General features: G+C 43.4%; 3 protein-coding genes across 4 annotated transcripts; 1 reads left to right on the plus strand and 2 right to left on the minus strand.

Annotated features, from left to right (window-relative positions):
* Positions 1-11,382: 11,382 nt before the first annotated feature.
* On the minus strand, positions 11,383-12,618 carry lrrc10b (leucine rich repeat containing 10B; the record flags this gene model as incomplete). Its single annotated transcript, XM_083654776.1, has 1 exon — positions 11,383-12,618. One exon carries the CDS (start codon positions 12,616-12,618, stop codon positions 11,383-11,385), a length of 1,236 nt encoding a protein of 411 aa, XP_083510902.1.
* Positions 12,619-19,992: 7,374 nt separating this feature from the next.
* On the plus strand, positions 19,993-27,032 carry fads2 (fatty acid desaturase 2; the record flags this gene model as incomplete). The annotated part of the gene is made up of 12 exons (XM_083654428.1): positions 19,993-20,190; positions 20,846-20,956; positions 21,549-21,746; positions 22,294-22,395; positions 23,487-23,612; positions 23,728-23,788; positions 24,407-24,483; positions 24,789-24,886; positions 24,994-25,090; positions 25,183-25,262; positions 25,861-25,986; positions 26,981-27,032. The coding sequence occupies 12 exons, from the start codon at positions 19,993-19,995 to the stop codon at positions 27,030-27,032; spliced, it is 1,326 nt and encodes a 441-aa protein (XP_083510554.1).
* Positions 27,033-29,250: 2,218 nt separating this feature from the next.
* On the minus strand, positions 29,251-59,016 carry eps8l2 (EPS8 signaling adaptor L2; the record flags this gene model as incomplete). Of its 2 annotated transcripts, XM_083654211.1 has the most annotated exons (21): positions 29,251-29,497; positions 29,954-30,086; positions 30,511-30,697; positions 30,865-30,883; positions 33,466-33,585; positions 34,367-34,475; positions 34,612-34,646; positions 35,204-35,387; positions 35,466-35,614; positions 36,514-36,588; positions 36,684-36,772; positions 37,631-37,757; positions 37,880-37,956; positions 38,093-38,202; positions 38,512-38,591; positions 41,785-41,934; positions 43,220-43,381; positions 47,110-47,174; positions 53,796-53,842; positions 54,373-54,423; positions 58,772-59,016. In XM_083654211.1, 20 exons carry the CDS (start codon positions 54,417-54,419, stop codon positions 29,423-29,425), a joined length of 2,040 nt encoding a protein of 679 aa, XP_083510337.1. In that variant the 3' UTR covers positions 29,251-29,422. The 2 variants fall into 2 exon arrangements, with proteins under 2 accessions (XP_083510337.1, XP_083510338.1); XM_083654212.1 differs by lacking the exons at positions 54,373-54,423; positions 58,772-59,016 and having other exon boundaries at positions 30,511-30,694; positions 53,796-53,889.
* Between the last annotated feature and the right edge of the window lie 1,932 nt (positions 59,017-60,948).

Below are 60,948 nucleotides of genomic sequence, written 5' to 3' on the forward strand. Positions count from 1 at the left end.
TCTCCCTCTCCTCTCTCCCTCTTCCTCAGTCTCTCGTGTGTGTGTGTGTGTCACTGATGACATCATCAGTGATGTCACAAAGATGTCACAATGCCTATGTATGACATCACTGATGACTTCATCACCGTGTGTGTGTGTGTGTGTGTGTGTGTGTGTGTGTGTGTGTGTGTGTGTGAGAGAGAGAGAGTGAATTTATGACGTCACTGATGATGTCATCAGTGGGACAGACAGACAAAGAAACAGACAAACAGACAGAGCCCTAGCCCTTTTATAAATAAGATAGATAGATAGATAGATAGATAGATAGATAGATAGATAGATAGATAGATAGATAGATAGATAGATAGAAGGTCATTTCTGTGTGGCAGAAGGCGTTAGTCAGCATGTATGTACAGTAGGTAAATTAATTACATTGTAACGTGATCCTTCATTTATTTCCAGGAATGGTGACAGATTTTCTTATGTAGCTCAATTATCTCCTGCACTGTCACTACAGTTTGGTTTGTGTTTGACATGTTACAATTGTCAGCATTTGTCAGTTCAATCCATCATATAATTGCATATACAGGATATTCAAAGTCACGTCTTCGAACATTGACACATTTGATGATCTTGGGTGTTCTCCTGTAAAGTCATCTGTTTAAGTCACAGAATAGCCTTGTCTTATACACATGACAGGAAACGTACTTGATTTGACTTTAAATGTCTTGGGTTTTATATCTGAATCCCAATTTCCCGGTCACACACTGCCTCCTTTAGTATTACACGCACACTGGTCGCCTGGATGACAACGCAATTTTCTCCTGCCTGTGCCAGCTTTGCCTATTATTAAGTACAGAAGTCAAAAAGGAAGCGCGAATGAGATAAGTCATAGGAACCCTGCGGGCGATGAAGCGGAGAGAGAGCACCTCCCGAGACCTGCCGCACAAAGACGACCCTTTGAGCCGCAGCGGTCTCTTTATATCCCTCTAAATATTACTTCAGTGGCATTCTATGGCGGACATAGAAGCAGGTTATTGAACTGACAGAGAAACCATTGTGTGACCCTCTCCGGGGAGCAGGGGGAGAATCGAGAAAGCAGACGGGCACACAGACGGACACCGAGCCAGCCAAGCTCCTGCAGACAGGGGCCGAGGGTGTCGTCCTTCCCTGAACTACAACAGACGGCTGCGGGCGAGCCAAGCGCATCACTCGACGGGAGACCCTCGCTTGCATCACCCTGGTCTATATTTAGAGCCACCGCACCCACCTCTTTGCTTCTCCCTCTCGCTATTCTAGCTGTTGTCATGAGTGCAACCTGTTGCATAAGGCGAAGAAATTGGTTGTTTTCAGTGTGGTTGTCAATTGTCTACCCCCTTTTAAAATAATAACCTGACAAGATTTTGGCATGTTTTTGTATCACCTTAACATTTGTATTTATATCTGTGCCTTGCATGGTGCCTGGCCACAGCAGTCATATTATTATTATGTGAATTATGCAGATGTAGACATAAAAATAGTTCACACAGTATGCTGTATGGCAGGAAGGGGCAACCATGTGCAGTGGAGGGTGAGTCTGCAGTACACTACACCAGCTGAATTCAATGATGAGCACAACTTCAACCAGAGAGGAGGAACTAATCAGCTTGTGTATACGTGAGTGGTTGGAATGAAGACTCTGGGCCCTCCATGGCACATGTTTGCCTCTTCCTGCCATATGGATTCCTGTGAATCTATAATTAGGAATGCCAATAATCTGCACATTGGGTTTAAGACAGCAGAAGCAGGAAGTGGGACTGTCAGTTTCAATGATCCAGACGTTTCCCTGTAGTTATTTCTTGCAGAAGATAATGAACAGTTGCAGGCTTGGCACGACAGCATGTCAAGCAAGAGACTGTGTGGCTTTGCAACACAAGCAGCAGCTTGGTAAAGACAGGCACCATCGGCTTCCAACGCGGGACAGATGGAGAGAAGAAAGGGTGCCACAAAGTGGTGTGACAGAGGTGGAGACTCAGTGCGAATCCAAGGGAATGAGATGAGAGGCGAAGGAATTGGACGTGAGAATTAAAGGAAAAGTGTGGACATGATGTGAATATACATGGCCGGAACTGGTAATAATAAACTGATCCGGTGGGTGAGCAGGCTGTCATGGAAAAAACCCACTTACATTTGCTGATAGGAATATCCAATATTAATTCTGGATTTCTGCTGTTGGTGGTTATAGCCAGCAAAAATGTCTGGGTCTAGACAGAGAAGCCTACTGCAGCCAGACAATGATGCTCTTAATGAGAACATTCTGTCCACCTTACATATATTTCCTGCTGCCTGAATACAGTTGGTGATTATTCTGTGGATTAAAAAATGATGTGGTGCAGATGCATACACAGTGTACGGACATTCAGACTCTATCAGACGATGTTGGATGGATGGTGACTCACTATGTCAAATGGGCATTTTTGCCAAGTTATGATGCCATTTTCAAGTCATCCATCATCTTTACATAATCTTACATCTATTCTGGGGTAGCAGTCTGAAAATATTCAGTGCAAGTGTGGCATCACACTGCCATCCAGTGGCCATGTGTGAGAGCCGGTGTGGTTATTTGGTATGACAACTGTGCACTGACCACTGATGTCTGCTGCACCCTAAAGACACAACGAGTATTGATGTTACAAGCAGCGGTACAAAGTGTGCAGAGGACAGCTGACTAAGGAACAGTTTGCAGACAACAAATCATGAATCCTACGATAGACCTTGCAGCAACATTAGGTAAAATAGAGAATGTCATCTTATTTAGACCCAATCAAATAGCTCATATAGAAAAAGTCTTTAAGAAACAAAGCATAGGCCTAATAGGAGCAGTAGATGGTGTTTATTGCAAGCAGGCAAACTGTGAAATTGTGAAGTCATTCTTCAGCTGAAATGTCCTGCCCTTGTGCAGAATCTCCTAGCAACAGAGACTTGTTGTCCTATAAAAGCAGCCCAGCGAGACACAAAGGTGAGCAGACAACCGGGACTTTCAGGTACGCCTGGGGAGTCACAGAAAGTTTTACTCTCCTGTTGGAATCGATGCAGTAAAGATATGTTACACTGTTACACTGTTACACTGCAAAGCAGCAGAGTAATGTTACCGTTACTTGGAGCTTTTCTCCTCATTCCTTGTCCATTTGCTGTGGAAACAGTATTTGAGAAAATCTTGCATTATTCTCTATAGATTGCATATCACTTTTTAAGAGAGCTTTGAAGTTGTACTTGTGTATAGTGTCAAACAAAGCATTTACACCTTGTTTGCTGTTCTTGGATTTTCATTTGTGGTTACAGCACAGCCCACATGCCCTAAGGACTGGCCATCCATCACTGTGCTGTCAGTGAAGGTTTCCATTACAGCAGTCGCAGATGGCCGAGCAGGGGAAGATAGTCACGTCGACTGCTGGAGCAACAACAGGCAACAGGGGCCGACTGACCAGTGACACACTCAACCACTACAACACTTCTTATGAGGCTTCTTATGGTGAGATTAGACCATGAGGTGGAATGCATATTTAGCATTCATATTTTGCATGAAAGAATATTAGAGTTGCCGCAAAAACAGGCAAAGCTTCGATCACACTGGGTGTCTCATTTTAAGGATTAGGATTCAAATTGCACTGGTGCATTACTCTCCATCGGTCGCCCTTATTGTTTTACACAGGCAGGGAGAACTTGACTCCTCGCCTGGGTCCTCATCAGTATTTGTCCCTTATTGTTTTACACAGGCAGAGAGAACTTCACTCCTCGCCCGGGTCCTCATCAGTATGGGACAGGCTACTCCACAAACCTCAGACCAGCTATATATTACAGACCCAGTCTAGACCACATTGACAACCCTCGGCTTGGGTAAGTTGTAAGGAAGGGGAGTTATGATGCGCCGTAGGCTTTGGTTCTGAAAATGAAAGTTAGGTTTGTGGTCAATTCAAGGAACCTATGATAACCTAAAACATTATGTGATGTTGACTGATGCCCTGTTTGGTCATGTATCATGATGTAGTTATATTAGCTCTATCTTGGACCAAACAACGGCTTGAGTTGAGCTATATGCAGGTGCTGGACCGAGCCATGATCTGTTTAGAGACCAGTAATAAGAAAAACTAACATTTGGATTAAAAAAAACATCAGTCATCATCACATAATGTTTTCTTTAATCTGGTGGAAGCATTTTTCAAGGTGAAATGACACAGATATGATGTTTATAGTGGGACTTTCCATGCCGGCCAAATTCACTTCAATAGAACTGGCCCCAATGCAAAATTTGAACGCTGTGATGTGAGTGATGTTTCTTCCTTCTTTATAGGTTCCTTGAGTTAGTTCACTCAAATCAAAATAGTTGAATAATGATGAGAGGGTGTTTGCCTCAATAATCAAAGACACTTCAGCAGGGTGGATGCTTGCTCACATGGGGTTTAATTAAACCTGCGTCCGTTTGGCTGTCCTTTGGCCGCCCTACTGCCCAATGGACTTGTAGGCCATCCATCACTTGGTCACAACAACTCAGAGGACATGTTCCTCTGGAGTGCAGTGTCAAATCAGAGGACATGTTTCTCTGGAGTGCAGTGTCAAATCAGAGGACATGTTTCTCTGGAGTGCAGTGTCAACTCAAACATTGGTGCTGTTGTTGTTCTTGTTGTCTACAGGATTATGTTATTAGACAGTTTCATGTCCCAAACCAAACAGCATTACCGGCCCTACATCGGGTCTGATGGTTCAGAAAACTTCCCAAATCTCAGTGACAAGCCCAGAGAGAGTGGCTTCCTTCAGATGAGGTCTCTCCCTAAAACAGTGAGTTTGAGAGGCAAAGTAGGATTTAATGATATACAAAGACAATGAATCATATTAAGGATCGATGGAAGATGCTCAAAAGTGCCAAAGATTACATACATCCTAAATAGTCATTTTATTATTCTTTCTCTGCAAGAATATGTCTCTTCAGACAGAATATCAGGGAGTCTTCATGCCTCGTCACCTCACACGACCAGGTAAGCTCAAGTACCTAACAAGTTTCAAGATTTCAAGATTCAAGTGAACGGAATTTAAACTAGACAACACAAACAAACAGTAGGAGGGAGAGAGACTGAATAGTTTGAACCGGGCCCAGGTGCACCCAATCAGCCTAACGACCCCCAGCACCAGGTTCCTCCTGCAAGACAGGGCCAGGAGAGTGGGAGGGTCATCACAAATGCTAAATCTTATCAGATGGGGGTCAGTGGTCTAATTTGTGTCTGTTTTTTGGGGGTCCTTGATGTGAAAAAGTTTGAGAACCACTAACAAGAAAAAAGAAAATAAACGATAATACAGGAAAGACAGAAGACATGACATGAGATGCAAGAGCACCATTTTGTAAAAATGTTTGTTCTTGTTGTACGAATGACAAATTTGCACTGTTTTAATTCCTTTAGTTCCCCAGACCCATCTGATTGTGGGTCGAAAGGGAGAAAGTGGTTTCACTGAAGGAACAGACCTTCAGCTGAACACATTCATACCTAAAAACAGCTGCATGGTTGGTATCATCATCATCCTATTATAAAATTCCAAATTGTGAGATCTGTGATGATTTTGGTCAGTAATGATGTCACAATGCCTATGACATCATCAGTGATGTCACTCGAGCCAATTGTGATGTCATCATGTCTACGACATCATCGGTGATTTCACTCGAGCACTCGATGATGTCATCAGTGATGGTCAAATAAACTGAAAGTGAAGTCTATTATGCAATCTGCAGACTTTTCTCTCACACTCACTGACGTCACTCAAGCACTCCATGATGTGATCAGTGATGGTCACATGAGAAATTGTGATGTCATCAGTGATGCAAAGTTGAGCAATTGTGCGCTGCGCATGCCAATAGAGCAGGTGAGGCGACACAACAGCCGAGGCCAAGCTGTGCCTAGGTTTCGATTTCTAGTTGTTTAATAATTCCCATTCTTATGAATGAATCAGATACTGATTCATATCACACAGTACAGCAGTAACAGCTTATGTATATTCTATGTATATTAGCTTTGTTTTATTTGTTAAATGTCTTTGTTGTTTCATTGTTTTGTCAATATCGGTTCACTTTCAGGTTGAACCTCGCCGGATACTGAACTCAGTAATGAGAAGCGACTTCTTGCCACTATCATTTCCTCAGGTTGACCGACACTACAGTTTCTCTGATTCATGTTGAAAAAATTATACTGTACTAGAGTCATTTTATTTTGCATGAAGTGTGAAGTTTGACTGTCTTTCTGTGCTGTGTGTCAGGGCACTGAGGCGTTACCCAGCCTGGTCAGCCATATTTCTCGAGAAACAGGATTCACCCGAGATACCATAGCTCCCTTGGCCTGTCCAGTGAGTAGCCTTGTCTTAGCCTGTCCAGTGAGTAGCCTTGTCTTGACCTGTCCAGTGAATAGCCTGGTCTTACCCTGTCCAGTGAGTAGTCTGGTCTTAGCCTGTCCAGTGAGTAGTCTGGTCTTAGCCTGTCCAGTGCGTAGCCTTGTCTTAGCCTGTCCAGTGAGTAGCCTTGTCTTGACCTGTCCAGTGAGTAGCCTTGTCTTGACCTGTCCAGTGAGTAGCCTTGTCTTGGCCTGTCCAGTGAGTAGCCTTGTATTAGCCTGTCCAGTGAGTAGCCTTGTCTTAGCCTGTCCAGTGAGTAGCCTTGTCTTGGCCTGTCCAGTGAGTAGCCTTGTCTTAGCCTGTCCAGTGAGTAGCCTTGTCTTAGCCTGTCCAGTGAGTAGCCTTGTATTAGCCTGTCCAGTGAGTAGCCTTGTCTTAGCCTGTCCAGTGAGTAGCCTTGTCTTGGCCTGTCCAGTGAGTAGCCTTGTCTTAGCCTGTCCAGTGAGTAGCCTTGTCTTAGCCTGTCCAGTGAGTAGCCTTGTCTTAGCCTGTCCAGTGAGTAGCCTTGTCTTAGCCTGTCCAGTGATTAGCCTTGTCTTAGCCTGTCCAGTGAGTAGCCTTGTCTTAGCCTGTCCAGTGAGTAGCCTGGTCTTGGCCCGTCCTGCCTCCTAGCCATCTATAGACTGAAAAATGTAATGATGTCACAACCTCAGCATCCCTTCCTCTGCTATCATGTCAGGCCTCCCTCCTGCCGGTATCCCACATTAAGAGTATTGCACCAACTGAGAGGTTCATTGGAAAAAAGGTTAGCATTGATTATCCACAATATGTTGGTGTGTGTGTGTGTGTGTGTGTGTGTGTGTGTGTGTGTGTGTGTGTGTGTGTGTGTGTGTGTGTGTGTGCGTGCGTGCGTGCGTGCGTGCGTGTGTGCGCGTGCCCCCCTTCCAGAAGAAATATGAACTCCATGGTTGTGGCTATTATCTGGTTTGTTGGATATTGTTTTTAGTCTGGTCTTGTCTTTCCAGGAGCGCTCTGGGTCTCTTCTCAATGCACCGAGTGACCAAACTTTCCCTGATGCACCTTTTGATTGTTCACACTTTCTTACCCATTATCAGAACAAGTAAGTGTGTTTGGTGTTATTATTATTATAATAATATATATATTATAAATATAATTATTGTTAACACAGTGACTGACTAACCAAGGTGAATCACTATAATAAACAAAGAGAGAAAAAAGGCGCTTCAGCTAATAATGCCAAACCGGTGCCTCTCAGACAAGGGGTTAAACTAGTGAAACAAAAGGATCTGGAGCACACGGTCAAAGGTGTCTTCTTCAGAGTCAAAGAGTCTTTTTGACTCTGAAGAAGACACCTGTGTGTGTCGAAACGTTAGTCTTTGTTTGCACCTATTAAATTGCCTAATTTTGACCGTGTGCTCCAGATCCTTTTGTTACACTATAATAAACCTTTACCCAATTCAAAAACAATTGACAAATAGTCTTGTTATTGTCCAGGTTTTGTGATCAGGCTGCAGTTGGAAAGTTCAGCTCTAGCTGGACCAGGGGAGGCATCACCACTAAAAGGGGCAATAGCTGGACGAGACACGGACAGGTATTAAACACATAACGCACACATGACCTTATCATGCAGACATTTCCTCTCATGCACATTCACGTCTTTTCACAGGTTCCACTTGAGGGGTTAGTTAGACCGTCACACCTGCGATGTGAGCCAAATACCAAAACCAATATATTGGGAAGACCTGCATGGCTATTGAACACATATTCAAAATAATCCGAAAAATAAGATCTTGTGTTTACTGTCATTGATGCAATAGTGTGTGATCTGCTGTGATCTCTTAATCCTTCATGATGGTGTTTACTTGCTTATAGAGGAGCCAGCAGTTTGTATAGGAATGTTAATTAGGAAAATGTGATTGTGTGAGTAAGAACAGACAGTATTACACACTCTCATAATCAAATCTTGAAAACCTTAATTAAACCCATCAGTGTTTCATAATAGCCCTGCCAATAAAACAAGTCGTTTTCTGCTCTGTGTGACGTCCTTTTTGTTTGCGTTGAAAAGCTGCCAGTAAGCTTGCCTGTTGTGTGAAGTGAGTAATGCAAGAGCCAAAAGAGGAAGTGAGGTAGCAACAAAGCAGATGATGCATTGTCGTTGCTGCAGAGCTGCGCTCCACTGTCACTGACCTACAGAGAATGAAAGGAGTGTAAACTAATGAGCAAAATTATTATACTCCGACTGGGGACGGCACTGATCCCCATGCGAGTCTGCTATGTCTCAAAGTGTTTAGCCACCCATAGCTGTGGAAGAGACTGACCCCAAGGATCATATTCCAACAGCGTCACTCACATCGTGTGTCATGTAGGCTACTTACAACACACACCTACCTACTGCCTCAAAGATGCCAGTGCTTTTACTATGGCTGTCTTTGACTCAGAATTCTGTGAGTAGAATTCGGTTCAATACGGATATTCGACTATTCTTTTTTTCTCCCTTCTTTAATGAGACTATCTGGCAATCAGAAAATACATTGGCTTGTTTGATTTCTTTCATTGGGACTTGGTTTTATGGTATTAATAGGCTGATACTTATACCAAAATAGGCTATATCACGATCTATTGCGAGAAACCCAGCAATTCTATGTAAAAGCAGACATTCAGCACCCCCATATATGGCCAGAAAGGAATGATCCTTGTTTCATAACCACATTTTGCAACTATTCGACTCTGACATTGGCAGTCGAATCAGGCTCCTTCCAACGAATCGTCGACTATTTTGGGTCACCCCTATAGGTTTTACATTATCAACAGAAGTCAAATAAATATAAGATTGTTATGCCAAAACTCAAGCTGCATAAAACCAAACTATGTGCCTGCACACCAGGATAGAAGATAATTTGTTCAATTAGTTCTTCAAGCATCTTCCTGAGGTGAAGAGTGAGATAAAGTACTGTATGGGAATTTAATGAAGCAAAAGTCCAAGGTCTTTGAAAAGCCTTTCAGGGAGCTTCAAACAATTCATCTTCAAAATCATTTTGAGCGTGAATTGATTAAGTCCAATGCTGAAATGTGTGATGTATGCATGTTTAAATGTGCCTAGATGAGCCCACACAGTAAAGGCCTTTTCAAGAGTGCCTTTGGACTTTTTTTCATTCAGTTACATACTGTACTCCAAACCAAAGAGCACCTTCTTTTGAAGTCTTTTCTGACACTTTGTACCATTTCTGGAGCATTGTCTTCACGCCGCGGGAATTATTTTCATTATGATCACTTGAAAAGGGGAATGTATTGTTTAGGATGCAACGTGTAATGTGAATACACAGACAAATATAGCTACATAGATGTATGGTTTTTATCGGAAAAAAGGGCTCTTTACATGTAAAACGTCAAAATGTAAGACAAATAAATAATCATCATTGTCACAGGAGGCCCTGGTGAGAAAAGGGTTTGTGTCTGGCTGTTCTGCAGCTGTTTCCACAAGCGACAGAATTTAGATACGCCACCACATCAGTATACGCATAAATATTTTAACGCCGGGATAAATATTTCACTCTTTAAATGAGACGTGAGAACGAGACGTACGTGGGATGGGGATTGAATTACGTGCAAAGCCCTACATGAATAATGGGTGCAGAGATGAGAAGGGAAGGAGGCCCCCGGCCTTGGTGGAGTTGCAGACGGAGGCAGGAGGAGGTACTACAGTATAGTCGCTGACAAAAGGGGAATATATACTGAGGCCGTCATGGATCTGACACATCCTGAGCTCGACGAGGTGACCTCTGACCTCGGGCTCTGCCATTTCATTTCAGTGAAAATCTCCTCCTTGATTTTTCTGACAGTCCATCTTGATGTTCAGAGCCTCCCTATGGACTTGCCTTTTATGGTGAGGTACCCCAGCTATTCACCCCTGTAATAATCCTCCTCGCCTCCCTCTACTTTCTTGGCACTGGCACTCACAAGACTGCTTACACAACACTGACAAGGGTTCGGGGGCTGTGTTTAGTGTGTAATAAATATTTTGTAAGGCTAAGCTCCGATACACACATTTACGCGTACACACGGTGTGTAAAGATAGCAATAGGCCTAGCCGAGGTCTTCAGCCAGTAAATTGTGTTGTTTTAACGGAGGTGGGTGGTTTGGAGTGGTTTCCACTTGAAGAAATATCTTGACATAAATGACTGACACCAACTTGATCAACAAAATAAATATTTAATGAGGGAAGAGTAGGTCTCCTGTGCACACTCAGGACAGACAGAATTGTAAAAGGTGCAGCCCTTGCAGCAGTTAATGCATATAATGTATAGCCCATAGTAAAACACCCGTACATACTGCACAATGTCAGTCTCTCTCTCTCTCTCTCTCTCTCTCTCTCACACACACACACACACACACACACACACACACACACACACACACACACACACACACACACACACACACACACACACACACACACACACACCTCCTGAGTCCTGCTCTGATTTGTCAATTTGCAACTGATTGAGATGTCACAGGTGCCGCCAGTCCATCACTTCATAATGTCCAGTTCAGTCACTTTCACAGTTAAAGATCAATCACTTTAGCCATTTTCAACCAGCTTTGTATCATTACAATGTCGGTATGCAAATTATATTGCAGAAGGTCGCTTGCAGAATCTCCTCTAGATGTCGTAAAACGCGCTACGCTTTACGTCATTTGGATGTCATTTGGATGAGATTCGGTCGGCAAGCGAACGAGGGAGCTCCCACTACAGGCAACATGGAGCCACTACAGGCAACATGGAGCCACTACAGGCAACATGGAGGGAAGCTAAACCTTGTTTGCTACCGACATTGTAATGACACAAAGTTGGTTGAAAATCGACAAAGTGACCCTTTAACAGATTATACCATAGATTAGCAGCATATTCTTGTCACAAACATGAAGAAAGTCAGTTATCTCCACATTATCCTTCTCTGAACCCCCAGCATTATCGTCATCCACTTCGACTTGCCCAGTCAAACCAGCTGTATCTGGGGCTATGATTGGGTCTTACTCACGCCTCCTTCTGTCCTCCAGCTCCGCCCCTTCCTCATATTCATAGTCCATCTGCGCCCTGTCATACTCCAGCTCGTCTCCTTCATACTCGAACCCCTCTCCCTCATATATCAGTTCCTCCCTCTCATACTCAACCCCTTCCTCGTTGTATTCCAGTTCGGCACCGTCGTACTCCGTGACGGGCCTCTCCGGATCCTCCTCCTCCTCCTGTGCTGCCGGGGGTCCATCCTCCCCCTCCACGGCCTCCCCCTGTACAGTTATCACGGCCTCGTTTGCCCCTCGGCCCGGGTTCTTTAGGATGCCTGGAATGGCTTTTTCTGCGATTGCCTTCTCTTCGGCCTCAGCCTTCTCTTCTGCCTCTCTCGCTCTCTGTTCTCGCCTCTCCTTCCTTTCGTCCCGCTCCTGCATGTATTCTGCGGCCCCTTCCCCAACCACGATCACCTCCGCGGTCACCTTGGGGGGGGCCTTGACGGGGTTGTGGTCATAGGAGAACAGGTGCAGGTTGGGGAGGCGCTTCAGGCTAGGGAACTCGGTTATCTTGTTCTTGTCTATGTCTAATATCTCCAAGCCCTCCATTTGCAGCAGTATTCTGGGGAAGACCTCGAAGCGGTTCGCGTAGAGCCATAATCCCCTCAAAGCCTCCATGCGCGTCAGATCGGCGGGGAGCGTTCTCAGCCGGTTGTCCCCTATCTGAAGGAAGCGGAGGCGGGGCAGGTCGTACAGCAGGCGCGGGAAGTGCTGGAAGTAGTTGCTCTCCACCCACAGGCAGCGCAGGTTCCGCAGGTTCACAAGCTCATCCGGGAGACTCATGAGCCGGTTACTGCCCAGATAGAGGCAGGTCAGGCTGGTGAGCTGGCAGACGGCCAGAGGAACATCGTCTATCTTGTTGAAGTCCAGGGCCAGAGTCCGCAGACTTTGCAGCTGGGTGAAGCTGTTCGGCACAGTGCGCAGGCGGTTGGCGCACATGTACAGCTTCTCCAGGTGCAATAGTGCGCAGACGCGCCGGGGGATTTTGCGGAATTTCCGGTAGCTCAGGTCCAACACGGGATCCCCACTCGCCAGCAAGTCATCCACCCCAATGGGAAGCTCGTCCTCCTTTTCCTCCTCCTCTACGTTTTTCTCTTCCTCTTCCTCTTCCTCCTCCTCCTCCACCTCCTTCTCCTTTTCCTTCTCTGCCTTCTCTCCCTTATTTCCCTCTTCTTCCTCCGCCTTTGCAGAAGAGTTGCCCATGCTGCGGCCCGCTGCCCCTGACACCTGTCCTGTGTGAGTCAGGACGGAGTCATTCGATGAGGCAGCGTCTGTGACAGGTTAAGCCTCAGCCCGGCCCCTCTGCACTGTCATGGTAGGACCAACTCACGGCACCAGCTAGACGGAAAGTCATGGTCCTGGCCTTCAGTAGCACTCCTGCACAGCCATGCTGCAGCAGTTACTGTCAGGTGTCTCTGCCTCCCTTCATCGAGTTAACAGTGTTCAGGAGACAGCAAGCTCCAGGGGAAATTATCTATCACAATGTTGAGTAATAGTAATGATAGTAGTAGTAGTAGTAGTAGTAGTAATAGTAATAGTAGTAGTAGTAGTAGTAATAATAGTAATTGTAAGAGTACTGTTGGCAATTGAACTTAACACAGGACAGCCGAATTTTGAGCTGAAATAAAAGTCTTGCTTTTCTTACCCTGTGCAATTTTTCACAGCCAATTTCTTCACTTCCCTCTTTGAATTCTCTTCAGGTTTTATGAGAAGGTTGAGACACAGTTTTGCGTCACCTGGTCCTGATCCCTTGATTTGGGCACTCTGTCCTGGACGATCAGGATAGAAAAGAGAAAAAAGTGCCAGTTTAGGAGACTCAGCTCGCTGCCTTGCTGCTGCTCTCTGCCGGTGGATGAAGCGGAGTGTCTGTCTGCGCAGCTCAGTGACCTGGCCGAGGGCAAAGGAAAACACTTAGGCTACTGGAAGTCTGCCAACTAGTTAATGCAACTGCTCCTCATTAGACCAAACATCCCCAAGTTATAATCCGTCCTTGCTAAATTGCACATTTTCAGAACTGCAACGCTGACTGTCTCCACTCAGCTGTTGTTGCTACTTCTCTCCATCAGTGTGAGGTTTTACATTCTCCCTCCCTCCCCCTGCTGTAACCGGAACAGGGGGCCATTCAGATACGTCACATGGTCGTGTGTGTGTGTGTGTGTGTGTGTGTGTGTGTGTGTAGGTGTGTAGGTGTGTGTGTGTGTGTGTGTGTGTGTGTGTGTGTGTGTGTGTGTGTGTGTGTGTGTGTGTGTGTGTGTGTGTGTGTGTCAGTCTTGGTAACTCATTACAAAAGTAACATATTACATGTAATATATTACTTTTAGCAGTAACTCAGTAATATAACTCATTACAATATGATTTCAGTAATATTATACCAGTTACTCTGTCAAGTAACACAAGTTACAAATTGAGTTACTTTTCTTTCAATCAAAGCACATATTTAAATAAAGTACTCTTAAATAGATAGATAAAAAAATCTATCTATCTATCTATCTATCTATCTATCTATCTATCTATCTATCTATCTATCTATCAATCAATAAAAATTACACAACTTTATGCAATTTGACATAATATTCAAAGATCTTGGGGGTAAATCAGTTTTTTTGGAGCTCAGCAATCTCCACTTTATATTAGGGTAAATACTGTATTTATTTAGAGATTTTCATGGCAATTAATTGTGCTGTTATGGTTATTGACAATCACTCACTCTTAGCCTATACACTCACTTCCTAAAATAATTGATCGATTATTAGAATTATTAATAATTATTAATTTCTTCCCATTTGTTTTACTGGCCCTGGACTGTTGCCAGACTCAATGTTGTCCGTTACTCTTGTGCCTGTCATCAAGGACAAAGCTGGCTGGGAGCCTGGATAATTATAGGCCAATTGCACTGGCCCATGTGTTATCCAAAGTCCTGGAAAGGATTCGTTTATGTGAATATATTGGGACCACAGACAACTAGTTTGGCTTCAAGGCTACAAGCATAGGCTACTAATTTATAGGCTATAACTTGGGGAGTATTATGTGAAGGCAGAATGCCATGTTCTAATCAGCTTTATTGATGCCTCCAAGGCTTTTGACAGAGTTATTCAGCAAAAATGGTTTCTGAAATTGATTCAAAGGGGCATGCCTGACAGCATGATAAGAATCCTGCATACTGCTATGCCAATCAGAGTAGCCTAGATGAAATGGAGCAATAAGGTCCTTGCTCCCTTTGGAGAACGACAGGCTACTTTCCCCAAAGATGACCATTTGAGCACTGGGTTGTATCAGACACTTCACACATTAGCTTTAACAAGCGTTTTATGAGGCATGTAAAGAAAAGTTGTGATGACAGCCTGCATTTCACCTTTGGCTTTGACTGACTGTGATACACAACAGACACAAAAATAACAAAAATATATAGATATACACCGCTGCTGCCCCTCAACAGTATATATGGGCCAGGATGGGTTGCTGGCTTGTATCTGGTGCTGCCCCCAAATGACAAGACTGAGCCCCAGACAGTCCAAGGAAGAGGTTAAAAGGATCAAAAGGTTGTCCCACAGAGTAGCCTATAATCGATAGACATATAGATAGACAGACAGACAGACAGACAGACAGACAGACAGACAGACAGACAGACAGACAGACAGATAGACAGATAGACAGATAGACAGATAGATAGATAGATAGATAGATAGATAGATAGATAGATAGATAGATAGATAGATAGATAGATAGATAGATAGATAGATTTTCCCCACCCAGATTTATCCTGCCGGTTCCTCTCTATAAAATGTATAATAAACTGAAAACTTCCACATAGTAAACTTTGGATGAACCCAAAGCAACTTTGCAATCATGATCACTGAAATGTCATTGGAGGAAAGAAAAATCATAATTTCAGCATGTCCAAGTGGAAAGATAATTACAGCCGACACTTTGTCTGACTGAGTGACATTCTGCTTATGTGGGTTGTGATTGACTTAAGCCAGGAAAAGTCAAATCTGCAACACCCCTGTCGCACCGATGAGCTGAGCGAGAAGCAACAGCCCTGTCACACCGATGAGCTGAGCGAAAAGCAACAGCCCTGTCACACCGATGAGCTGAGCGAGAAGCAGGGGACAAACATGTCCTGTCTGAGGACAAAAAGAGCTGACTTGCAAATTTCTGCATTGCATTGAAATGACCCTGAAATGGCACAATGCAGCAAACTAACAAGGGACTCCAGGGGGTAGGACTGAATGTGATGGGTGAGGTGAGGTGAATGTGATGAATACGGATGACGCATCACAACCTTCTCTGCCCATCACGCCCAACTTGGGAAACATTTGGCCACTACAATCACTCTAAAACAAATTTTGACAGTCATGACTCCCCCAGGAGCTGCAATAAAGCAACACATTGGGGCGATATTGAGTTATATTCAGATTAGCTCACCATACCCCAGTTCAGGCCATGGCAGGTTTAAAGGAGCACATCTGCGCCATCTACTGGTATTTGAAAGTATTTTCTCAAGAGGTGTGCTACATTGCAATGGACAGCTTTTTCATTATAATGGCTGACTTTTTAACTACATGCTACTTTACAGTCTCTGTATTAGAAGGCTATGTTGAGGTTAATATAAAATAATGGCCTGTCATATTAAACAAGTTAGGCCACTTAATTATAGCCAAAAATGCAAAGAAAACACATAATATTATGTGAATTAAAAGACTATAACCTAATGCCTACTGATAACGCATAACTGTCCATGTGCTTTCACTTTCACTATTATTATCATATTGTATGCTGGGAGTCAAACAGCACTCCCCTATAATTAACCTTTCCTAAGTCCAGCTTGTTTTGCTCTGTGCTCCAACAGTTGAGCAAGCTTGTAGCAGCCTATGGAGCCAGCCTATAGTGTGTGATGTCACAATTCACTCTAGCAGAGTTCCAGGCTGCACTTTATACTAAAATCACACATTTTAAAACTGGGACAGTTCACATACATCATATTTATACATCACAGGTCTGTAGAATAGACGATGCCATAACCATGGCCCTCCACCACATCCTCATGCACCTGGACACTGCAGGAACCTATGCCAGGATCCTGTTTGTGGACTTTAGCTCGGCCTTCGATATGATCATCGTGGCCCTGCTGCACGAGAACTTCACCCAGCTGGGCTTGCCCGACTCCATCTGTAGATGGTCCACAGACTTCCTGACTGACAGGAAGCAGCACGTAAGGCTGTGGAAGCATGTCACCGACTCCCGGACCATTAGCACCGGAGCTGCCCAGGGCGTAGGCTACATCTCTGTGTACAGGCGGAAGTTCGACCATCTGATGACTTGGTGCAGTCAAAACAACCTGGAGGCTGGAGCTCAACGCTCAAAAGACAGATGGTTGTGGACTACAGGAGGAACGCAGCCCCAACCTCGCCCATCACCCTGGGTGACTCCCCAGTTAACATTGTGGAGTCCTTTCGCTTCCTGGGGTCCATCATCAGCTGGGACCTGAAATGGAAGATGAACATCAGAGCTCTCACCAAGGAGGCACAACAGAGGATGTACTTCCTGTGGCAGCTGAAGAAATTCAAAAAGCCAAAAGCAACGATGGTGCTCTTGTACACCTCCAGCATTGAGTCCATCCTCACCTCCTCCATCACCGTCTGGTACTGTATGCTGCTGCTGCCCACATCAGCAGACTGCAGTGCAGGACAGTTTCTTCACAACTGCCATCCGCCTCTTCACCGAGGCCCAAAAGCCCCCAAGCTATCATTGCGCACTGGTTTGTGTGCCTCTTATGCTATCTTCTCTGCGTCTGCTATCGTCTGCCTTCCGCAAGCGTCATTTTGCACTTTGGCCACGGTACCATCCAGTTTTGCGCCGGGATCTGACCGCAGACACACAATGTCAAAATATAAGCGTTTGTAATCTATTGCATAGCAATAGTAAGTACGGTGGGGGGTGGCTTAGGATTGGTCAATTGGCCAATTTACAAGAAGGTGTAGACTAGTAACTGCAGTGCGACCTATATAATCATTGGCCTCACACATCTGGACATTGCTTTTATCCGGCTGAACCTCTGGCTTGATGCCGATTAGGAGGGGGTAGAAGTGAGTGGTTGGTTAAAAGATAAGAGAACTCATTCTGGGCACTTCCCGGGGAAATGGAACCAGAGACACTCACCAAACAAGTCATAAATAGCAACGCACCAAGCCATTTATTTGCCTCTGATGAGACTTCATGTAGCCTACCACAAAATCTGAGGTGAGAAGATGTTGGAATCTGTCTCAAAATCATGAGATAACTTTGACACAAAGCCAACTCTTGCAACCGCTGCTGGTCAGACAACGATCTTCTGCATGTTTTTAGTGGGGGTCCATATTGATGTTGTATGGAGGAAGCTGCAGGGGAGCACGGGGCCCAGCAGGGCCTGTGACGGGGTCAACAGCATCCTAGGTGGAAATCGAACCTAAGACCTTCTTGCTTGCTGTGAGGCGAGAGTGCGAGGCAAGAACGCTACCACTGTGCCACCATGCCCCGCCTCTAATGTATGTGTCTAATTTTATGTCATTTTATAATTGTATAGACCAAATCACCGTGACGTCACCATGTAAACAAATTTACTTCCGGGTACCACTTGGGGAAGGCGGCAGGTTTAAATGTGCGTGTTGTCAAATAAATGCTGTCAAACCCTCTCGTTGTTTTCGGCCGACTACTTTCAATTTAAATGGTTAAACGGTTGGTAAACATGCTTGTCCGACGTATCTAGCCTTTCTTCTGTGTTTGTTTTATGTAGTGTTAGCTAGCTAATAATGTTTGTTTGTTTGTCAAACTCGCTGTTTTTTTGCAGACTCGTAACCTCGCGTCACCAGGCTCTTCTCGGCGAGAGCAGACTCGTTAACGTTACAGACAGAGCTACCGACGCCACGTTAATTTAATTTAGCGTCAAGTCTACTCTGGTCTGGTCCAACAGGTAAATAAGCTAGTCTGGTCTCCACTAATGTTAGTGAAAGTGTTGTTATGAATGATATTAAACAACAACACAACACGGACGAACCATTTTTGTCTTCTTTGTCTGTTTTTGTCTTCAACACGTCAGTTTGTGCCGTTCACCGCCATTATAATGTGTGGACCCAGGGATACCCGGAAGTAAATGTAAACATCCCGCTGATTTGGTCTATTGCCATTGATTCATCACAATTCATAGGTATACCTGGGTGGGTCGCCCCCTGTGGGCCATTAGAAAGAATGCAGGTTTAACACACTTCCGCATTGGCTTCAATTTTCACAAACGGAACTACCCCCTTGTATAATGTAACACATTTATGTGTGATGAATTTGGTTACACACTTGATGTAGAAAGCCTTGCAAATGAATTGTAAAATGATTTAGACCTACACGTCATTTAACAGGTGAGGAACACTTAATTTACTAAAAGTTTATAGATTACACATTTGTGATTGTTAACATTACCATTTATTGATAATCTACAAATGTATATTAATGTTTTGTAAATTAGTTCATAAAATATAACTGTTTACTCAAATACAGTAGCCTATATTATTTCGAAAGGACGCCCTCTATGCCTACAAATATTTGTTCCGCCACATTTTGAAATATATCACCAAGCACATTCTGCAGAACATGATGTGAAATTAGAGTGTCAGAGCAACGTGCTCTGCAAACTCTTTTTCTGTCTGTGCGCACAGGCGAGTAGGCGACAATATTCGGATGGGCTGCTATGAGCCAATTACAAATATGCCAGTGGTCCACGATATCCGCGGATTGGCCCAGAAACCCTCGAATGATCGGCTCGGAATTTGGAGTGAATGAGTCAGTGAACACATTGGAACGAGGATGGATGTTAACTATTTAAAGTGGATCTGTAGACTAAACGGGAGCGAAAATGTGCATGATTTGTGCTAATGTGATTCAAAAGCAGGGAGAGTAGGCAAAATCTGGATTCCAGTAGGCTACAGTAAGTTCTCTTTTACTTCATCTCTCCTATGCCACCGTTATCTGCGATATTGTAGTTAGATTAACATTATTGGCTACGCGGCACCAAGCTTGTTTTGGGGTTTGATAGCTGTATGTTGTTTATTAGCATATTTATTCACATTAACACATGAACACGAATTGGCAAAAGACGCTAGGCCTAAACAAATATATTATATCGGTTTTCTGATGTTTTATAGCCTACTCGAAGCATTGAGATCCACGGGTAGTTTTGATACAGTAAGAAAAATGATGCAGATCTGAAATGCGCCCTGCCCAAGCCAATTCAGCTTCTCGGTTTCCATCATCAATTATTTGTGAAGACATTGCATTTGCATTGCTCTTTGTCTTACAGGCACCTCACTAGTGTTACAATCAATCAACTGCGTGTTTAAAGTAGTAGAGAGAGAGATCAACAGGTTAGGCTCTTCCTCTGTCTGAAGGCACTGCGCCGTAGCTGCTCCCTATGGAGTCTGGGTAATAGCTCAGGGCCAGGGGGCTCTCTCTCTCTACCTGGGTACCTGGGTATTAAACATACTCTGCACTTTTTTCCACCTTGGTTTTGCAGTTGCCTGGTCCTCAGTGTGCAGCTGGACCCGCGTGGAGATGGGTGGCGGAGGGCAGCTGACTGAGCCTGGGGAGCAAGGTGGCAACGCTTACACCTGGGAGGAGGTGCAGAGACACTGCCATAGGAACGACCAGTGGCTCGTCATCGATAGGAAGGTGTACAACATCACCCAGTGGGCCAAGAGGCACCCAGGTGGGTCTCGGGTCATCAGCCACTATGCTGGAGAGGATGCCACGGTAACTATGCTTTTCATCCATGATCCTTTATATAAAAGGGAGTAAGTGGGTTCTGCAATATTTTGTCACGTTTTGGTGGTCATGTTTTTGGTTACAATTGTGATGTCACTGATGATGTCACTTGAGCAATTGTGATGTCACTGATGATGTCATCATCACTGATGATGTCATAGACATTGTGACATCGTCAGTGATGTCACAATTGCTCGAGTGTAACAAAAAAACACAAATTGGCCAAGTGGCATCACTGATGATGTCATAGACGATGATGTCACTGTTGATGTCATAGACGATGATGTGACAATGTCTATTAAATCATCAGTGATGATGTCACAATGTCTATGACATCATCAGTAACATCACAATGCTCAAGTGCCATGCAGCAGCTGAGCATATTATGCGAGCTGCAGGGCGGGCGAGGCCGTGTAGTGCCGAGCTAGTGAGCCCGCGAGCCTTGGAATTGCGCGCGTGTATTTTAAAAATAGCTTAAGTAGATTTATGCTTTTCTGAAAATATAATGGAGCATTTTTTGTTTATATTGCCATTTACTTTACTTTTACTTATTACCACTCCATCACGGCAAGGGCATAATAATTTGCAATCCTGTATCACACTGCACCATCAACGCTACCATATTATTATTTCTGTGTTCTAGGAGGCATTCACGGCTTTTCATCCCGATCCAAAGTTTGTGCAAAAGTTTCTGAAGCCCCTGCTGCTTGGTGAGCTGTCAGCAACAGAGCCAAGTCTGGACCGAAACAAAAATGTGAGACCCATCCCAGCTTCCTCATATATCATACCCACTGTTAAGCCTCACTGTGACAAAATGGCATACAGTATCATGTACAAAACCTGCTTTGTTATTTATGAGTCTTCCTGCCATATTTGAGTTTTCTGATACTCCTGTTAACTACGGTAACTCAAATTGCTTTTCCTGATGCTGCATCTCCTATACCAGCTATTGCTATTCTGCGATAGGAGTGATTCTCAACGTGGGGTCCTTGATGAGGTTCCATCAAATTTCAGCAGTATTTCATTTACTAAATTTCTTATAGAATGTATAAGAATGACTCTTTTTATATTCATTGTCATCTCTCTACCAATAATCGAAATCTGGACAAAATCATATCTAAAAATAAAAGTATTCTCAGATTTTTGTCCAAAAGACATCTCATCAAATGTGAGTCTGAGTCTCTAATGTGGACTAAATTAGGGTCCTTGATATGAAAAAGGTTGAAAATCACTGTCTTATAGCACTAAAACATTCTTCTTGAACCCCTAACCCTGGCAGCATCAGAGCCAGTGCATCCTTTTGAGTTACAGGAACATATCTTCTCCTGCCTTCTCTCTGCTCTCAGGCAGCAGTGGTACAGGACTTGCACACCGTGCGTGCACAGGCGGAGCGGGACGGTCTGTTTGGAGCTCAGCCCCTGTTCTTCTGCCTCCACCTGGGACACATCCTGCTGCTGGAGGCCCTGGCCTGGCTCATCCTTTGGGCCTGGGGGGGCGGCTGGACCTCCACCCTGCTCTGCTCCGTCATGCTGGCTATTGCTCAGGTGAGGGGGCAAACAGCATTACCTTTCATCCTCACTGATCAACACAGTGTTTCCCACAGATAGACTTTACTTGGGCAGGCCAGCCATGTATATTATATGTAAAAAATAAATAAATAAAATAATAATAATGATACTGTAATTGTATTATCGTATTTTATGTTTCAAGTATACATTACATATTATGATTATTAGTAGTATGAATAATATGAATAAAGGACTGAGAGGTATGCTGTTTACTTCCTAGTTTCTTTACTTCTCCCATTGCATGCATTGTGCATTTTCTTTTCAAAATAAAAGTCCCACGATGCTGCCAAGTTTTATTTTTTCTCAGCAAAGCATTGAGATGAGGGTCAGACATCAGGGCAGACCGTGCAAAACTGTGTAATAAATAAAATAATAATCAAAAATAATAATTCAATATTGTGAAAGATATTGCAGCAAATATTGCAATATTCAATATTAACAAAACTCGGCCCAAGGCGCACATTTTGTATCGAGGATGTTCTTCAACAAGCACATCTCAAAATGTTCTCTTCTTCATTCCTAGTCCCAGGCTGGATGGCTGCAGCATGACTTTGGCCACCTGTCTGTCTTCAAGAAGTCTGGCTGGAATCACATACTGCACAAGTTTCTCATTGGTCATCTAAAGGTATTGGACTATACTTTTCCATCACATTTTTATGCCTCTGCCAACGAAAGCCGTAGATTTTGGTGGTCAAAGGTCAAAGTTCAAGGTCACTGACCTCACATCTGTCCATTCCATGCTCATTACCGCGGTATCTCAGGAACGCATTGATGGAATTTCTTCAATTTTGGCTCAAACATCCACTTGAACTCAAGGATGAACTGATTAGATTTTGGTGGTCAAACGTCAAGGTCACTATGACCTCAAGTCCATTCCATTCTCATCAACGTGATATTCATGAACATCTGGAGGGAATTTCATTATATCTGGCACAAACCTCCCCTTGGACTCAAGGATTAACTAATTACAATTTGGTGGTCAAAGGTCTAGGTCACTGTGACCTCACAAAATACATTTTTGGCCATTACTCAAGAATTAATTAATTCAATTGTGACAAAATTTCACACAAATGTCTTATTGGATAAAGTGATTAAGTGAAGACATTTTATATATCCAAAAGTTCAAAGGTCAACTTCACTGTGACATCATAATGTTTTGCTTATCACTCTAGTTGAAAAAACAATCTTGGGTCATTCTACAAAAATGGTGGAAGTGCTGTCACTTACTTTTGCAGACACCAAAATCCTTGACCTAATAATCACATTACTTATAATACTTGTATGAGTCCACCCTCTTCACTTCCTCTCCCTGGATGACAGCCAGGACAGGTAGTCCACTGGTAGTCTGGTAGTCCACCACCAGCTCATTGGTCTTGTTGATATTGGGCTTCAGGTGATTGTGGTTGTACCGTGTGACGAAGCTCCCTATAGGTCCTCTAACTCCTCTGTAAAAAGAGTCTCTAAGTGAAGACAGCATGTTCCTCACTGGGAATTATTCCCTGACATGTCAATATAGTGAACTTCCATTTAGCAAAAACATTACACTTACTAAATTCCTTCAAAGTATGAGTCTGGACAGACATGGATGTAGACTGCAACTTGACTGTTGGCAGAGGCATACAAGTGCGAGGCAGTTATTTCTACTTTAATCACATTACAGTTTATATTATCTCTTCTGAGTACTACTGTACAGAAATTAAAGGAGTGTTTTCTTAGGGCGCCTCTGCCAACTGGTGGAACCATCGGCACTTCCAGCACCACGCTAAGCCCAACATCTTCAGCAAGGACCCCGATGTCAAATGGATGGATGTCTTGGTAGTGGGAAACTCACAACCAGTGGAGGCACGCAGGAAAATACTGATAATTCTGCCTACTGCAAATTGTCTTCTTACTTCTTACGTCACTTATTATCTTTCACGAGCTGCTCATCTAACTCTGTGTTCCCTTTCTGTTACAGTATGGTATAAAAAAGATAAAGTTCATGCCCTATCATCACCAGCACCAGTACTTCTTTCTTGGTATGTTTTTGATGAATGAATTCAGGAAAGCTTTACAGGAATAATTGCTACATTGAGTAAAGAATTTCACATTGTAGGAAGCTGGCTTTGACAAAGACAACAATGTTGAAACATTCCTTTTTTTTTAACCTTTATTTAAATACAGGGGAAGTCTCACTGAGAGCAATGGTATCTTTTTCAGGAGCGCCCTTTTCACATTCACACACACATTCATACCTGGAAGCCTACCTGACCAGTACAAGCACAGTCTGATCTGCTGGCCACTGAGCAGCTCCACTGGAGCGGTTGGGGTTAAGGGCCTTGCTCAAGGGCACCTCAGTGGTGGTAATGACTGCGCTGCTTTTTCACTTTCCACACCCAGATTTATCCCGCCACTCCCAGGGATTGAACCAACGACCTTCTGGTCACAAGCTCACTTCTCTAACCTTATTTATTGAAGCAGTAAATGGTTGCAGTCCATTCTTATCAGTTGCTGTCTTCCTACAATGTGAAATTCTGCACTCAGGTTTTGCATTTTGAAGAAGCAGCCACATCCCAGAAAAGGGTGTTTGGTTCACACCGGCACTGTCAGCAGCACGCTGTCGCAAAAATAACTGTTAACTCTGTGTTTTCTTTTAGTTGGACCACCGCTGATCATTCCAGTGTACTTCCATGCCCAGATACTACGCACCATGTTTTCCCGTCGGGACTGGGTGGTAAGACGCCAGCTACTGTGTAGTAGCCTACAATGCAATGATATATATGAAGATTTGATGTTATATATTTATGCAACGATATATGCTATAATGTCACTCCATCAGGTTAAATATAATAGTTATTGAATGGATTCCATTGTAGCTGACAGTACAAGAAAACATATTTAATAATAATAATAATAAAAAAGAGAGAATGTGATCTAAATAAATAGGGAGATTTATCACAATGAAGCCATGCTTAAGCGAGTTTCTACTTGATAGCAAAGCAATTACATCAATGATACCAACCCTTCTCTCTTGTGAAGGATCTGGCTTGGTCCATGTCCTACTACCTTCGTTTTTTCTGCTGTTATTCCCCCTTCTTTGGCCTCTTTGGCTCAGTGGCACTCATCAGCTTCGTCAGGTAAATTATATGAAAGAGAATTAAAACAGAACCATACTTATGCAGCAGTTTGATTGTTACATGGTGTAACATATTCAGGGACTGGTGTATTGTCATGAACCACGCAGGTTTCTGGAGAGCCACTGGTTTGTTTGGGTGACCCAGATGAACCATCTGCCCATGGATATAGACCAGGAGAAACATCAGGACTGGCTGACCATGCAGGTAGGCTACCTCGTCTTGTCTATGAAACCCTGAGTCTTGCTGCTGGGAACTATTAGACACTCCTACTGAACACTGTGTCTCATCTGCTTTAGCTGAATGCCACCTGTAACATTGAGCAGTCCAGCTTCAACGACTGGTTCAGCGGGCACCTCAACTTCCAAATCGAACATCAGTAAGTGAAACGATGGAAGCAACCTGTCTCTGCATGAAGAGAATTCTTTAAAGACCCCTAAAATGAAAAGTCAGTCATTATCTGCTCACCCCCATACATGTCAGCTAACCTGACTCTGCCAGACGGGGGCGGTATTGTGTTCATGTCAGCTGGACTCCAGTGAAGTTCGCAGGAGCACCAAAAGCAGCGCTGTAGCCTTCTCCCTTCCAAAAAAGCTAATGTAAAAAAATATCTAAGCAGAAGAAGAAAAATCCAATCAAAATTCTCCAAACAGCTGCAGTTTAATCCACAAAAAAATATCTAAGCAGAAGAAGAAAAATCAAATAAAAATTCTCCAAACAGCTGCAGTTTAATCCAAGTGTTTTGTAGACAATCTAAAATTGACATAATTATCTGGACTTTTGGACCCACAGTGCAATTGTTTGGATGAGCAGCTTTTTTAAGCTGTAAATAGATAACTTCAGTGGTTTGGGAGAAGACTAAAGTGGAACTACAGCTTCTAAATTCAAGCCGTTTCATTCGTTGAATGTTGAGATTTGAGACATGTTGGATGTTGTCTCTGTCTAATGAATGCTTTCTTTCTTCTTCTCTGCTGAAGTCTGTTTCCCACCATGCCGCGTCACAACTACCACCTAGTGGCCCCACTGGTGCGTGCAGTGTGTGAGAAACATGGGATTCCTTACCAGGTGAAGACAATGTGGCAAGGCCTCGCTGATGTTGTCAGGTGGGTGAAGTAAGAGGTTGCATTACAGCGACCCTAGGCCAAGTTCATTTTTTGTAGTTTGTTACAGATTATGAAAGTGCAGATTGTAAGCTTTCAAATGATGGGTCATACATTGAAATCTGAAGAAGATAATATACTTATTTGAATGTTCGTACTTCTAAAAGCAACATCCAGAACCCTAAACAAGCTTAGCTTGCTAACAAATTACAAGTATTTAGTGATCCTAAAACTGTTGTTTGTTATATCGCGTGTGACCATCAACATCTAAACTTGTGCAAATTATGAAAAAAAGTCAAAAACTTTGAGGGTTGCCCATTTGTTGCCCCTTTCACCACCAGACTGTGTCACTTCTGTGGTTTAGTTGGAGATACAAGGAAATGTATTAGTAACAGACCAGGATGGGCTGCTTGAGGTTATTGACTCAGAGGCTCAAGAATGCTACTGACAGTTTGACAGGGCTGGAAGGGGAACATACACGTGATTAGTCTGAAACAAACACACACACACACACACACACACACACACACACACACACACACACACACACACACACACACACACACACACACACACACACACCTTATACATGTACATTTGACAGATGTAGCTACCCATTGGGTAGTACCCAATGTAGTGACAATTTGTAAATCTACCAATGAATATTCATAAGCTTTGGGAGTTTCACAGCATCTCACTACTATAAGGCAAGTTTCTGTGCCCCACAATTGCTCAAGTTGAGTGGGCGGGGCCGCGGGGTGGGCGAGACCTCGAGGGCAAACCATCGAGCCACGGTAAGTAGAAATGAGCGCTGCCAGCACGTGCAGCATGCGAGGCATGAGAAAGGAGCGTGTGATATTTCTAGTCTGTATTACATCAGTACTGTGTTTCTCTTAGCTAGACTACATTCAGACAGAGAGGATTGCTGGGCACACAGTCCACTTGTCTATTATTTATCACTTTTTTTTGTATTTTTCTGTCTCTTTTTCATTTCAAGGTCTCTGAAAAACTCAGGGGAACTGTGGCTTGACGCATATCTCCATAAATGACAAATCGACTCTGTCGTCTCTATACTGTACCAAAAAGAGTCATGTTTCTCTCTTGCACTGCATTATTTGATACATTGTATCTGTTTGGCTTTATGATACAGTATAGTGTGGGAACTGATCTTATCTTTGGTGTTGTAGTCAGTCTTGGTTTACTTTTCAGAGTCTGTGCAGGATTTTTATATACAGTAGTGCACACAGGATATTCCAAAATTGCCTTACAGTATCCTGAACTAGTATTGTATATCACATTTCTTTTGCAAATTGATTGTGAAGTACTGTAATGTTTTTCTATTTCATCAGGAGATACAATTTAATCAATAAATATGACAATCACATTTACGCTGAAAGTGGGGTTTCCCATCTCACTGAAGGTCTGAATGTATTGCAGTTGTGTGATTTTCTCTACTGTAGCCTATAGCGTTCTCTTCCTTCTTTTACATCCGACTCTCCTGTCTTCTAATACAACAATAAAGAAACCAAGTTGACTGTTTCTCCAACTGTGTTATTTAGGATTCCTACGTGAGTCTGGTAAAGAATTAAAAATGAATTCGATCATTTCCAGGTCCAGGAATTTGAAAAGATGTTTGGAAAAGTATGGGAAATGTTGTGGTTCAAGTCTAATACACACATAATTCTAGCTTTTATGTTGTTGAGTAGAGCCACTTTGAGTCCAGTTTTTGATGTAAAGAATAATGTTCAGATATTACCCAGCTGCTGTCCAGCTGACACACAGACAAATACCCATCACATCCAGTCAAGAACAGTTTCTGCCTGGAAAAATACCGTATGGAGTTTATAATATGGAACCCTGATAATCATCTCACATATTCTGATGGCTGTGAAGAAATCAGCATCTGCATAAATCATATTGAACACCATACAAAATCTTCAAAGCAAATCAAGGTCTTGAAAAATAATGAAATTATCTGATTGAAAATAGGAACACAAAGAATGTTTGGTATCAAATCTTTACCAAGTTGATTTTTTTTTTATTAAGATGTTTTTTATTAAGACTCTCTGTCCCATAATATTTAGAACCCCCTTGAATTATTTAGTCAAATGACATATATTATTCAATTATTCATACCAGAACAGAAGATAGTGACACCTTCATTACTGTGCAGCTTACATTGTACAATGCCCTGCTGCAACAAAAAGCACATTAATGAGAGCATCTCACTATTATTGACAATGACTTCATGCAGAATTATTATAAGTTACTCTGTAGTGCGAGCTTGCCAGAATGTCTGATGTGAGCAAATTCTGATTATGAACAACAGGGTTAATTAAATTAATTATTTGATGCTAGTGATATGTAGTACACCAAATATGATGAGACTTCCTCTGATACTAGCTAGCAGGAGCTCAGTTTTAGACCATCTTTCATTATCAAAAGACATGTAAACAGAATAATATGAAAATAATTGGCTATATATCAGAAAATGTGTCATGCATTCTGGCACAGAGATATATGCAATAATCAGCTAAGATCTAGTCATTTAAAGGGTGACTTTGCTGATTTTCAACCAGCTTTGTATCATTACAAAATCAGTAGTATATGCAAATGAACAATGTTTAACGTCCCTCCACCTTGCCTGGACCGAGAGCTCTACCTTCATTCAGAGTACTTCCTGCACCAAATGACATTTGGTGCAGGAAGTACTCTGAATGAAGGTAGAGAGAGCAATAATGACAGTGATGGTAGTAATAGTGATAGTGACAGTAATCGGGAGACCATGGCAAAACTGCTCCAAATGACATCACTATGACATCATTTGGACCAGGAAGTTCTGTGAATGAACGGGGAGTTCCCGGTCCAGGCAAGATGGAGAGAAGTAAAACATTTATTTGCATATACTACTGATTTTGTAATGATACAAAGCTGGTTGAAAATCGGCAAAGTGGCCCTTTAAGTCATTCAGTAAACAATAATATTGACATTGAACATGAACATAACCTCTATATACACTGTTTGTACACACATGTTACATGCGTGCCCTGCATACGCATACCGTACATACATGCACACACACACACACACACACACACACGCACGCACACACACACACACACGCACCGAACTGTACATCAATTCATATGTTCCTCTTTTCATACACATCTCTTAACAACACAGGTAAAGTACATAAGATAACGAAAAACAAAAGCGACATAATTAGCTACGAAAACAATTGAATACATATGCATTCAGGGATACAAAATAAATATACAATTAAAATGTATACAATATATTCTACTGTATGTCAAAATTAACAGTAGATTGTTTTAAAAAGCTGCTGCAGCAGGAATGCTGTAAGGATGGGTCATGCTGGTTGTGCGATGGTCAGCCATGCAGGGCTGTGATTGGTGGAGAGTCAATGCAGTCGGCATGTTCAGCGCTTGCCGGAGCCAATCCTCTCTTGCCTCTGCTTCATGATCTGCTGGAGCTCCGAGTCCACGGTGCTCCTCTGTAAAGCAAAGAGAAGATTTAACCCCACCGGCTTCCCACTTGCAGACACGGCCAATTGTGTCTGTAGGTACGTCTGACCAAGCTGGAAGTACCAGTACTACTAATTGACCCCGGGCCTCCGCGGTTGTAGGCGAGTGCATTTACCACTACACTACCTAGACGCTCCGCAAACAGAAGATTAATTTTCTTTTGAAACTTTTTTTTTTTTAATCTGCAGAAGAGAGAGACAGTAAAGTTTGAAGGGATGATGTTCAAGGGACGTCAGCTGGAAATGAACCGATGACAATTACCTCAGCCCATTGAGCCCGGACGGCCCAGAAGGTCAGTTCTAGGGCACTTCAATAATTGCGGTGTTAAATCCAAATTTATGCACAGGTGCAGCAATAAAGTAGAGTGATTCTGAGTTGACGCCTCAGCAGTCTGTGTGCATGACAGGAAAGTGTGTGTGACTGACCTCTAGATGTGCTCTCTGCACAGTGATCTGACTGTAGACACGGGCGCCTTCCTCTCCACACACTTCCTTGAGTTCTATTTTGTTGAGGGAAAACAGCTGGGCTCCAGTCAGGATGCCCAGACAATCTACCGTCCTACGGATAGATAGAAGATCCACTCACACACTGCCAAAATCATACATTAAATTGCTAATATATCATTTTTGCAGCTGATATGGATATTGATAACTGTGAAGGAATATAACAACAGTCGATATGTATCTGGCAACAGTAAATCATTTTGTGGTGTCGTTGTTAGTTTACTCAATATAATTGATCACCCCTCTAGACCAAATTATAATTTCTAAGACATGTGATATTGTAAAATTTTGTTATATTCTCTCTTCTCAAAGAGGCACAGTTGAACAAAAGTGAACAGCCAAAAGTTGCGCCAAAAAGTCTTTACTGATCTTATCGAAACATTACAGTGGAAAAACATAATGACATTGATATCTCCATCAAATAAGGTATGCAGTGCTATTTTCATTGACCGCATTGATGAATATCTTGGGTGACTTACGGTTTTGAGAATCCCTTTGAGGCGAGCCACATGGTGACTTGCTGCGCGCTGGAGTCGAAGGCGAGTGGTACGTGGCTGCCGGACATCCGCCGATCGACATGGAAGTTCCTGGTGGGAGGCTGGTCTTTTTTCGTAGTGATTAACTGCAACAACTCCTCGTTGACTTGGTTCATTTGTTGAGACACTGCTACGATACGGCAGCAGGGCAGAACAGAACAAGGGCAGTTACGGAGGAGAGATGTTTTACTTAAGTTACGCTTATGTTTGCCTTCACATACTGAGGCACTCAAGACTAAAGAGACAGATCCTTGAACTTTGTAACAAAATTGCATCTGTGTTGTTGTCACCACTCACCTTTGTTAGGCTGCCCAGCCTGCGCACGAGCGCACACACACACACACACACACACACACACACACACACACACACACACACACACACACACACACACACACACACACACACACTTCATGAGAAAACAAGCATGGCAGGTATTATTATAAACACTGGTTTGTCTTTCGTCTCATTCTGCTCGAAACGTTGTTTCTGCATCAGAGACAAAGACTAATGTGTGTGAAAATGTTTTACATCAAGCTCTGTAGGTCGAGGAGCCGCATGGAGCAGTACAGAGGGCGTTGGTGAGCTTGCATGCAGCATGAAGGTATGTGTCCTGTGTGTCTATAGGAAGGTATGCTTGCAGTGAGGGTGTGAATATAATTGCTGCACAATGTATAGGGCCACACCGTGTATACAAAGCGGCAGCACTGATCTAGGGGCCCTTTACACGAGGACAGTCTCTGGAAGAAACGACACAATAGCGTTTCCTTCACACCTTTTCATTCACACCTTCTCCCCGTTTACATGAGCGCTGTTGAATTTTTAAAACGCCGTAATGTACATGCCAGGTCGCTAGGTGGCATTGTGATGGTCAACGGGGCGTTGCTCGTCACTCCACGGACGCTTCTGCATGACGTCATTTCGTAATCTTCTTTCTGGGTTTTAGACACGGAAGTAGATTACGGCTACCGTAGTAATTTTTAGACTTGCCAAAAAGCTGTTTTCAAGCTAAAAAAACCAAACTGTTTTAAAGTTGTAATATTCTTCGGGTGAGAACGTTACATAGATGTGACCAGTTTATCAGAATAAGCCTATTTGGAAATATTTAACGAGCAGCGAGGATCGGGAGCGCTGGCTGTGCTGACACTGTCTACTGTGTAGGCTGCAGTGAGAAAACACTGTCGATGTGCTTGCCTAACGTTAAATGCCGACCGGGTACAGCCATCGGCTCCTCGCAGCAGCAGTAACGCTATGAATATGTAACTGAAGTCGGCCGCAGTGTAGCAATGTTGCCAAGCGTGTGTTGCGTGTGCAGGCACGTCAGAGTTTCTGGGAAGACTATCGTTTCTAACCGATTACATGGAGCGCTCAGCGGGAAGCGTCACCAACAATTCCACTCTAGAGGGTGGTTTCAAAATGTGTCGTTTCCTAAGCGCGAATTTGCCGTCGCCGTCTTAACGGGAGGCACTAACGATACAATAATTCCCCGTTTCCATAGGAAACCGTCCTCGTGTAAAGTGCCCCCTAGGAGCGTAATTGTTCAGACCGCAGAACTACGTGAGATTAAAGGAAATATCATATCCATCTTGATTTATCATTTCAGTGCACCCACTTTCCCCTCAGCCTGCCTCCCCTACTTCGACTTCAGTTAATGAGTTTCCCACATTTCGCCAGAAAACCTTTTAATAACCATGAACTAAGTGTCCCCCCCCCCCCCCTTCCCAGTTGAGAAACAGTGAAAGTCCCACCCCTTCTCTAAATGCAACATGACTTGTGGTTGCATTGCATTCTGGTCTATTGAGGCTGCTGTGTGTGGGGAAAGTGGTCTCTGTTTCTTCCCTGTATGACTGTCGAATGCTACTGCGCAAAGGGACTGACACTAAAACCTGATGTTGATATTTTAGAAAGTCAAATGTTGTTCTGATATTAAATTCACAGAGCAAACAGGTCCTGGGTCTGACTCTCAGCCTCTGGTCGTTCCTGCAGACTGGAGACTCTAAATTGCCCATCGGTATGAATGTGAGCCCAGTGATGGACTGGCAACCTGTCCAAGGTATTTCCCTGTCTTCTGCCCAATGCATGCTGGGATAGGCTCCAGACCCTCGGTGACTATGAATAGGAATAAGCGGTTGTGGAAAATGAATTAATGAATGTAACTGTGCTGAAAATATCTCAGCATGATGGTAAGTCGCCTGTGTTTGGCCAGTAACCCGTGCAAATAATATACAGCCAAACAGTTTTTTGTGTGTGTTTAAGGGTGGATTTTTTTTTATTTACTTTAGGCACTCCTACAGAGATGTTAAAGAAGCTATTTTCAGACATGCAGTGAACTCCTGAAGATATCGAGACATCACTCGGATGGGGTTTATGTATGAACACAATTGGCCATTGTGAGCACGCCCCCGCGCAAACGGATCTTAATCTTAATAAACGATTTGTTGCACTTGTGACAATGAGCATGGTCAACATCGACTCTGGTGAAGTATAACCAAAGACACTGGACATTTTGTTGTCTCTGCCATCTCTCTCTCTCTCTCTCTCTCTCTCACTGCGACTCTCGCTGACTGTGTGTGCGTCAGTGCTGCTGTTTGGCTGCCCTGAAGCATTTGTGTCTGTCCCAGCCTCGCCCCCTCCTGACCCATGTTCCGCACACACAGAAAGTCTCAGCTTCAGAGAAAGCGAGCGAGACAGATATATTTTCTGGATTGGAAATAGCGAAGGCTATAAGCTACAATGCTTCTTGTATGAAAGGGTGACTCTGGGGAATGTCCGGACCTGATTCAACGGACATAGTCAGGATCGAGTTCATGTCTGAAAGTGGCTATACATCCCTGAACACTGTTTTCTTTTTAAGTGTGATTGTAATGTTAGTGTACTCTGCAGGGATGATGAGTTCACCTGGCTGTAGCTGCCCTCTGGCTCCTCTAGCTTCACAACCTCCAGGATGTTGTATGGGACGTAGCCCGCCTGGCCACTGCGATTCCGTAGTTTCCACCACTGTTTGTCATCCTCTAGCACCTGCAAGACACATTCCACATTTCACTCCACAAATCCAAGTCAAGACTACAAACTTGGACTGCTTGTGGGACACTGCTGAGTTGCTTTATTGCTGGCAGTATCCTGTTATCATTTCAAAGTTATTGATTTTTACAGTTTGTTGACGGCAACAAAAGACGACCAAATTAGTAGTCTCACTTGGCCAGAATATGTCCACACTTCGTTTAGCGCTGTGCCAGCGCTGGAGAGATAATTAGGGATGCACGATATTGGATTTTTTTTGCCGATATCCGATATTTTCCAACTCGTTCGGCCGTTGGCCAATGCTGATACCGATACTGTATATGCGCCAAAAAAATATACACCTAATTTCAGAGAACATCAAGTCTCTCCTGTAGTGGAATTAAGACATTATTATGCCTCCTCTTATCATGATGGCCCACCGGCAGATACAGACATAAATACAATGCTTTTCCAAATGTACGCATTCACTGGGCAAATTTTAGGAAAACTACATTATGTAAAACATGCAATTTTTTGCATGCCGATGCCAATATTTTATTTGAAGCCTTTATCCCTTTATCCCCTGCATCCCTAAATCAAATATAGAAAAGTTGACATGATTAACTTCATAGCAGGCTAATGACAATAAAAATATTGTAGTGTCGCTGGAAGGGCCTGCCAACTATTCAGCCAAATGTGAAATCTTGACAATCAAAAAATACCCTACTGGATGTGTCCTGTGGAGGGGGGCAAGTGAAATGTCCCTACAGATATCAATGAAGTATCCTATTGTCATTACCTCTAGCACTTCACCTTCCAGCACTGACAGCTCATTGGCATTGCGGGCTACAAAGTGGTAGCAGATTTTGGCATGTTTACGGACAGAGGGCATCATCCCATTGTAAGACCTGTCAAAACACAAGTTTTATATTTCATAACATATTTTCCTGTCAACACAGTTCGAAGTGTGGTATTCTATTCATGTATTAAAGCAGCAGACATGACTTGACAGGGAGATAATGTATAAAATATGTCATTATTTACCCATTTGATGAGCTTGAGGAATGAGTTGCATAAAACTGGAGAAAACAGAAATGTACATACACACACACACACACACACACACACACACACACACACACACACAGACACAGACACACACACACACACACACACACACACACACACACACACACACACACACACACACACACACACACACACACACACACACACACACACACACACACATTATTTCATCATTTCATTCTCAATAGTTAGTACATTGGTCAGTACATTACTTGCCCCATTACAGAGTATTTGCAAACAGCAGCTAATGAACCAAGGTCATTTTACAACATTTTGTGTGTTGTTCTTACATTGTATGCTTTAAGTAAAGTTGGGGGGGGAACAAGAAAAGAAAAAGAAAAATGATTAAAATCTATATATCTGCTGTAGGAATGTAATTACTTTACTTAAAGCATACAATGACCACATAGAGTAACTTATAGTCACATTACAATGCATTATAACTATAATTATACAGTGCCTATAAGCAGATTATAACGCAGTATAAGTATGTTTACAATGCGTTATAGACATGGGCTTCATAGAAAGTGTTACCCACAACTCTGACCTCTTCAGCTGAGTGTTTTGAGTGCTTCCTGTAGTTGGGGCTGGTGACTGGCGATGGTCCCAGTGGCATCGATGGTCCCTCCATCTCCCATGGCGACGCCCTGAAGAGCTCGGGCGCAGGCTCCCAGCCGTTACGAAACTTGGGGTAGTAAGGAGGAGCGCACTGCTCCCTGGGCCAGTCCTCTCTGCAGGGGGGAGGAACAACGGGTCAGTCAATCACCTCCCATCCAGACAGACGGAGCGGGGTGGTGATGCACATGTACCTGGGTCTGGTCCATCCGTCCCCCAGCAGCTCAAAGATGGTCATCTCTTTGGGGGAAAGGTGTCCTCTGAGGAAGTCGACGGCGTCTTTGGACAGGTGGGGGGAGATGACTGAGCGTGGCAATTCAGGACTTCCGCAGCTCTGCAGCACCTGTGGAAAACGCACGCACACACACGCGCGCACGCACACACACACACACACACACACACACACACACACACACACACACACACACACACACACACACACACACACACACACACACACACACACATCCAAATGACTTGGATGAAATGACTTATTAACTGCTCTGTTAAGTGCAAAATACACTTTTTGTCACAAATATAGATGTGAAGCATTTTGTATAGAATGTAATATAACTGAAGAGAGAATACAGATGTAACTCAAGCTGCTGAGGAAAATATTAGTATATATTGTTTGTGAGGGTCACTAAGTGACTTTGAATATCAATGCCCCAAGTTTATCTCGACCTTATCAAGCAAACACCATGTGTCCACAGGTTACTGTGGTTAAATATCGCCATATCAGCAATGGCTGTGTTTCTAATCCAGCAGTATCGAAGGTGTGGCTGAATACTTGTGCTTGGCATTATGTAGGTATGGCCGCCGCTGCACCTGTGTTACAGCTGACAGCCACGTTGCTCCAGCAGGGTGGCAGTGGGTGTGGTGCCGGCCAAGACAAAAGAAGGAATGTTTCTGATGGTGACAATACCTACCCTAAACTGCTCCCATTCTGTCCATTTAAATAGGCTCACTGAGTGACTAATTATTGTAATGGTACATAACTGACAATGGTAATAATAGATGTATGTACTGTGCCTGTGGGCTAAGTCAACATTATGGGTATTATGGCATTATGGCTAAATGCTTAGCCAGACGTGGAATTAGATTGTTGACATTCAGAAAAATCATCATGTCTATTTTAGGACACTGGCGCCTCCTGAAAGTCTTGACCCATATCCCTCTATGGCTGTTTTGACACCAGACACACTCTTAGCATGATTCATCGTAACTCTGTTGGCGTCTTACCAGCTCCAAAGGTCCGAAGAGGAAATGGACCAGCTCAGATGCACTTGGATTCTGTATGTGTCTCTTCAGTTTGGCCTGCAGGGGGCAGAGTGACAGACAGACAGACACAGTGAGGAGGCGATGAAGAGCGGGGCAGCAGTGAAGGACAGTCAGGAGCTGTGAAATCTCACCAAGAGGTTGAAGGACAACTTCAGTTTCTGTAGGCTATCAACGAACTCTGCTTCAGAGGGGGGCTTGGCTCGCAGGGTCAGCATGCCCTCTGTAAACAAGCAAGCAGGCCAACAACAATGACCACACAGGCCCGTGTGTGTTACCCCAGGGTTACCCACCTCAGAGCCAGAAGACAGTAACACACCGCTTTCACTTTTTGGCCAAATAGGAAAGAGAAAATTGATGACATCCAGGCATCCAGTTACAGCTTTTAGATGAAACTTCCACCTTGGCCAGAGAGTAACAACCAATGGAAGAAAGCTCAACATAATACTTCTCACTACAGGGAGCGAGCTGTGTTGATATCCACAACACAACACAGCTTGTTGTCAACTTGAAATATCAAATTGAAGTTGAATTATCCAAAAAAGACATTTCACCCCCATACCCTGACTTATTTTCCGCATCGTTAGTGGGCATGACACACTTTAGCCCAAAACTGGGCTTTCTCTGGCTGGAAGTATTTTGAATACTTTTGACTAATTGAGCAAAAGGATGACAAGACCATTGCACAACAACACTACTTGGTTTACCGTTACCCTATAGGGGGAGCTGTCTTCTTCCTCACCCGTGTTTTGATGTTCCCTCTTTCTCGAATTCCGTGCATGTGAAAGCAGTGCACTTTGTACACATGCTTTGATTATTCGAAGTCAAGTTTGATCAATGAGCGGTGTAACAAATGACTGTTCCCAGGGAGTAACAAGAAAAGTAATAATATTACCTTGGTAATATTATTACGAGTAATGAGTATAGTAAGGAGCACAAAACTGGCCGTTCCCATACAGACCTCGTGGATTAGGGTCCGGGGACACACAGGACACACAGAAGCACAAACATGGCAGAGTGAGCAATATGGACATATTGCCGCTGAGTTCTTGCCACCAAATCAGAAGAAAGGGAGACAGACCTGCTGGTCCTTTCTTCTTATTCTTCTTACTCTTGTTGCGCTGGTTGAGCTGGAAAAAGGCCTCTGCTGCCTTCTGCAGCCGTGCCACAAATATTTCTATGTCGTCCAGGGCACAGTTGAGGATTTGCTGTGTGAGGAGAGAAAGCCAGGGCTTTAGCATGTGAACAGCAGGGGGGATTTCAAGGCCTATCAGTGAAAGGAGGTGTGTCATCATGTCATGTGCAGTACATGTGTGTCGTGAATACTGACCACGTCCTTCTCAATGCGCTGGGCCAGCTTTTCATGGGACTCAGCATCATGCTGCCCTGAGGGTCGTCTCTCTACATCTAATACACAAAAACGCTCTTTTAATGAAAAATCCAGTGCGGATATCAACGCATCGAATGAACAACAAGGTCACACCAACATGTGTGTGTTACGTATGCAAAACTGCCTGCCTGTGTGCTTATCAGTGCATCTCACCCCGCATGTCCATGGCAGCCACTCGTCCCTTCATACCAGGAGCGGGACCCATAGGTGCCGAGGGAGGGATGATCGTCTCTCGGTGACGCTTCATCTTCTCCTGGTTCACCCTGCAGGATGAGGAGGCGTTAAAAACCTTCTGCACCCTGACATCACCTTAGCTCAGCTGCAAGCACGAGGCAGTCGAACCTCTGGCAGTGTGTATTTTGTACGCAAGTATTTTTTGCATGTGTGTGTGCGAGCCTGTGTGTGTGTGTTTGTATGTGTGTGTGTGTGTGTGTGTGTGTGTGTGTGTGCGAGCCTGTGTGTGTGTTTGTGTGTGTGTGTGTGTGTGTGTGTGTGTGTGTGTGTGTGTGTGTGTGTGCGCGCGTGTGCGTGCGTGCATAGGTTTGTATCTGCAACAGTAATGCTGTTCTCACTTCAAGGTCTGAGGCCTCATCCTCTTTCCATGCTTGTTGTCTCCAAGGGCGCTTTCTACATCTGCATGGACCATCTCAGCCTGGCGGAGTGAGGAGAGAATAAATATGCATTACCGTTGGTACTAGGTTGTCATTTCCCATGCACCCATGCCATGGTTGGGGAGATTTTTGCAATCTCTGTTTTTGCCTTCCAGGCATCTGATTTAATTTAATGTCTGCATGATTTATCCTTGCCCTATTGTTTTCTCTCCCACTCCTTGTATGTGGGAGAATGTTGAAATTTGGCAGTTAAATGTTGCCTTGCTGACTGGCAAACATACATAAATCTTTATGGATCGTATGCCAACCCCAACTGCCAACACACTAAACAGTTGATCTGCACCACAGCATACTGCTCCAGGACATTTACTCACAGTACACACTCATTTCCACCACATTTTACAGACCTGCACAGCTCGTCACCACTCGGCTCTACTCGTTTCGACCCGATGGATGTTTTGCTTCCACCGCTGCTCGATCTGCCCCCGCCCACAACTGGTCGTCATAGCGACCGCATATCTGTCCTCCGCCCATAGCCGAAGTAGGCTATAACATATAACGTTAAAATGAAATCCATACACAGAACGTTTAAACTGTTTATGAAATACTGGTGCCTCTAAATGACCTACAGTGTACATGGGCAAATGTGACAATCGGCCAGGAGAATGGATATCACTTTGTTGTTAGTCAAACTCACATGCATGCGCTGCGCGAGGGACGGGGGTTGCGCTACAGCCAGGGAGAAGTGAAGCATCTACCCCGTCGGCCTCTCACCAGGCAAGACCGCGGCTTCACTAAAGCCCCGCCTGCGGCCTAGCGGAGCCGACACTGCACACAACTACAAGGGCTTCCTGAGGAGCTGACTTTTTCTCTCTCAAAACAATTGAAAACCACCGCCATGTTAAAGCTGAGTAAGGAGATCGATTTTATTTCACCAGAGCCGAAGGCAGCAACACAAAAGACTGATGGAAATAACATAACAGAAGAGAAGGTAAGCCCCACTAAACTGGTATGCAGCATTGACAGTCAGTAGATAGAATAAACACGATTCTGCCTGACCAATCAGTCGTCTGCAGTGTTTTCACGTCACCGTATGGTACCGGGTCCACAGCCCTAGAACCTCAACAGAGCAGGGACCAAAAGCAGCATGACTCAACCCGGGCTGTCCACGTTTTTGATCGATGGAATGAGACAAAAAAGCGAGACGAGCTGGGCGGGGCCGCGTTGATACCAGCGGTGGAAATGGGCCAAATGTTTCAACCTGTCTTGGTATTCGACAGGTGTGCAAGACAGGTCAAAACATTTCTCTATCCTGCAGCCAGCAGTGGCACCAAGGTGAATGTGCACATATCCTCATGTCAAATTTGCCACTGGACCCTAACAATTTGGAAAGGATCTATAGTTGTATTCTATGTACAGTATGTATGTTTTCTGATAATTGAGTCACCATTAAACTGCCAGATTTTAACATGGAGAGAAAGAGAGAAAGGATGAAAAAGATAGAGAGAGAGAGAAAGAAAGAAAGAAAGAAAGAAAGAAAGAAAGAAAGAAAGAAAGAAAGAAAGAAAGAAAGAAAGAAAGAAAGAAAGAAAGAAAGAAAAAAATACACATATTATTAGTTCTTGGTTTATCTGTCTTTCTGACCTTCTATCAGTTTAATTAATCTCAAGCCTGTAGCCAACTACTGGAGCCTACTCACAGTCCATTCACGTTCTTCTAGCGTGGCAGCAGTCAATACAGTAAATGGTGAAATTAAATGCACCAGTGGATCAGAAAAACATAAACACTTCACACTTTGAGATTAGTGCACAGCCTGTTAATGAGTCAAAGTTGCTTTCCAATCATTTTGCTAATAGCAAGATGATTACCATTTTTAGCACAGCAAATGATTTAAAAATGGTTTGCCTGTAGCAGTCATTGACAAACCTTTTGTCGCAAACGTTATGAGCAAAGAGACAAAGTGCAGTTATGATGATGAAATCATAAACCTGGTTACATCAGAAATATTTGACTTTTCATGGGGAATGACTTTTGGGGAGTGATTTCATTGTCGCTGTTTATTGAAGGCATTGACAGTGCCTACAGTAATGTTATGCCTTCCTATCTCAATGCTTGAATTACTCCAGTGATTTGATTTGATTCATGGATATAGAAGACAACAAAATCCAAAGGAAGACATGTAAAAGTGTGAACACTTATTTTCAACATGGTCCCTGCGGTGTGTGTGACATCAGATTGCAATTTCTGACTCCTAACACACATCCTCGCAGGCGCACATATGCAAGCATGCACTCACACACGCACACGCACACACACACACACACACACACGCTCGCACACGCACACGCACGCACGCACGCACGCACGCACGCACGCACGCACGCACGCACGCACACACACACACACACACACACACACACACACACACACACACACACACACACCAGTGAAATATAAACTAGTGCAATGGTTCTCAAAGTGGAGTTCGGGGACACCCAGGGGTCGTTGAGGGGGTCCCCAGCAAAAAGGGTAATAATTTATTTTCACAAGAATTCCAACCATAAGTAACAGAATGACAGAATGTATGACTATTTTGGTCATGGGTTTCATACACTTTCTAGACTGTAATAAAACAGCTAAAAGTGTGACAACCGTCCCACTCTACTGGCCCTGTCTTGCAGGGGCCTGGTATTGGGTTCATTAGGCTGATTGGGTGCAATTGGGCCCATTGGGCCTATGAAGACCTTCAGACCATTCAATCTCACCGATGCACCTTTTACTGTAGTTTTGTTTAATGTAGTTTGTGTTGTATAGTTATTTTAACTTAGGTTTAGTTCATACATTTTTATAATTTTACTTTGGTGTATGACTCCCCTCATGTTACAACTACTTGTTACTCTCAAGGAAGTAACAAATGAGGGGGGCATAAACCAAAGTAAAAATAACAACGCAAACGACATCATACAGAACAGAACAGGTGCACCCAATCAGCCTAACGGCCCCAATGAAAGGGCCCTGCAAGACAGGGCCAGGAGAGTGGAAGGGTCATCACAAGAGCTCCTTGACGTGAAAGAGTTTGAGAACCACTGAACTAGTGCTCCAAAAACACCCACGTACATGTATGAATGACATAAAACATAATTCTAACACATCACGTGCCATTAAATGCAAAGTAGGCTATACTACGCCAGAGCCATGGGTGAATGTAGCACCCAAACGGAGACAGTGACCCACCTCCACCTCGTCGCAGTGGAAGAAGTGGACATCAGGCCTGTGCTGCTCATTGTCCTGACACACTAGCAGCAGCACAGAGGGGTAACGGGTCTGATTCAGCACCGTCTGACAGAGGTGGATCGTAGCTAGAGGGAAGTTCTCCAACTCTTCCTACAAGAAGCACAACAGGGGAATGGTTTGAAGCAAGTGACCTTTTTCACTGCAGCCATTTTGTGTCTAAAAGGCAGGGTAAACACAGGTTCAACCTGTGTTTAGCCTTAGGTTCAACCTGTGTTTAGCCTTTTCTCAAAGATTATTTGAGAGGGACTCTTTGGATCAAATGGAGTTTGGTAACTTGTTCCACCACCGAGGAACCACAGAAGAGAAGGGTCTGGCTAGACTTGTATAGGGCCTTCTTGTTGTGGTAGCACCAGGCGCCGTCCCTTGCCAATCTCAGAAGGCTTCGGTCCTCACTAATCAGTAATTCAACATAATGGTACAAAGCTTTTACAGTAAGATCTTCAAAAGAAATGAAAAGCTAACAAAACAAATCCAATGGTGGTTGTTCGAGGTGTGGATGGGCAACCATGTAGGACATTACAACAAAGTAGTAACATGACCAAGGAAGAAAACATGTATAAAATGCATTGGTCTTAATTGAGGATGTATAATATTACATAACATAATTTGTTTCTTTCATTGTATGTATATTTTGTAATAGCTTACATTTTCATGTCTTTTTTAATGTCTGTTATATGTTTTGTACGGCACTTTTTGTGCTGCATGCCAGGTTTGAAAGGTGCTATATAAATAAAGCTATTTATAAATGTATTTGTATCTCTTTAATGGTCCTTCCAGGTTGAGAAGAGTGCATTTTCATTTTCATTTCTCAACAGTGGCAATAAACAGTGTGTGGTTGAAACAAGTATCTTTTGCATTTTTATGGTTGACAGCAAATCAATCAGTCTACAATTGACCTTTCCTAAGTCATGCCCCTTTTTTCTCTGTGCTCCAATAACAGTTGGGCAGGCTTGTAGCAGCCTATGGAGCATGCCTAGAGTGCGCAATGTCACAATTCACTCTAGCAGACTTTCCAAGCTGCACTTTGTACTAAATTCACATATTTTAAAACTGGGACAATTCACACAAGCACAGCCACTACATTCATATACATCAAACCCTTCAGCTACTTCTGCTCTCACTCACAATGTCAAAATATAAGCGATTGAGATATTAACGTTTGTTTGACACTCTTGTTTGACTGTCAGCTGTAGGCTAAAAGCTTGACCTGCCTAGCAACAGTAACTATGAGGGGGCGGGACTTAGGATCTGTCAATTCTACTACTGTAATCCACACCATAGATTACAATAAAGGAAAAAACAAAACAACTACTCAGACGTTCACTGTGTGTTAATAGGATGAGCCTTGATGGGTGGACTGTATGCGGAGTCATACCTGTGTGTGACAGTCCAGCAGCCTGACCGCCGTGTCGCTGACCTGCAGGAGCATCTCCTGTGTCCAGATCTTGTCTTTTGAATCCAATAGGACCAGTTTCCTGATGGCATCGTCCACTGTGGCGATAGACTCTGCCTTGTCCATCATGAAGGTGGAGAGATGCTGGGTGGAAAATAGTGATTCACATTGTTCAGGGAGGAAGAGGAAGGGCGAGGTCAGGGAGTGAGGGGTGGGCGGTGGGGGTAAAGAGGAAGCAAACTCTGAACAGTGACAATATGGATAATTATGAAAAGTGCTTGGAAAATGATAAAGTTCCTCAGTAACGAGAGCCTGTTTCACTTGTGGTAGATGCTTTAAGCCTATTTCCTAGTAACTACGTAGTACAAATGAGGAAGATTTCATGTAAATATCTGATACAGAATACTATAACTGCCAGCCAACACAGTCATATAGCAAACATATAGCATATCAAAACTGTGTTGCCACGTTCACGTTCATGGCTTTGCATGTGGGTAGGCTACTGCCAGCGTGGATGTTATCTGTGATTATCTGCCCATGTGCCCATTACCAAGCCCTATCCACTGAACACAGGGCATAGTTCAACGCCGAGCCTGGTCGGCACAGCACAGAGCGCTTCTCTGACGCTAACTTCCCAACATTAGCTGCCCACTGGTGTAATCAGCTAAAACAAAAACAAAAAGAATGGTGTAATCAACTGCCTTAATTGCTTTATTACAACGCAGTGCTCGTAAATTAAATGTAATCAAGATAATAACCAGTGTCCTAACTTTGGTGCCTGGAGAAGAAGGAAAAGACACCATAACAGTGAAGTGTTTTGGCATATATCTCTTTCCCACATGAGGTTTATTGATTTTTTCCCAAAATAAAAAAATCCATACTTTCCTAGACCTCCATTTTAAGGTTTTCCAGCTTGATTGCTCACCATACACATTTGACTATAGGCCATCAATTTCATTTTCAAGTTAATTTGACAGGGAACAGATATAATTAAAACAACCTTGAATAGAACATGAAGTCCGATGCACTATCAATTTCAAGTTAATTCAAGGTTCCACCTATAATTAAAACATACACATCAAAGCAACCATGTTTCAAGTGATATGCAGAGATTAAGCTAGTCCCCGTTCTCCTGGTAGGGGAGTGAGTACCACTTACATGCAACAATATAGTAAATATAAAATTAATTAAATTGGAATTTGTATAATACTGCAATGCATATAATGAATGGTAAATGAGAAACAAGTGTCTGTGGATGCAAGACAATTTTCGGACTCTGTCTGACAATAAAGTAATATCTTATCTTATCTTATCTTATCTTATCATTGATATTGGGGGCTTGCTTTCTGGGGAGAGATTTCACTTTCTTGAAAATGTGCTTTTAAACATTAATTTCTGTTGTTTCACTTTTATGAGTTCGAAGGTAATTTTCTATATAGAATGGCTAAAAGTAAAAGCATTTGGACTATGCGTGTATGAAGTGCTAAAGTGCCATTCAGACATTGATCCGAAAGTACTTAAATACAAGTTCTCAAGTACTAGTTCTTTAAAGAGGATTTGTACTTTTTACAGATTTTTTATAATGCTATACTTTTACTCTTACTTGAATCATTTTAATACATGTAATAGATATTCTACTTGAGGACTTTTAAATTAGTAAATTTCGATTTTTGTTTTGCACAACACACTATGAAAACTGCACGGTAGCATTATTGGGCCTGCTCGCTAACAGGTCCAGAATCACTTCTGCATTTAGGGCGCCCAAACTGGTGGCAGGTTAGTGCAGTGACCAATTAAATTAAATCATGCTCGAGACTGGCCAATTGAATTACCGTAGACAGGTGTAGACCATCAAATTGTATTGCTACATTTGTTCAGAAATCTCAGTTTCATTTGACACTGCTGAGAGGCATAAAATGGATGTATCTGATTGTGATATTGCTGCTGCTCTAGCTCGTCTGGCAAACGAGAGAATCACCAAAACTGAGCATCCCTGGCTGCATCTGAACAAGCTGTTTGGTATGAAAGACAGGACAGCTTAGGTAACACATAACGTGCTACATGTGTGAAATGGACTGTATTAGAGTAGATCATTTAAATAATTTTAAAGGGATAGTTCGGTTTGTTTGAAGTGGGGTCCTATCAGCTAGTTCCATACACTAACTGAAATAGGTAAAGCGTTCTGGACGCTGAGCACACCGTGTATCGAGACCCGGCACTCTGAAGCAGCAGCTTCCAGAGCTCTGTCTCTCTAGTACAGGGGGCCAGGAACTAAAACGTAATTTAGCCACCTAAAACAACACCCACCTAAACAAATCAATATCAGTGTACATGTACGCTCTATTTTGACAATTTTCAGCGCTTTACTTTACCGTCAAACAGCCCTCTCATTCGGCACTACATTTCCTCCCAACTGTAGGACTACCGTATTCCTCCACTAAACGCCTGCACAGAGCCGCGGCGCTGGATTACTCCGTGGATCAGCTGTTATTTTGGGTTATTTCTCCCGGTTTGTTAGTGAAGACACAACAAATAGAATACACGAACGAAAATATGAGTGATTTTGATAGCGAGGACGATATGCCATTCACCTTGGTGACAAGAGGATGCAATTATGAACCAGAGAGAGTAATATACAGAAGAGGAACTTTTGCAGAGAGAGTGAACAGGCAGAAAGAGAGAGACAGGGAACTGCCGTCCTGCAGACCCTTTTCACCATTCCCAGGATAAATTGGGGAAAACGTCCCAGACCAGCGAGGCCAGGTGACTTGTTGTCTCTAAAGTAAGTCAGTGTTTTATCTCTCTTCTAAGCCTTCCTGTTTTATAACTGGCAAGGATGATAATCTCACCACCTCCATCTGATATGTAACATTATAATATAGACTACAATATTATATAATATAGAGTAATCCAGCGCCATAGCTCTGTGCTCTGTGCAGGCGTTTAGCAGAGGAATACGGTAGTTCTACGGTTGGGAGGAAATGTAGTGCCGAATGAGAGGGCTGTTTGACGGTAAAGTAAAGCGCTGAAAATTGTCAAAATAGAGCGTACATGTACACTGATATTGATTTGTTTAGGTGGGTGTTGTTTTAGGTGGCTAAATTATGTTTTAGTTCCTGGCCCCATGTACTAGAGAGACAGAGCTCTGGAGGCTGCTGCTTCAGAGTGCCGGGTCTCGATACACGGTGTGCTCAGCGTCCAGAACACTTTACCTATTTCAGTTAGTGTATGGAACTAGCTGATAGGACCCCACTTCAAACAAACCAAACTATCCCTTTAAAGTAACACAATGTACTCTTTTACTTGAGTACTTTTAAATCGGCTACTTTTTTACTCTTAATTGAGTAATTTCCTGGACTAGCTATTTTACTTGTACTTGAGTTAATTTTCACTAAAGTAACAATACTTGTATTTGAGAAGGATTTCTCAGTACTCTTTGCACCTCTGACTCTGTCATGCTGGTGGTGAAACTATCTGCAGTGGGGTTGTAAATCCCAAGTCAATTCCCAAGTGTTCGATTTGATTATCTTTGAGGCCATTTACACCTGGTGCTAACATGCGTTTTCTGTGATCAGATTGCAATCAGATTGTGTTTTATCACTTGAAATGCCAGGTGTAAACACCCCCCATTGAAGAAGGATTGCAATCTGATCGGCCAAACCACCTCCGGAGGTGGCCATTCTGATTTAAACCTGGAGACTATCTAAATTAATTTACACAACAAGTCTGTGTATGTTTAAGATCTGCACAGGAACCGTGTGCATCTGTTGAATACAGACCAGAGTAAAAATGCATGGCAAAAGCACCAGTTTGAATTCAAGTCAGCTTAATCAATCAAAGTTTAAATTCCTCCGAAAAATAGGAACTCTCACCTCGACATGATACTGCGATGTCTCATGCATGATCATATTGGAGTTGGAGTATTTTTTCCTCTGCTCTGTTGGTAAGAAAACAAAGAGGACATTTAGAGGTATAGTTAAGAAGCTGACAACGTCCCGTATGCATCCACAATGTATGTCCTGTGTAAACAGCGAGCAGTGCCACTGACCCTGGAAAGCCCACATGTTGCTCCACGTTGCAGACAGACAGTGGTGTGAACAGTTAGGTGAAAGGAGACACTGATGTGTGGGCTGAGACGAGCAGCAGGGCAATAAGGAAGTGCCATGAACAGGTAGTGTGTGTGTGTGTGTGTGTGTGTGTGTGTGTGTGTGTGTGTGTGTGTGTGTGTGTAGGGAAGCTGGACATACAATCGGCTATTTTGTAAGGTTATTCTCACATACACTGTATGGACAGTTAGATGTATTTTACATATAAAAAAACTAAATAAAGAATAAAACATCTATAAATACTAAGGTGTGAGTGTTCTCTCTACATTCTGCCACATGACATTTCATATCAGCGAGTTTGTGTCCCGATTTGGTCACTGTTACTTCATATCGCCTTAGAGTTTGCCCCAATCAGAGGCACAGATTTACCACAGGGTCAAAGATCAAAGAATCATTGATTCCCGGCAGCAGCATGTTACTTCCTTATCATTGTTATTACTGTATTGTGAATCATCACATATTACCTGGTGGCTTGTGATAATGCTGTTTATTCTCACACTCGTCTGCCTGCAAAACATGTCATGCAAACCTGCAGTGCTGTGAGTCAGCTGGGGGGAGGTTAGTGGAAATGGGAAGTAGTCTGTTATTTGTGTGGTGGTCTGCAAAAGCCCTTCACATGGTGGCAACCTGACTTTTTTTTATTATTGGGTTAGGGTTAGGTTTTAGTTTTTTTTTTATTATTATTAGAAACTCCCCAATATCTAACTTTTGAATGATTGAGATAGCTCTCTCAGTTCAAAGGTTATATGAGTAGTTTAATCTGTTATGAGTCTAAAAGGAAAACGTGAGGAAAATGGCTTTAAACATTCCACAACGTTGTGTTTTCTGCCGTGGGATTCCACCAAAATCATAAAAATAAATACTGTACTAATGAAAATAATTATTCACCATAATGTACTATGGAGATGAAAGTAACCAAATCACTCAAAATCTCAAAATACCTGCCAAACTAATTTCCGACCTTCTTTGGCTCAAGTCATTACCAACAATGGTTTCTGCAGGCCACCACACATTTATGTTTATAAATGCAACTAGAGATGTGAGACGTCTGTTCAATTAACACACTTAAGTCACACACTCTGTAACAGAGATAAAATCAGGAAGATCACATGTAATTACCATGTATGCACTTGAGTTCACTTTGCGAAATTCCACTTTCAAAATGCATGACTGTCCATGACTGTCCATGAGTGTCCATGAGTGAGTCATTGGGTGGGGCCTTTCCTTTGTTTTTAACCTGGCGTCAAATGTGTGTGTGCTCATTGACCTATTCTCCCAGGTGAATAAGGTCTGCCGGTAACAATTACGGGTAAACGAGAGCTTGTTCTATCAACTCCACTGCCAGATATCAGATCTCTCTCTGTCCCCCACCCAATAGAGTCAACATTTTCAGGTCACACAGACTCCAGCTCTCACTTTCTCTGCATGCAGACTCCGCCTTATGCTCAATGTAACATAAAGCCTTGCTGTTTGTAGAACACTTACCAAAACGCCATGTCAAGCTCATTCCAACATTTGATATCCCCAAACTGATGAAATTCGGCGGCATTTACAGTAAACACACCATAGAGCTCTGTAAGCAAGATATACTTTAATAATGTCCCCATAGGGAAATTTGTTCAGGTTGACCTTTTCCCCACCTGAACATAAAGAATATGAATTAAAATCAATCCTCAAGCGATGCCTTTATATCCGTGTAGCCACTGTCACTGCCCAAATGACGCAAACACATTCCAGTTTCCGCCATTACCTCTGCTTCCTGCTTGGCTCCCCACAGGTGAAACACAAGCGGCAGGTGTCTTTGTGAAAGTCGAGCTCGCCACATGTCTTATTAATGACTGACATTTATGCCAATCAATTCACAGCGCCGCGACAGCTTGCAATGAGAGCCACTTAGCGGGCAGATGGGCAGATCCTCAGGACTGTCCAGAGTCAATGACCAGTGATAAACATAGCTGCCTGGCAGGTGATCGGCACCATACTGGGCCGGCCCAATCACACAATCGAATGGCTCCAGAACAACATCCCTTTTCACTATACTCCCTTTATACACACGCGAGCTATTTCTTATTTTGACATTTCCTCAACCCAAAACCAATCAATCAATGGTTTAAATTGATCATCATTTTTGCTGTATTGGTAATGAACAATTTTCCCGGCATGAACTTATGGCGATCTCTCTGTAGCTTTATGGAGCAAAGCCTTTTTCTCCCCCCACTATCTGTCCACACATCAACTCGAGTACTGCAGGGCACCCTTTGGACACGGAAGTGTGCTGCTGTGTCCAAGCAGATTTGGCCATATGTCACCAGAATCTACCACACATCTCACAGGCTGATTGAGGCTACCTTCTACAGTATATGAGCGTTGGGCTTCCACATTAATAGACTATAGGTTGAGACAGTTAACGCAGGTTTACAGCACACATTTGTTTGTCAAGACCAATAAAAAACCAAACACAGACCATAAATCTGCAAAATATGGTGACTGACCAATAACACTGCTGAGTCAAAACAGAAGAAGCCTCCTTGACGGACTCAGTTCCATCATGCAAATTCTACTGAATTTCATACAAACACTAAGATGTAAAAAAAAAAAGGGGGGGGGGGGGGACAAAAAAAGAGCAGAAATATTTCAGTATCTCTATCAGAGTATTTACACCTGTTCACACAATCCCAAAGAAGTGTTACCTGACAGAGACATTCTCCCCAACTCGAAACCGTCTGAGTGACTCAAGAAAGTTGCTGAGTTGTCCGATGTCCAGGGATGGTGAGTGTGATGTGTTTTCTACCCCTACCTGCCCCTCCATTCTGCCCCCATGCTACTGATAACAGAAGAGGTGGGAGGGCCTGTGCTGGATTTGCATCACTTGTCTGCTGGACTGCACTGTATGAAAGAAAGATGGGGGATTTTGCATAGGAGAGATTGAGCTGGGACTTTTCCCCGCTTGTTCCTCTACATGTTTATGCAGTAAAGAGTGAGCAGCAGCAGCCCTGATCTTTGTGAACTCCTCACAACACAACACGCAATACTACACACTCCTCACAACACAACACACAATACTACACACTCCTCACAACACAACACACAATACTACACACTCCTCACAACACAACACACAATACTACACACTCCTCACAACACAACACACAATACTACACACTCCTCACAACACACAATACTACACACTCCTCACAACACAACACACAATACTACACACTCCTCACAACACAACACAACACAACACAACACACAATACTACACACTCCTCACAACACAACACAACACACAATACTACACACTCCTCAGACCAGAACACACAATACTACACACTGCTCAGAACACAACACACAATACTACACTCCTCACAACACAACACACAATACTACACACTCCTCATAACACAACACACAATCCTATGCACTCCTCACAACACAACACAATACTACACACTCCTCACAACTTCTCCTTTTCTTTTTCTTTTTTACAAATCTAATTAACAATATTTTTCAGTGCACTATGTTCCTTTCTTGTTTGGGAACGTTTCGGGAAATGATTGCATTATTGATATACTGAAAACGTAGCCTATTTAAAATTAAATAGAATTATCAACAATAACAAAAGTTCAATGGACAAACCAAAGAGGATCCTGGAGCACACGATTCACTGGAAAATTGCTTTATTCAATGACTAACGTTTCGACGCCTGCTGCGTCTTCATCAGAGTCAAAAGTCAAAATCAACAATAACAATCAAGGAAGTTACATGCTTGTAGGCTAGAGAAGAAGAATAAGCGCGCATGCGCGCACATGTTGTGTTGAACCAACCAACAACCAATACGAATTGTTTAATCTGGCAATAAAGAAACGTGAACTTGACATGCTATTTTAATAGCCTACTCAAAAATGCACCTCCCACTATACAGCAAAGAGAGGAGTCAATGTTTCTTGATATATTCATTGCCATTCAGATCAGAATAATTAGTCTAGTCATTAAGTTTGCTGATAATATTTCTATCTTGTTAACTCTGTCATGTTAACTGGTGTATTCAGAGCAAATAGAGAGATATAGAGCATTATCATCATGCTATATATCTCCTTCTTTGCTCTGAATGAGTGAGAAAAGGAGAAAATACTGAATTACATCACAACAGTATAATCCTAATGTTAATTTAAAATGGGATATTCCTCTAAATAAGGCAACAAAAAAAAAAAATCGGCAGGGCCCGCCCTTCCTCCCAGCACCCCCTGCTTAAAGTGACTTCCAGCGGCCCTGCTCCTCAGAACACAACACACAATACTACACACTGCTCAGAACACAACACACAATACTACACACTCCTTACAACACAATACTACACACTCCTCACAACACAACACACAATACTACACACTCCTCACAACACACAATACTACACACTCCTCACAGCAAAACACACAATACTACACACTCCTCACAGCACAACACACAATACTACACACTCCTCACAACACAACACAACACACAATACTACACACTCCTCACAACACAACACACAATACTACACACTCCTCACAACACAATACACCACACTACGCACTCTCTGCTGCCTCTCTAGTGTGAGAGGATTGGCATATTGCTCCCCAGCCATCCTGCAGTGAGATGGTAGCAGCAGTGACCATCTGCTACACAAGGCGGAACAAGCCAATGAAAAATAGCATTGCTTCATCACACATGCAGCGGGATGTCCCACTGAGACAGTGCTTCATCACACATGCAGCGCGATGACGTCTCACTGAGATGGCAAGAGTGGCTTCAGTCACTGGCCATCATGTGGATATTTGGATGACTTACAGCACAAAAAATGGTTCACAGATGTCTAATGCGGCGTGTAAAGTCAGATGGTTGAGGAACATTGTGCATCGATACAATATCATCATCTGTCATTTCACGCCATTCTAAATTTGGAGCGGTGCTTGCAGGCATCAAAGCTGGTTGTCCTGTCATGCGTTGGTTGGTTGGTGTAGGTTCACATGTGGGCCGAAGATGTGTTTTACAATGCTTCTCTTATGTCGGCGGTGCTGGCAGGGAGCAGTGAGCTCATGTATGAGGCAGCACCAGCGGTGAGGCAGAGGCAGGACACGCCCCTCGCTTTTCCCCTTTTCAATGCCTCTTTTATTCACCTGCGAGACACGGACATCCCCACCCTGTTCCAACCACACATTAAAAACAGGCACGCCCTGCACTCCCTGCTAATGTAACATAACATATTCCAGTCAAGCACGCACCCAAGCACAAGTATGTATGGGACAGCTCAAATCAGTACAGGCCATAACTGTAGGCTACTACTGAGATTCATCGTAGTCAAACTAGCTGTCAGTAAAACACAGTGATGCAACCTGGCACTGTGGATAGAAAAGTGGCGCCGCAGTCTTGTTAGCATATCTTTCAATTGCAAATATGTACGCATGACAGCAAGTCAGAGCAACTGCACACATGGGAAGGCAAATACAAAGACGCAGATACACACGTCACACGCACACAAAATTCGGATGTACCTCTGACAACAAATCCGAGCGTGCTGTTAGCCTGGCACAGACTTGTCACAGACTCATGTTCCCTCCTGCACATGGCCCTCAGAGTCTGGACAGAGGTGTCAGCAGAGAGCAGCAGGTGCACATGACCCTCAGAGTCTGACCAGAGGTGTCAGCAGAGAGCAGCAGCTGCACATGACCCTCAGAGTCTGACCAGAGGTGTCATCAGAGAGCAGCAGCTGCACATGGCACTCAGAGTCTGGACAGAGATGTCAGCAGAGAGCAGCAGCTGCACATGACCCTCAGAGTCTGGACAGAGGTGTCAGCAGAGAACATGACCCTCAGAGTCTGGACAGAGGTGTAGGCAGAGAGCAGCAGCTGCAGTCTGGCTGTTTGAGCAGGACGGGCCCCCTTGCTAGGACCTTGGCCCCCTCTTATCAGTGTGCTGCAACTGCTCCGGCCAGCGAGGCCGCCCGTGGGCTAACAGCAACACAGTGAGAGTGCTGGATTTCCTGGCACAGTCATTTGCCTAGCAAATCGACTATTGTTGTGATTTGACTCAATTACAATGCTGATACAGTAGATCCTCACAGTTGGACCATCTTTCAGTTCGTTAAGAAACGGAGTAAGGAAATAAGCGTGAGCAATAAAGAAAAACACACCTCATAAACAGTGACCGAGAAAATGCCCATGAATAACAATTCAAAGAAACGTTTTCTTGACAACCGTGTTAATTGCTACACTTGACCTAGTAAACTGTATGTAAAGTGTTTATAGTGATTTGTGCCATAGAAACAAGGGCAGGGACGACAACATGTGAAGGCAAAGTCATGAAAACATCCAATGATTAAACACTCCTCTCAAACTGCTGCTAAAAACTGCTAAAACAAACAAACAAAAAACAACCACTCCTCTCCACACGCCCCAGGCAGCCGCTTACCGTAGAGGGCCTTGGCGCTGATCTTGCTGTCCGATCTGGCCACCCCACTGCAAAGAGAGGAAGAGGAGGCAGGGTTACGCTGTCGGCCCTTCATCTCCATCTCACTGTCACAAAGCCCTGTGCAGCTCCCGCACTGTCACTTCTCATGGATGCAAAAGGCAGAAGACAGGAGTGCTGTACGGGTAGCAGACTGGCCAGGACTGGATGAGATTAGCCTGAGATTCGGAGCATATGGACCAGCCAGGGAGAGAGAGTGGAAAAGGGAGAGGGAGAGGGAGAGAGGGGGCGTGGGGCATGGGGCTAGAGAGTGACTGGAGCCAGCAACCCAGGCAAAGCAAACATTCCTCAACAGAGCCGCTCTGTTGTGCCCGAGGTCCCTGACCCGCACCGCCTTTCGCATACCAGGTTAGTGATTCTCCCGTGCTCTCATCCTAGGTGACAGTGTGACTCAGGATAAGGCCGTCAGGTAACCCACAGAAAGGTAAATATGTTAAAAGGGGGGGTGGGGTTGGTGGTGGGGGGGAGGGTTGGGTCAAGAAGAACTCCCAAGAATGTGCGTGACTGACTGGACACTCACTTGGCTTGCCAGGACGGAGGTCCGAGGATATTCATGATATAAGGCATCCACCTGGAAGAGAGACGGAGAGGGTGAGAAAGGGGCCAAGTGCCAGAGAGCGAGAGAGAGAGAGAGAGAGAGAGAGAGAGAGAGAGAGAAGAAAGCAGTGGGAGACAAGGGAGAGAGAGAGAGAGGGAGAGAGACTGAGAAAGATAAACGACTTATTGTAACTGAGAGAGAGCGAGATAACGGTAGAGGGAAAATGTTTTCTACCAAAACAACATGCATTATTCAACTCAAAAGACCTATTAAGTGCCTGTTGTGTTAGGTATCTTTTCATTTCTCACTCAATCGTCCCACTTTGATAACCTCCCCAGATAGTCTCCATATTGTCTACAGCCAAAGAGTTATAGGCGTCTTGTTAAGGTTGTATAAAGTTGTTAAGAGTAGGTTAACTTAATTTAAGTTAAGTTGGCGAAGGCGACTAAAGGAGAGCCAGGTGTCGGGCCTGCATGGACTGTCGCGGGACAATGGCAGACAGCAGGCCGGTATGCACAGTGTAACTAGATCCGCTCTCTGGATCGACATAGCTGCAATTAATTAGTTTGGTTGGGTTTTGCACCCAAGCAGGGTAACTATTAGATAATTACTGTGGCCTCGAAATAACACTGCGTCTAAGTCTGTGGGATTAACAAGAGGAAGAACTGAAAAACAACAATCTCCCACACCTAGTTTTCCCATGGCTGAGAAAAGCTGGCAGCTCCCACTTGGCTGTCAAGGCACGCTCTAATGAGGTTATGCCATGCATATGTTATACAGTGTATATGCCATACACTATGGTTCCACTCATATCAATATTAATATAACTGTGCTCATCGGGACCCTAACAAGCTACTAGACAACACAATTGACCAGGTTTAATCATTCAAATAAAAGTAGATGCTGCTGATAATTGTTTCTACGTTAACAGCTAAAGTGCCTTGTATTTAACGAAAGCCATCGTAATCACCGTTTATCTTATGTGGCTTTTTGACCTCTAGGAGCCGTGTATCTGTTTAAGCAACCTAAATAGGTTGTATTATTAATTGGCGTCAGAGGTCAGGATCCTGTGTCAGTAGGAACAACAATTCAATCTGTTAGATACTAACCTTGTGACACTTTGTGGCATCGGGTACTATGCTTCCCACATAGCTAGTGTCACCTGCGTTGTGTCTCACCTGCTGCAGCTGGGATCGAACTCGCAACCTGCTGCAGCTGGGATCGAACTCGCAACCACTGGCAAAAAGGAGGCTAAAACCCACATGGGCTGTAGCATCTGTCGCTATAAAGCCTCTCTTAAGGTGTCTGGGAGCGAGCTTTACTCACGACCGCTGGCTACCCGTTAGGGATGTCTCAGTGTCATTTTCTAACCAAACTGTCACCATGTGTAAATGACAAGGCCATTTCCTCATGAAGTGCCAGGGAGGTTGCCTGGGTCCAGACAGTGGTCCAGACCTTGGAGTCCGCCCGCTCCACCGAGCTGGCTTTTGGCTGCTTCTGAAGTGAGCTCTGAGGAGATGGAGTGTAGCGCGTTGACAAGTCAGTCTCATATCAGGCTACCAGGGAGGAGCAGTGTGTGTTCAAACTGTGTTGCATAATGAGCAGCACTACACGGCACAAGACAGTATCCTATGTCTGATAGTTGTAGGTACAGCCACCAGAGCTTATCTCTCATATCAGCATAAGCACCCTCAGATCTTCTCAAACACACACCACATTCACAGCACGGTGCAAAGCCTAATGTCACTTTGTGACCCACAGACAAAGAAGATCTTGTTCAATCAGGACCACGGCCTAACCGTTAGCCGTCCAGCCGCTCAGCGCAGGACAAAGTATTATCTGCAACAATATCTGAGTGGAAAAAAAACCTAATGAGCAGAAAAGCGAGCTGGGACACTAAAGTGAATCGGATTTAATTTGGTTCAATTTGAGTCGGCACAAAGGGTAGACTTCCTCTTTCTGTCCTTATCTCTGTGGTCAATCTTCTCTCCATGCTATTGTTACCTGGCGCTGGCGTGCAGCCAGGTTTCAGGAGGGCGGTGAAGCAGGAGGAGCTGAGCGTAGGGCTGGGTGTCATGTGTTTTCACCTCATGGTGAGAGGCCTCTGCACGCTTCATCCTCACTTCAGTTCAGTCTAATAACAAGCCATTATGCAGAGCCCATTGCTGCAGTATTAATACAACTACAGACAATAAGGAAGAACACTGCCTGGTGCTGTTTATGTATCTGATTATACTAATAAAAGTTAATCTGTCGAAATATTTTATCCTCAACCTTTTTCTAAACTCTTGATAAGAGCTGGTTGTTTTGAATGTCATAGGGAATCAGGTTGGTTAAAGAAGTGATGTGCTTGTCATATTCATACTGCTACTGCTGATGCATTCAGAATAACACGCATTACTTCTTCAGTGTCCTGGCGGCTCAGCTGAGTCTACCCTTAAAAAAACACTACCTGAAGTTCATCATTCAAGAGCTCTAAAATATACATGATCCACTCTGTAAAAATCTCTGGTTTATCAGCAAGGCCTTTTTCTTTAAACAGTCTCATGTTTTAGAGTTGTGCTATCAGTCATTTTGTAAGAGTAGAAAAATAATTCAAATGGTGGATATCTCATTTTGGAAAGTCTTCATATCTTCAACAGTAAGGAATTTTTTAACAGAAAATGGCACCAGTGCCACTCACAAATCACAGATTTGTCAGCAACTATGTCGTGTTGTTTTACCTCTGCATAACGGCTCTGTAATGTACATTTACTGATTAGAGATCATACAACCTTATAGTATATCCACCTTGAAGTAGTATACAAGCTCAACGATCAGTGTAATTATTACAACATGCGTTTTCTTAAATGTATACATATAATAATATTGGATTTATATAGCGCTTTTCAAGGCACCCAAAGTGCTTTACACAAGGGACTTTTGAAAATATCAAATATTGTTTTGACTCACAAGGATTTGTCTCTGTATGAGTCAGGATAGAATAAACTCAATAGATTATATTAGCATCTAAACTTTGAAACACACCTAAGCCAAAACACTACTCATCAGTAGAAACAGCTCACAAACACTTGTGTTTACAACAACATTCTACTGTTATAGGCGCCGCGCAACACAACTGAATATTACAATTGAGGGAAAACAGAAAAGCAAAGTTAGATTAGCGTTCAAACAACAAGAAACATTACTCAGTATACAAATGCTTACAAGTAACCCTTTTTCCAAATGTGATTTCCTTCTCGAACAATATCAACCCAATGAAAGAAGTGAATTCTGACTTGATCTCTCATATGGCCAAGACACACACACACAGAGCCTCTGGCCTATACAATTATGTAATCAGCCTCATTATGGCCATGATTCAACACTACAGTCATACTACAACTACTTATATAGCCTCCTAATAAATAGTTTGAAGTACGGGGCAGAGACAGATTATGTCATGTGTAAGCAAGAAAGATGCTGCTCCAATATGAGCTATCTGAACTTCACACCACACTCCTGAATAAGCATCTTGCAATCGATAGCGTTTATCTGATCTTATGTATTTCAAGCTGTTCAACCAATCGGCTCAGTGTGATGATGTTGCCCTGTTATGATAGGTGGTGATGATGTTAGGTTTCTTTTGGCTACAGGTGTTGCCTGTGTGGAAAGTGTGAGTGCATTCTTTGAATCAGGGCACCGCGGCGGCCTGAGAACCAGCACAAGAAACCAGGTCAAATTTCACAGCACGTCCCAATTTGTTCACAGAAGATTCATTTGACCCATCTAATCCCCCCGTCAGCCCAAAACCTGATTAATGACCAAGTATTTGTGTATCTGTTGTGATCCAATTAGTGCTTTGCAATCAACATTATACAGTCAGCATACAATAAAATCATTCCCAAACCTACTGCTCTTGAACCCACATGAAAGCACATTTCCATTGGCATTTGGTTCAACTACTTTAATTAGTGGATGTTTGCTGACAGATGTAAATTTACAGCTGGAAAATTGTTACTCTATGAATAGAGCTTCTTTCTTTGTAGGCTACTTGCATCACAGCTTGAATCAAGGGGAACAACAGTCCGATACAAAATGAGGTTACTGAATTACCACACATGTGAATCCCTATCTCTGCAGGAAGAGCTTTTGTAGCATTTCAATCAGCAGCTCTGTTGTTATAACTGTATCATTGCTGGCAAGTGGAACTTTGTTTTTGTGACTTGATTGTGAAACCTATTTGTGCACTAAATGTTGTTTTAGATGTGTTACACAAAGTAAGAAAGAAAGAAAGAAAGAAAGAAAGAAAGAAAGAAAGAAAGAAAGAAAGAAAGAAAGAAAGAAAGAAAGAAAGAAAGAAAGAAAGAAAGAAAGAAAGAAAGAAAGAAATGTCTGTTACCTCGCAGGAACTCACGCGGTCTTCTCCTGTGGACGGGATGCTCAAGGTGACAAACAACGTGTCAGACAGCGCCTGGCTGGAGCATCAGATCAGCCTGCCATCAGGGCGGGTGGGCAGGGCAAAATAGGCCTACTCCTCCGTCCGGACCGGACAGGCGAGACTCGGGTCGGGACCTTTGTTTTGTTTTGTTCTGTTCCAGACGTCCTTGAAGACAAATAATGCAAAGCATAAGAGGTTGTTGCCGGTTGTGTGTCGGGCAGAGTCGCCCGGGAGGCAGCAGGTGAGTGACAGGTGACTCTGCAGGTAACTCAACCTGAGATGGGCGGAGCAAGCACACATAATGGGGGTGGGTCTACTTCTGCTTTTCTCACCCATTTTGTTTGTTTTATTTATCTCATTGCAAGAGTTATGAATGCATGCTTGCATAATACGATAATAATAATGTTGTGCATTGTTATTATAAGCTATACAGCTTATAACAATAGGCTACAGGTCTACAGTACAATAACAATATATAGCTACTCTACACCCACATACATCCACACAGATAATACAGTACATCATGCACACACTTATGCTACCCCCCCCCCCCACACACACACACACACGCACGCACGCACGCACGCACGCACGCACGCACGCACGCACGCACACACACACACACACACACACACACACACACACACACACACACACACACACACACACACACACACACACACACACCTGCAGACAGTATGGGATTACAAGAGATCATAATGTGGACAGAGGTAGGCCTGGTTGAAAGCCAAAACAAGTATAAAAAGATTTTTTTTTAAATAATAGTTCCAATGTTATTATAATAGTTATCAATCTACTTTTATCAGAATCAAAATCTGAATCACTTTTATTGCTACAATACGCAAACATTACATACGAGGAATTTGTCTTAGTAAAGTATGCAGCGTAGCGGTCATATCAATATTTAGAGATATAGAAAGTAGGAAAAATATCCAGAAGACAATCACAACAATCACAAAATTGCAAGTGCAAGTGCAGCCATATTGGCAGACTCAGACACAGTCGGTAGCGCTGTCGCCTCACAGCTAGAAGGTCCTGAGTTCGATTCTCGCCTGGGACGCTGTGGGCGCTGGAGTTGTGTCCCCCCCATATCTTCAGTGCCTACTGCCCAGGTGGGTTATCTCGTCGAAAGGGCCTTTCTGTGTGGAGTTTGCATGTTCTCCCCGTGCTCCCCAGGGGGTTCCTCCATACATAACGCCCCACTAAAAACATGCAGAAGATCGTCATCCAACCAGTGATGACAACATCCGAAGTTGGTCCCCGGGCGCTGGAAAGAAAAAGCGACCACTGCTCCTGGCCTGCCCCCCGGAGGAAAGGACAAGCCAGGATGGGTCAAATGCAGAGGACAAATTTCACTGGCCACCGTCAGCATGAGTGTGTTTGTGGCCGCATGCATGTGTTGGTGTGTGACTGTGTGACAATAAAAGACGGGCTTGTCCATCACTAACTGTGTTTTTTTTTAGAACACATATAGTCCATAGAAAACAAACACAACAATTAAAAGAAAACACGCAAAAGCACAGTAAAAACTATAAAAGGCACTTATACCAGAATTTCCACATACAGTATGTGACTGATATCTCACAGTAATACAACCACGATTAGTCAGCAGCAGGATAATGGCATTCTGAGAAACATTCAGTCGACAAATAAACTTTACGTCAGATAAAAATTTTCTTCAGTGTAATGAGGTCCTGAGTCAAGACTGGTCAAACCGGGCACAGGCCCAGCATCCATGCAATTGCAATTATGCTGTATATATTTTTGATTGGCCAAAGCAAGAAGCCAAGTAGCCAGTATGCAAACCTATGCTGATGTGGATTATTGATAAATGATTGGAATCTAATCACCAGTAAACTGGTTAAAATCAATGACACAAAAATACTTCTTGTTTTGAGATGCCCTAATAACTAGTAACATTTGCAACTGACAATGTATTGCAAAACTGATTCTAGTGACTTACTAATGCAATGGCATGCGTGCATTAACTTTATGTGCAAGTGATACAATAGCCCACTGGAAGCATTTGACTCCCACAGGTATAACTTAGCGTGGCAATGGGAGCGGATGGAGCAAAGTAGGTGAATTCAACAAGACTGAAAGAGGAGCAACAGTGT

Source organism: Poromitra crassiceps, assembly GCF_964638095.1.
Source record: "Poromitra crassiceps genome assembly, chromosome: 18".
Classification (NCBI taxonomy): domain Eukaryota; kingdom Metazoa; phylum Chordata; class Actinopteri; order Beryciformes; family Melamphaidae; genus Poromitra; species Poromitra crassiceps.